Source organism: Prionailurus bengalensis, chromosome D4, assembly GCF_016509475.1.
Source record: "Prionailurus bengalensis isolate Pbe53 chromosome D4, Fcat_Pben_1.1_paternal_pri, whole genome shotgun sequence".
In the NCBI taxonomy this organism is placed as follows: Eukaryota; Metazoa; Chordata; class Mammalia; order Carnivora; family Felidae; genus Prionailurus; species Prionailurus bengalensis.
In genome coordinates, this window is record NC_057359.1 from 55448053 (window position 1) to 55519863 (window position 71811).

Consider the following 71811-nt stretch of genomic DNA (forward strand, 5'->3'; position numbering starts at 1 on the left):
CCGTAGTATTTGTCAGAACTTCCTTTCTTTTTAAGGCTGAATGATATTCCATTTTATGTACACACCACATTTTGTTTATCCATTCATCCCTTGATAGACACTTGGGTCATCTCCACCTTTTGACTATTGTGAATAAGTCTGCTGTGAACATGTGTTTACAAGTATCTATTCAAGTCCTTGCTTTCATTTCTTTTGGGTATATATCCTGAAGTAGCAATTACTGGATCATATGGCAATTCTATGTTTAATTTTTTGAGGAATCACCATGAGATATTCCATAGGTGCTATGCCATATTATATTCCCACCAGCAGTGCACAGGCGTTGGAATTTTTCCACATGCTCAGCAATGCTAATTTTGGTTTTTTGATAACAGCCATCCTAATGGGTATAAAGTGGTATCTCAGTGTGGGTGATTTGCACAGGACAGGCGGGGCCGATCCTGCTATTTTTATAAATGAAGACTCAGAGATAAAGTGACTTCCTTCAAGGTGATAAGAAGGGTTAACCTCAGGGACAAAAGGAAACCCAAATCAAGGCACTTCCTACTGGGAGAAGGGCAGAACTATGGGGAAACCAGAGGTGGAGTCTGAGAGCAAGTCCTAAAACAGAAGAGCAAACCAACGGCTCAGAGACGGAAGTCCACTTGCCCAGAGTTACACAGTGAATGGGAAGGCAGAAAGAGCCAGAAGTAATGATCACTGTTTACATGGCTTTTTCCTGGCCATCTTCCCAAGCCCCCTGCCTGGTGAGGGGGCACACATCTTGCTCAAAGGCAGACGTCCTTGTGGTGCCATGTCCCTGTGGTTTCTGGCCTACTGACCCTGTAACTACCCATAACAACCATGTCCCAAAGGTTTCTCTGCCTCACAGCCCGGGTACAGGTCCCTGAGCCCAGATGAAGGCAATAGCCACATTCCCTGCCCGGGGACTCTGCCAGAGAAGGAAATGAGGCTTGTCTGGCATGACTGGCTCAGCCAGACAAACCTCATTTCCTTTCTGACAGGGTAAATAAGTTCCAGTTCTAAGAAATCTGCCCCTAGGAATGTGCAAACTCTCACCTCCTGGAATAAACAAGAGGAGGGGAGACTGGAAGTGTGGTGAAGACTTGGTAACACTTAGAACTTGGGCATCTTCTCATTTCCTTGACCTCTCCCTACACACAGCTTCCCTCTGGTCACCAGCAGCAAATACTCCTACTTTCGGGAGGTTCCACTTGCATACCTCCACAAGGACCCAGTGACCTGGGCACCATCGCCCTGCCTCCAAAAGTTATTTGTAAGTCAGTGATTTGGCATCCAGGTCACAGTCTCCCATGGAAGAAAGGTACTGTGTAGGGGGGCCTGGTGCCCACCCAGTCCACACTGCATGGCTCCTGAGCTCTGCCTGGCTCAGACTTGGTCTGGGTCCATGTGGAGTGGGAGATGAGACAGAGCACATCTCAAGGAAATGGCCAACCCCCAGGAGCCTGTCTGTGGCCCCCTTCCTCCTGCCATCATCCCTTCCTGGCCCCCTCAGAGCCCACCATGGGGTTCAAGCCCCCTTCCTTCCCAGTGCTGCCATTCCAAACACCTTTACTCAGGTGAGGCAGGGAAGGGGAGGGAAAACACCACCGGTGAGGTCCTGGGTGCCTCCAGATTTGGAGCGGTCACATCACAGCACTAGGAAGAAGCAACAGTAGGATTTGAACCCAGGCACTCTGGTCTCTCATAGGCACATGTCAGGTATGTTATGCATGTTAGTTTGTATGTATTTGTGCGGATATGTGCATCTTTGGGGACAGAAGGTGCTCCACTTCACCCAGACCTTACAGCTTGCAAAGGCAGCACTTTGTTGAAAGGATCAGAGTCTCCTGTTCAAAGGTCAGATCTGAGCCCAAGGCCACCTCTGTTCAGGTCTGAGGCCCCTAGGGGTCCTTTCAGCAGTCACAAGGATGGGTGGGGATAGCCAGATAGCATTGGGGGGCTATACAGTGCTGCCCTTACTGCTCCTGTTTCCCAATTGGTCCCACGTTCACAGCTCCACCAACCTGGACAGCAAGGGTGCCCTCTCCTTCATACCAGTCTCCTCTGACACATTTCTTCCAGATGCCAAGTCAATCCAACCAGCACCTTAATACGTTGCTGGTACCTGATCCTGGGGGTGATGAGAAGGAGAAGGCACACAGGGTACTTACTGTCTCAAGTCCTTGAGTCACAACTAAGACCCTGTAGAACATCTGTTTAAATGTCCTGGGACTGAAAAGAAATCTTACTTCGTATGGTACCATTTAAGTTACTCTGCGAACACCTGTGTAAATGGCTCTGCGAAAGATCTCAGAACTCTCATGGTGACTGCCGAATACAGCAGAATGTGGCCAGAGAACTGCTAGTGGAAATTCTATTTTGAAGTGGTACTAACTACTATGTAGTAAGTACCTGTGAGGTGCCAGTCATTATTTTAGACCCATCATCTCTTTTAAGCCTCAGAAAGTCTAGGTGCTATTATTTCCATTTTCAGGTAAGAAAATGAGGCTCAGACTGGGAAATGGCTGATTCCAGTGAGGTGTGTGGAACATAGTCAGGTGAGGGACCACCGCCACCCCCAGCCATGACCTGCCCCCTTGTGGCAGACCTCTGCTCTCCTCTGATCCTCCCAGCAGGCAGTCCCAATCATTTCCCATCCGGCCGGAGAGCCCAAACCCCTTACTTAAATCAGAAAAGAAACCACCTGAGGTTACAAAGATAAGGTCATTTATTCACGTTATATTACTGGATTTTAAAGACAAAAATACAGTTCTGTTTTGAACACCAAGGTCAGACATTCCCCCCTCCCACTTACAATGGTAAACGCATACATTTGCATACATGGGAGGTCGAAATACACAGCACAACAGGTCTCTGGGACAGGACAGCTGCCGTACTGGCTGAGTGGGGCACCCACGCCCAGCCCTGAGGTCAGCAGAGACCCTGCCCAGACTGAGAGCCAGCACCAGCATTTCTTCTACCCTCTCGTGCCACCTCTGCCTCCTAATCTTTCCCAAAGGCCACTTCACGGGGTCACCAGCATCGGGATGGACAGAAACAGAGAAAGACACAGCACATAACAACTTCATGGTGACACCTTCCAGGTGAAGGAAATGCTCCCTGAACCCTCAGCCCTAACCTCCTCAGGGAGGAAAGAGGACCCACAGCATCTTATAAACCAGGCAAGCATCCGGGCCTAACCTTGGGCCCAAGTGGGTCCCATGAAAGCACCAGAAGGTCAGCAAGTGGGGAACAGGTGAAGCAGAAGCCCCCTTGGTTCTGAGAACGAACCACACACTTGACTATTCCAGTGGAACATGAAGGAAAGTGTAACAGGAAAACAGGAGGAAAAAAAAAAGAATTTTTTTGTAAGAGTAAAGTATATAATAAAGAAGTTACCACTCAGGATATTTGTCTCCCTTCTTTTAAGGCACTTTGGAAAAGCCAGGATCTGGGGACAGAAGGAGAGGAGAGGTCTTCATTCTTTGTATTTCCCAAAACTCCCTCTCAGGGCGGTCATTCCTGGTTCCACTGACACCCCTGTCAAGGAACGGGGGACTGACCGAACGAATACTCTTCGCATAGCCCAGCTGCTTCTGCAGTGGAAAATAATTTTTAACCAATACAAAGGCTTCTGGAAAAGAACCATGGTAGCATCCAAGATGCTCAAAGCGATAAAGGCACAGGTAAGACCAGGGCTGGGCACCAGTTCAGCCTCCACACTGAGGGCTGGCTTCCAGGAGGCCAGTGGTGGGGCTCTGGGCTGCCACCAGCTAAAGGGCCAACCCTGGGATTAGATAGCTGACTCTTTTTGCCTTTAGCTCAAGCTGGACCCGACAAGGGCAGCCAGTGGTAGCAACTGCCTTGTGCATCCCACCCCAGGCAGTCCTCGCTCTCCCCCAGGAGAGGTGGGTCTGGGGAAGACACCCCTGTGGATCAGCCTCCCTGGAGTGCGAGCACCTGCTAAAAACCTGAAGGGGACTGGGAGGCTTTAGGCACCAGACTGGTTGTGAGGGAGTGTGGGAGGGTTCAGCTGAACTTTCTAGATCTCTAATTAAAAGGCACATTCATGCTGGAGAATGAATAGTCTGTTTGACCCTGAGTGCCACAGGCAAGTTTTAGGGAACAGGCAAGAGGCAAAGGAACAAAAACGGAGAGGAAGGAAGGAGAAAGGAGACAGAAAGGAGAAAGGAGAAGGGGGGAGGAAGGAGAATGGGTCCAGCAAGGTAGGCCAGGCAATGTGGCTAGCACAGTGAAGGAGGTGGCCCCTGGACTCCACAGGGGCCAGAGCAGTGATTTCCTCCCCCTCCCCAGACTAAGGGCCAGTAAACAACCTGATTGCTATCATTTAGAACTCCACAGCCTAGGGCCCTAAAGGGAGGTCCCAGGGTCAGTGGGAAGAGGGGTGGAGGAGGTTCCCTCCCACCTGGGGAGGGTAGGGAGGTGGGGAGCTCTACCTGGCAGACCTAGGCTTTTGCCTCCCCCAGAGGTCTAGCAGGATAACTCTGACCAGGTCTTGCCCTCAAAGGGCCCAAAAGTGATTTTGCTCTTTACAAAACCTGACCTGCCAGCCAAATCGGGCCACTACAGCATATGCTATTTTTCCCACTAAAAAATGCTCAATCCCCTCCCTACGTTTAAAACACCACAATAAAAATACATAGGAAATTCAAGTTTATATAGCATGCTCAGAAAAATAAATTGTCATGATTTAACACTAAACAGCTATGCAAATCTGGGTCAACACAAAATCAAGCTAGATCATAATAAAACCCGATTTGTTCTTTCTTTAAAATACTACAAACTGCTTTTTAAAAAAAAAAAGTCTTTACATTCAGAAATCAGACAATCTGGAGAAAGGCCACTGAATTTGAGGACACTCAAGGCTTTTGCTCTGATGGCTAACGTTGCCTTGGAATTCACACGTTAGCAGGGCAAAAGGTCGAAGGCTCAAGTTTTAAAATTCTTTTGCTAAGAAAAGACATACGCACACAAGTGATTGTGGTAGCTGCATACTGCTAAAAGGTGGGGGAGGAGTAAATTGAGAAAGGTCGAGATTGTGTTTTTCTGTTAGAATATGCAAACAAAAAACATCACACCAATCCGATTTCAGCAGCACTCTCCGATTTTTCATGAAGTAATAAGAATACCACAATTTAAAGCGAAATTCTTACCTATTTCACAACAGATTAGGAGTTTATCACTGGAAATGAGTCCCACAGTCACCAAATTTGGGGCTGTGTACTGATTCTTTGGGGTGACACTGTGAACATGCCGAGATTCCCCCAAAGGCTGATAGTTTCTACATTTACAAACACCTCGTAGAGCTAAGAAGTCACATGCCGAGCCAAGTTGGGGGCAAAATATCCCACTCGTCCTGGTCATCTGGAAAGGCATCTGAATGATGACTGGAGGGGGCCTATCACTCTGGTTGTTAAGAATGAAAGGGACCGGCCCAGCAGATTGGCAGAGACACACAGCAGAGGTCCCTGGCCATTTTCAGGTCTCTTATTAGTGTACCAAAATGCTAGCTCGGTGTCCCGATGTCCACTGTGATTTTGGTATACAACGGGTTTCTCTCTATGTCCAACACCTTGTAACTGAGTGTGTTCAAACCGTCAGAGAGCATTGTCTCCTTTGTATGTGCAATTCGGTCAAACCTACAAGAGAAAAACAGGCAAAGGTTGGTGTCAAAACAAAAATCTTAAGAAAAAAAAACATGAAACATTTGTCCTTCATTGCCCCCCCACCGCCACCCCACCACCTAGTCTACTCTACCCAACTCATGGACAGATCCCTCCCTTCCCCTTGAGGCCTGGAGCCCTCACCAGAGCCTCATTCCTATAGCCTACCCCACCTGAAAGGGGAAAGAAAGAATGTAAATGAACATAGAACACACCTCTGAGGATTGGGTTCATTTTTCTTGTCTCTTGAGTGGCGGATCATCCGGCACTTGCCAACCACAGCATTTGGGCGAGAAACAGACATGCCTCTAAAAACTAACCTGCAAGGAGTGAAGGGACAAGTCGTCACTGCAAAGCTGCCATAAGGCTTGGGTCCGACAGCCCCAGGCTGTTGCCCCATCCGCCATCTTGTTCACTGTTCTCACTCAGCCCATACCTCAGCTCACTGTGGCATCAGTTAAAACTCACACTAATTCCCTGTGCCCTTTGACTACTGGTTCTGTAGTTTGTGTTGGTTGGGGAGTGTTCTGTGCCAGGCACTGGGGGTGTCTACCCTCACAGAACTTACAATGTGGACTTAGAACATAGGGCCATCAGTGTCAGGATGGAGGTGAGGAGGGGAGGTGGTGGTGGGGAGCACAGAAGGAGAAGCCACTCACTCTACCTGCGCAAGACTAGGCAGAGCCAGCTATGAAGACGAATGGGTGCCCACAGAGCATTTAGGGCAGTTGGGACAGCACAGGCAAAGGCAGGGAGGCAGAGCAAACACAGGGCCCTCGGGGAACAACAGAAGCTTCTGGGGACTGGTAGAAAGAGTCTGGGGTAGAAAGTGGTCAGAGATGAGGCTGGAAAGAAGGGTGAAGGCTAAATCATGGAGGCCTTCTCAGAGCTTTTCGCATCCCTTTTTTCAGATCAGTGCCAGTGTCTGAAAGGGGTAGAATATATAGTTACCCAAAGTTTTTGGCCAAAGGGAGGACTCTCTGATAAGCACTGTTAAGAATGGAGAGCAGAGAACAAGACTAGAGGCAGCCAGAACAGGGTGGAAGGTTCTGTGTAGATCTGGGGGAAAGGAATGAGGACCACAACCAAAGCCTTGACACAGCAGGAGCACAAGTTGATTAAAAAGCAGGACTGGCTGGTCCTGGATAACTTAAAGGTTTCTGGCCTTGTCTCCCTCAGCGCCTGGCATACGGTGAGTTAGGTCCTTTATCTTTCAAGAAAGCTGCTCCCCCAGCCACCCAACCTTCTAGTCCCTCCACCCTTGGGTGTCCATTCTCAGTGCTCCCTTCCCACTAACCCTCTTAACTGCTTGCATCTGTGGTGTCACATCAGCCCCTAACACCATCCTGTGGGTCTGAGGTTTGCCCAGGTGGTGCTGTGGAAGCAAGTTTGTTTCTGTCTGGACCCCCTGTCTGGGGCTTCAGTGTCCTCCCCATCAGGCCTGTGTCACACAGTGCTCTGTCTGAAGATGCTTGATAATCAATCCGCATCCTCTAAACCTCAGGTTTTCTTCCAGGTTGATAGTAAAGACCTGGGTCTATGACAGGTTCTCACACAAAGCTAAACTTGACTGACTTGGGTGCTGCTCTGACAGACACCTTCTGTTAATTGATCAAATTAAGGTACTCCAATTCGGGAAGGAGCTAGGGTATATTCTGATATCAAGCTCAGTGACAAGCTCAGACTAGCTCCCAGAGGGAGAAGTTACTTCTTATCTGGAGATGGCAGGGTTGAAGTTTCCACTGTCAGGGAGAACTGGGCAGAATGTGGTTTCAAATGCCACTGGTGTTTTGTTTTGTTTTTTCTTTTTACCATCTGCAATGACAATGCACATGATAAAGGAGCCCTGGGGGTGTGGATGGGGCAGACAGGGCTGGTTGAAAGTAGTGGTTGTTGGGGCTGGGTGGGTCCACAGAAGTTCATTATACTACTCAGTCCTCTTTTATGTTTGTTAAAAATATTCCAAAATAAACAAATAGCACAAAGATTTTGTAAAGGAACTTAGGATCCTGCCCAAAGAAACTTGTTTCATAATCAAACGGGACCACAATGAGATGCTGAATTTTTGCAAAGGGCATGTTTACTTCTTTAGGACAAAATGGCATGTGGGATAAATCAAAGTAAACCCAACCCTTTATTTGGTTCTCATTTTGCATGTTCCAAGGCTAATGCAAAAATCACAAAAGCTAAACTTCCTAAAGACATTTTTCAGCACCTGTAGCACCTACAGCAGGGCACATCTAAGAATTTGGGCTGAATGGGGACTACATCCCTCCCAAGGGTCAATCCTTGCAGAATAATCAGGCACTGATTGAAAAACTGGAAGTGAAGGGAGACAGGGGAGAAAGACATCTAAGTTGGGACAATTACCTGTTAAAAATGTCATCATCTTCACCTCCCCAGCCCCAATAATTATTCGGAAATCCATTGATGGTGAGAAATTGCTGTTTACTTAGAGCAGAGACACCTCCAAAATACTGAACATAAGGTAGGCTGGGGGAAAAACACACACGCACACACACACACACAAAGAAAACCAGTGGTTAGTAAGTTTTGACTTTCAAAATAAAGCATGCTCAAAGCACAAATAAATGCTTCTGAAGTTATTTTTATTCTCTGGAACTTATAAATTGGGGATTTATAAGGGTTTTCTTTGTTCTGTTTTTATATATCAGTAGAGAAGACACAGAAGTCAAAAGGTAGAATTTGCTCTAAGAATATTGTGTTGCTTCTATGGTTACCTGGAAAATTAGTCAATGACGAGAGAGCATAAGTGCACTTCCTGTGCCCCATTCAGGAAACTGCTTCCCATGTGGTTTCCAGGAGGTCCTGGAAACCGAGATTGTGGTAAAGCCTCCCTGTGCCCACCCTGTCATGCCCTCCCTTTCCACCCTCAGCCCATCTACCAGTCTAACTTTCATTCTTCCACAGGTATACTGGCTTGAACTCTGACCCCAACAGTCAAAATAGCGTTTCCGAAAATTTGCCAAAATAAAATTTTCTAGGAAATTTCTACCACATCCCGACTTAGCAAAATGTATAATGGTGAATCTATTTTGATACATTTTCAAGAAGTGGGGCATCAGGGCTCTCATCTTTCCACACCTTTTAGTATTTTACTATATTTTTAATGTTTATTTCTTTATTTTGAGAGAGAGTGTGTGTGCATGGGCGCTAGCATGAGCAGGGAAAACACACTGAGAGAGAGGGAGAGTTAGGATCCCAAGCAGGCTCCGGGCTGCCAGCGCTGAGCCCGCAGAGCCCAACACGGGGCTGGATCTCAGGAACTGTGAGATCACAACCTGAGTTGAAACCAAGAGTCAGAAGCTTAACTGACTGAGCCACCCAGGTGCCCCTATATTTTACTATTTCAATGGTTATGAATCATGGGCTTCTGAAGGATGCAGACGGAGCACCAATGAGAAATGTTAACACTCAGATCATACCCGGAAGCCAGGCAAAGGCTTTCCAATGGGTCCTTTAAAGGCTGTGGTTTTGGGATGACCTTGTATGCAGCACCAAACCACACTAGGGCTCTTACTGGAATCCAAAGAGACTAAAATCCATCACACAATTTAAGGAAAACTAACTCAGACTTGAAGGGGGAAGTCAGCCAAACCATACAGAGCATATGAAAAAAAAGCTGCAATGATTATTTTCAAATACATTCAGGACATTGGACTAGAAGTATCCATGAAGATCCAGAAGGGCCTGCTTTAATGAGTCAAAGGTAATCTATCTATAATTAGGTGTCATCAGTTAGGGGCCCAGTTACCCACCTTTGGACACACGTCACACAACCGTCTGCATCTGATTACAAATGAGGGTTTGAACCAGGTGGCCAGGCCACTAAGGTTTGTCACGATCAGCGTTTTTACAAAAAAAGGGACTCTTCGTGACCTCACGGGGAAGCGCATGCCGAGCTGATGAGATTCAGTTTGCTGTGTTTTCTCTGACCAACCACCTCATCCCCCAAGCCTGACTGGTTCTGGGTAAAACAAGCACAGTGCTGTGGCAAAGAATGAGGTCCTTACCACCACGCTTCAAGGGGAGAAATTAAGAGGGGACAGGGTTTGAGCCTGTGTCTCTTAAAAGAGAAGAAGGTACATAAACAGGGAAGAGGGGAGAGGGCACAGGGTGATGTTTAGAGTCAAATTCTCCTCACAGCATCCTTAGTTTCATAGCCCTCACTGCCCCCAGCAAGGGAAGACAGAAAGAAATGGGAATAAAAGGAGTCTGAAAGAAAGCATTCATATCTAAACCAAGGGACTGCTGACTGGCACAGGCCTGCCACACCACGGCGGCGCACCCAGGCCAGGAATGCCTAGCATGGGGTCTGCAGCACAGCTTCCTGGAGCTTCAAGCTAACGTAGAGCAAGGAGGGAAAGGTCAATATAATCAACTAATAGGTGATTTTAAACAATTCTATGTTAATATAAACAGGGATAATTATGGAGCAAAATGCAGATTTATTTTTTTAAGATAAAAAAAAAAGACTACATAAGGCTATTTTCCATCTATGACCTTATGCTTTAGATTATACTATTGCTCTTAGAGAGAGGCACTGGCTGACCTCTCACTAGGGGCATTTTGGTGGGAAAGTTTGGATCCTCATGCTTAAACAGAAGCCTGTGCTTTGCAGGGAACAGTATCATGTTCCTTCTTAAAGTACCAAGGTATATCTGCCAAGGTACCCAAACCCAAGAATCTACTTGGGGAAAATGAGTCCAATTTGCTTCCCAAACTGTGTGGGGAAGAGGACAGAAGAAAGCAAGGAAATACAGCATCTGTTTGGAGCCTAAAGGCAAGAGCCATCCCAAACATAAAAACTCTTCTTGCCTGGATGTGTAGAGGTAGGGGTGTTTCTGAACTTCACTTTTCTTCTCAAGTTTTACGGACTTTGGGCTTAAAAAGCACCCAGTTCTCAGAGGAAAAATTCTCCTCCAAGAACCTAAAGAGACACTCCTGGGCTACAGGAATTGCATTTCCTAGTCATCATGTAAGAGTGAAACGTTTCCTGCAGATTCTGGTGAACATCTCTTACCTAAATCCAAACTTATCCATTGCTACAGAAATGTGCCGTGGCTGTGAAAAACACCTGTAGGCATTATGATCATTCATTGGAATGAGGTCCACGTCGCTAAACACAAAGCAGTTGTAGTCATAATCCTTCAAGGCCTCTTGAAAGCCAATGTTGAGGAGCTTGGCACGATTGAACATGGTTTCTCCAGCCTGGTGCACAAAAAAAAGAAGTGATATCAGATGCCATAAGGCCAATGAGCAGAACACTCCCAGGGACTGGTGACTTTGTCAACTACATGGGATCATTAGTCCACTCATTTTTCTGCTTTCACTTTACAAATCAATACGGAATGGCATGCCCTGAGTCAGCAATCCCACTTCTAGGAATTATCATATGGGACTTGCAAATATGCGAATAAGAACAACTTGCTCACCACGGGATTTTCATCACAGCAAAAGACTGCAAACAATGACATAAGCTTTTGCTAGGGAACCAGTTAAATAAATCATGTAATAACCATATAATGGAATAGAATTGTTCAAAAAAATAAGGAAGCTCTAAAAGGAAATGATCTCCAAGATAGTATTGTTAGGTGAAAAGGTACTTAGACCTATGTGTCATATATTTACATACTATATATAGACTAATTCCCATGAAGACACCCAGGAAACTGGTGCCTATTGGACTTTTTACCCTTCTCCCCTCTTTGTATGGTTGATTATGGTTTGATCACTACATTGTGTGCCCCTTCAAGATGTCTATTATTAAACTAGGTACCAGAGAAAGATGGTGAGCCCAAGTCAATCTCTGCCCTCATGGTGCTCACAACGTAGGGTGGGAAGCAGTGTGATACACACTATGATGGAAACAGGGTGTATGAGAGAGAAGAGGACACATACTTCAGGATGCCAACCACTGGGTCCTGAAGCACCAAGTCTGTTGGTGCAAAGGTACTTCATATTTTATTTACTTGTTTATTTTCAGTCTCTCCCACTAGAATAGAAGCTCAATGAAAACTGGAATTTTTAACTTTTTATTTCCCCAGTTCCCAGAACACTGCCTGGCATACAATAAGAGCTCAATAAATAACTGCTGGATGGATGGATGGATGGATGGATGGATGGATGGACCAAAGGATGGGTTTCAACAAACAATGGCAGATGAAAATTCTTCTAGGAAGCTTCAACCAAAGGGCTCCCTCAGGGTCACCACCATGGGGTTCTGTCCTTACCAACTCGCACAGCCCCAGGGTAGTAAGGACAGTGATAGCATCGACACTACCATTCTTACATTTAGCAGTCCACAAGCCCTTCCATACGTGTATTCTCATCCCGGCCAGAATCCTCCCAAAGATGCCAGGAAGGAACTAAGGCACATAAGCAACACAGCTGGTGCTGGACCCAACACTGTGAAATCCGCATTTAGTGCCCCTTCTCAATATCTCTTGGGATCAACAAGATCAGAGCCCTCTACTTTGGGGGAAAATATACTCACAAGAGCCTACAGTGGCTACACAATCCAAAGGTGGGATACCCAACATCTACTCTCCAGGCCCACAAGAGAAGATTTGGAAACTGGTGCTTTATAAGGCTACCTGTGTGAGTACAGAGCATATGGATGGTGCCACAGCTACCCAACCTTAGGTGGGTGACTCAGAGACGAAACCACTTAAGAAACACGAGTACCAGGAAGTCAGATAGAGTAGCCAAGAGAAGAGTGAATGGATTAAGTAAGTATTTTACACACACAGGAGCTCCTTTGTTCAGCCCATGACAAAGCTTTCTAATCATGCATGGGGAAAGGAGAAGGCCAGGCCCAACAGCACATACTGTGTTCTGTGGTTGTCCCCACCAGTTAAGAGTCATTCAAAATCCTGCCTTCAGCTAATTCTCTGTAAGTCCTGAGGCAAAAAGAAGTTTAAAGTTTAGAAACCAGATTTGAAAACTATAAAACTGTTATAATCACTATTATTACAACACACTGCTAAAATTAATTGGGATATATAACATGAAAGGCATCGGATAAGTGTCTGACATGCATTTAAACATCTCAACAATCTTGTAACAACCTTCATCCCAACCCAGATTTACTTCATTCTTGCCATACCCTTCTGCCTTCTGGCAATGGGGGGAGAGGCCTGCACCTGGTACTTTCCTTCTTGCTCCTCTAGCCCCATCAAGACCCTAAGAATTAGCTTTCTCTAAATATTTTAAAACACAATTCAACCCCATTGAACACTTTTCCAACAACTGAAAGGGTGTCCCAACAAAGCCTTTTCACACCTGTATAGCAGACCCCCAAGGATAGCTGCCCAATGCTCCTTTCTCTTGGTACATTCTCTAATGACAGGGGCAGGGAGCTCGTGCTGGCCATGCCCAAACGACAGGGCCTGGTCTGCTAGCCATGACTATTTGAGTTAAGCAGATGTTTGACCTGGGACTATACTATGCATTTTTCCTCTGCGGGAACTGCACATTTGGAACCATGAATGGACACCTCTGGTACCATGCCCCAAGAACAATGGCAGCCTAGAGGAGAAACCCAAGGGAGCAGATCTATCCTACCCTTTTCTCCATATGTATAACAAGCTCCTTCAACTCAATAAGGCACTTCAGTGTCTGGTCCACCCTTAAAATTAGTCAGGCAGTTTCCTAAAATAGCTTGACCTGTATGTCACTCCTCTCATCCTGGCCTCATCTCTGTGACCCTGGGAGAGGGAGAAGGCAGGGTTCTTTCTTGCAGGTATAATTCCTTACTAGGGCCCTTAGGAACATAAGACCAGCTGAATGGTAGATAAGGAAAGTATGTCTTCCCCTTCCTCCCCTAGGATTATAGAAAACTCAACTCTAGGCTTCCTTGGGTGAAATGTTGTAACACTTTTGGGTAACTTTCCTGATAAGAAAGACAGGTCCTGGCAAGCCTGCCAACCTCTCACCAGTAACAGGAGGTGTTCATTCCTCTCCAGGGGATGGGAAGACACCCAGGCCTCATTCCTGTCCCTTCTCATTGGGCACATGCATCCAGTGTTTTTGCTACTTCATTTGCTCGGGTAAATATTTATCAAGCACCACTACTGTGCAGCCAAGCCAAAAACATAGTTGTGACAGACACGTGCATTTTTATCCCAGGAATGCCATCTTCTTCACTTACTAGCTATGTGACTTTGGGTAAATCATACCTCTCAGGCTCCATTTCCTCATTTGGTTACTTGGATGACAACAGGTGAATTTTCTTAAATTTGACAATGCATGAAAAGGCCTTTGCACATTGCCTGACAACAAATGTTGGCTACTATCATTATTATAGGAGTAGGTCTTCCTTTCCATCTTGAACAGGCAGAGCTTTCAATATGTCTCCCAGAAATCCAACATGGAGACTTCTTCTCTAGTGTTTGTGTGTGTCCTTCGAATCAGCTCCAAGAGCCCTCCTAAATCTTGCTTCTCTGATGGGAGGATTTCTAAAAAGGATTAGGGTTCAAGTGAGTGGCTCACATGATTAGAATCTCTACAGCAGCAGAAGAAAGAGACACCTTTAGAAATGTATCATGTGCTTGGGAAGTCACACACGAAGAATAACTGATGCACTGAGATCAGGGTTCCCTCTGAAAAAGTGAGCTTTTCAGTGTAGGCTTCATCATATGTTGGTCGATAAGAGTTATATGTATCCCAGGGGCGCCTGGGTAACTCAGTCGGTTAAACCTCCAACTCTTGGGTTTCGGCTCACGTTTAGTGAGTTCGAGCCTCACATCAGGCTCTGCACTGACAGTGCAGAGCCTGCTTGGGATTCTCTCTCACTTGCACGCTGTCTTTCCCTCTCTCTCAAAATAAATAAATAAGCTTAAAAAAAAAAAAAGAGTTACACATATCCCTTCCTTCTAGGGCAACTGGCTCCTCTTAACAGGAGACGATAGGAAGAAATAAGACAGGCCAAAAACGATATGACGTTCCCGCAGGTGGACAGGGAAGTTGTCTCACTGACCAAAGCTCACAGAAAAACCTTTTATGATTTCTCTGTAAAACTTTATGGCTGTAAACGTTTTATGACTGGGCATTTACCTAAAAATGGATATATCAGTCAGTCAAGCAAAGCCAACAATGTCAGTCGGGGGAGGACAGGAGCTTGGGTCTGGCCAGGCACGCTGGTCTGGAGTAGTGAGGAGGCTGGCACAAGCCTGAGGCCAAACTCCTCACGGAGAGGAAAAGAGGGAGAGGTTACCCTCAGACAAACCCAGGGCCTTTCTGGCAAATCTGGATGGCAGGGCTCAATGTCATAAGAAGCATCAAATAGCTCTTTAGGGCTGTTAAAACCTTTTTCTAGAGCCCTCATTTATATTAAAGAGAGGGCAAGTGGTACGTTCATTGAAAATGGAACCTCAGGGCTCCTGGGTAGCTCAGTTAGTTAACCATCTGACCCTTGATTTCAGCTCAGGTCATGATTTCACAGTTTGTAATATCAAGCCACACATTGGGCTCTGTGCAGACAGCATGGAGCCTGCTTGGGATTCTCTCTCTCCCTCTCTCTCTGCCCCTCCCCCATAGACACGTGCATTCTTCCTCTCTCAAAATAAATAAATATTTAAAAAGGGCACCTGGGTGGCTCAGTTGGTTAAGTGTCTAACTTCAGCTTAGGTCATGATCTCACAGTTTGTGGGTTCAAGCCCTGTGTCAGGGTCTGTGCTGACAGCTCAGAGCCTGGAGCCTGCTTTGAATTCTGTCTCCCTCTCTCTCTGCCCCTCCCCCAATTCATGCTCTCTCTCAAGAATAAATAAAACACTAAGAAATTATAAAAAGGTAAAAATTTTAAAAAAGAAAAAAGGAAAATGGAACCCCCACATACTGCTGGTGGGAATGTAAAATGGTGCGGCCATCTTGGAAAACAGTCTGGCAGGTCCTCAGGTGGATAAACAAAGAATTACTTTATGATCCAGCAATTCTACTCCTAGGTATATAACCAGTGAAATGAAAACATATGTCTACACAAAAACTTTTATACAACATTCATAGTAGCATTATTCAAAGCAGGTAAAAAGCAGAAACATTAATGTCTGTTAATTAATGAACAAATAAATAAAATGTACTATACTCATACAATGCAATGTTATTCAGTAAAAAAAAAAAAAAGAATGAAGTACTGATAAATGCTCTCATATGGATGAACCCTGAAAACATCATGTTAAATCAAAGAAGACAGTCATAAAGGACCACAGATTGCATAATTTCATTTATATGAAATGTCCAGAATGGGCAAATCTAAAGAGACAGAAAGTATATTAGTCATTGCCTAGGGCTGGGGGGAATGAAGGGATTTAGTAGCTAAGAAAAATGGGGTTTATTTTTGGTATAATGAAAATGTTCTGAAATTCACTGTAGTAACGGATTATGTGCTTTATCTTTTCCTTTTTTTTTTCAAGTAGGCTTCATGCCCAGCATGGAGCCCAACATGGGGCTCATGACCCTGAGATCAAGACCTGAGCTGAAATCAAGAGTAGGACGTTTGACTGACTAAGCCACCCAGGTGCCCCAATTATGTACTTTAAATAGGTGATTGTATGGTATATAATTATATCTCAGTAAAGTGATTGCCAAAAAGAAAGAAAAGCCAGCTCCAGAGACAGGGGAAGGACCAAGGGTTATATTTCCCCTCTTTCTCATATATTCATTCTTGTCATTTATTGGGTATCTATTTCATGCTTAGCTAAAGGGATACAGAAAAGGAAAAGACACAGGCCCTGCTTTTGAGCAGTTCCAAGTTAAAGAGGCAATTGTAGGGACGCCTGGGGGAATTAGTCAGTTAAGCATAGGACTTGGGCTCAGGTCATGATCTCACAGTGTGTGGGTTCGAGCCCCAAGTCAGGCTCTGTGCTGACAGCTCAGAGCCTGGAGCCTACTTCAGATTCTGTGTCTCCCTTTCTCTCCATCCCGCTCGCACTCTGTCTCTCTCTCTCTCTCTCTTAAAAATAAATATAATAAACATTAAACAAAAATGTTTTGTTTTTTTTTAAAAATAGAATAGGTACCAGAGTCTGGTCTAATCCCCAGGCAAATCCTGACGATGGCTAAGGCAACAGAAGCCTTCTCCTGATTGCAGCAAGACACATGACCAGCTGCAGAAGGCCATGGTCGCCCTTACCCAAGTTCTAACAGTCGCTAAATGATTGGTTAAACCACCCCACCTTTCCTGGACGTCAGGCCCATGTGTGTACACCAGTAGACATTTCCCCCAGCCAAGACAGCTTGGGGACTGACCATACCTAGCCCCTCCTCTGCCAAAAGACACGGCAACAGTGAGGTTGGAAAACAGCAAGCTGAAGCCAAGACTCAAAGAATCAAAAATTCCATGTGATGAGACAGTTTTGCTCCCATACACATGCCCCGGCCCATCACAAAGTCATACACACATGGCCCCTGCTCAATACCCACAGTAACCCACAGGCTCTCAAGCCCACAGATTCAGAGGCAGGTCTACAGTCAAGTGGACACATTTGCTGAAACTCCTCCTGTGTGCTTTTCTGTGCCCACTCAGACACCAAGAGAAAAGGCCTAGGCCAAGTGGGTGACAGGAGAGCAGACAAAGCTCTGGCTGGGCTGAGCAATCCTGTGGCAGGACTGCCCACAGGCCTACGTGTGGACCTAGGGGTAGTAGACAGGCTGGCTGGGAGGTGATCCCCAGAGAATTGCTGGATTTATACAAATGCTGAGTTTGTGGAAGGCTAATATCCACTCAGCCATGATTTCACAGCAATTGGGCCTCAGCTCTTAACCATAATAGTATGACAGCCTCAAACTTGGAAAGGGCCCTCAACAAAACCTGAGTCTGAGACTTCATTCAGCTCTTCACCCAGGGAGTAAAGGAAATGGGGCCCTTCAGGGTCAAGGAACTGAGGGGGTGGTGGCTCTCTGCTTGCCAAAGTAATTGACAAGAGTGAGCACATCGTTGGTCCTTGCCGGACACAGGTCAGAAGCCCTAAGTTGCCTTCGGAGAGAACTGAGCAAATCAAACAGCCCAGCAGGGGTTCTGGGTTCTGACTGAGGTGAGCCCAGAAAACAGTTTTTAATCCCCAGCTCCACAGGAGCAACAGCAGGATGCCTGCCTCCTTCCCTGGACCTGAGGCCGAGATCTGACTTTCTGCAGAAAAACACTTTAGAAAATAAAGGCTTCTTTCTCAGAAAGCAATCTGACCATTTATATGAAGAACTGTAAAAATGTTTACACTGCTTCTGAACCCATAATTCCGTATCGGAAAATCTAGCCTGGGGAGAGGATTCTAAATGTGGAAGAAGCGACACCAAATTAGCATCAGATTCAGAGATGTTCATTCCGGTGTTATTTACACTGGTGAGAAAGTGGAGGTTCTTTAAATGCCTTCGACCTAGAGGAAGGGCTAAGTTAATTATGGCACAGCTACATGCTCAACTACTCTGAGAGCATGGAAAGTGGTGATTATGAAGACTGAAATAACATGGCAAGATGCTGATGATACAGAATTTTAAGAAAAAAGCAGGACACAAAAGTATATACACATACGGTATGAGCTCAATTGTGGCTTAATTTTAAGGCAAAGTTATCTTAGACCTCTGCACAACAGGCTGGCTTCCAGCAACCTCAGCATTTGCAAGCAAGACCACAGAGACCATGACCTTGCCTGGGAGACCCCAGAGCTGGAGGATGGCACACTCTTAGGATTACTGACATGGCTTCCCCGTGACCAGCAGAGCCTGGGCTCTGGGTTTGACTTGGGGCACATGGACATTACCAGGGGTGGCAGCAGTGGTGGCAGCAGCAGCAGCAGTCACAGCAGTAGTTAGGTCGGCACTCCTCTCTCTCTCTCTCTCTCTCTCTTTAGGAGGTGGAGGGCACAGAAGAGGAGGTAGGTGGAGAGTAAGAAGCAGATCACAGAGAGGAGCTCCTCCTTCAGCTTGCTTTGCTACAAACAGGATTGACAAGTAAAAGCAAAAAACCCCCACTAGAAAGAAAAAAAAGAAAAAGAAAAAGAAAAAAGAGACAAGGATGGATGCAACGAGAGAGGTAAGGAAGAGAGGCAATGTCAAGGCTGTGAAGAAAAGGGGCCCCATTCTGACCCCTCTTTTTCCAGGGCAAAGGCAAATTCCTAACAAGCTGGCACTCCCTGTCATGAAGTCACAGGTGAGCAGGGAAAAAGACATTTCCTAGTACAATGTCCAGGGAGGCAATCCATGAGCTCTGTGAGTACGTGTACATGTTCTGACACATTCCCCAGGAGAATGGACCAAGCCACAGACAGGGAGAGGAAAGACACAGCAAAGGAAACCATCGATCACTGGGACAGCACACAAGCTATGGTGGACACAGTGGACACAGACACTCCTGGCCTTGTTATGATGCTCCTGGGCCCCAGGATCCAGAAGGTCCCAGTGCTCAAGCAAGGGGGTGCTACAGGATAGGACTGGACCTACCACTCCCGAGCCCCATTTCTGCACACATCAGTCTGGGCACTGACAGCTTTAGGAGAAAATAGAAGGCAGGGATGGGGGTAGGGGGTGGGGGAACGGGGATGGTGAACAGACATGATCAAAACAGAAACCAAACCACTGGGGTCATAGGCCCAGGCAGCTGTCCTCCAAAATGGGATGGGCCAACAAGTCCAATTCACTCTAATTTATCTTGGCCTCATGTAGGAACCAGCTACTCAGCACAGTCACACAGATAAGCTGCTGAGGTGTGGTGACAAATGCTCTCACTCATTGTCTCCAAACCTGGCCACACTTGGTTCCAGACAAGCAGCCTGGAACTACCTTACAGCAGTGCACAGATAAAAAGGAAGAGGGAAAAAATTCCACGTTCAAAGAGTCCTCACGCAGGCCCCCCCTGCTGCACCCACAGGCTTTCAAGCCAGGATTTACCTGTCAGTATGATAACTGGGCAAGCCTCCTGGGTGGTTCTGAGGTGGTTACTCCAAAGCTGCTACCCACCTCTCATGACACACTGGGACTCACGGTGGTGTTGCCAAGTGGATATGGAGCTGTCTCCCAGTGAGGGGAATGAGTGTGTTTGGGAATGAACATGGTAAAGTAAGGCATTCCACAGGCCTTAGGTGATCTCTCTCCAAATCCCAGCTCTGCCACTCAGCCATCATGGGGCCCCGAGCAAGCTGCTTACCTTTGTGAGCTTTCTCTCAGCAGGAACAATGAGAGTACCCATTTGCCTCATTGGGAGGCTGGCAGGGTCAAAATTCAAAGTGAGACTATGAAAGAGGTTCAGTCCAAAGGACCATAAAGTTTTATGACCATCAACAACCATGGGGCTACTGTAGGTTCTCTGCATTTTTCCTGAAAAGCAAGGTCACCCTGATGGCCATGTCCCAGGCAGCCTGATCTGGTCAGCAAGGAGGAGGCAGCTTTGGGGAGATGTCTTGGGGAAGGGCTGTGCAGGTTGGCTCCCAAGAGTCATGACCTGGCCTGACTGGGGAAGAAGGCTTCACTGCCAAGAGGAACAGACCTCACCAGAGAACCAGGATCAAGGAAAGGATGCTGAGGGTGCATGTTAAGTAAGTGGGCAAGAGTCACAGGGAGCAGCTTCTAGCGCCAAACCCCGAATGAACACTGGACCATGCATGGAGATATGTGGTCAGGGAGGCAGAGGGAGGCAGACCTGAGGGGCCTGGGGTCTAGAGGCTGCAGGCCAGGGAGGGCATGCACACGTGGAATCAGCCCTCACTCCTCACTAGAAAGCACTGAGTGGCCCAGGAACAGCAGGGAAGGAGAAGTCAGCTCTATTACAAGGCTTCACAGAGCTAATGGTGGGGGGTGAGAGGCACTCACATGGTGATTAGGAAAGAGCCACTAGGGGAAGGACGGAAGGAAAAGCACACAGGGTGAGAGGGTGGGCAGCCTAAGCAAAGGCACAAGGAGGGGAACACAGAATATGTCTCAGTGAAGATGGAGAGCTCAGTGTGGCTGTGACATCATGTGTAAATAAAGGAGGGCTGAGGAGGAAATGGCTGTAAATAGGTCATGTCTGGACTGCAGAAGGTCTCAGAAGCTAAGTTCAGGGCTTCAGACCCTTTAGACCTTTGGCTGTGGGCAGTGGGGACATACTGAAGGGCTTAGAGAGTGACCTGGTCAGAACTACAAAGATCTTGGGCAGCCAAGCGAGATCAGAAGCCCCAGAGGATACATGAACAGAATTGGAGAGACCAGGCCTGGACACTGACTGACTCAGGGCAAAGGGCTGCCATAGTTATGACATGGTTATTACACCCCTGCCTGACTAACTAGGCCTGCATTCCTCACCTGTTTGGTAAGTTTTATGCTGATTAATCTCACAAACATCCTCTGTTTCTTACGTACAGCTATTACTACCAGGTGGCAACCTGCCTTCCTTTCACCTTGGGTGGTTTTACAGTTTCCTTTTCTGATTAAAGTGTGGGGGAGTGCAGTGCTCCTCCCCCATCTGCTATGACATCTTGCTATCCACCTCTGCACCAAGGTCTCAGTGTTAGACCCTGGGTGGGACATCTGCGCCACAGAGCAGCACCCTGTGCTCCAAGACAGCGGGACGTGCCAGAACCCTAATGGGAGGCTGGAAGGCTGGCGGGCCAGGGTAGGAGGAGAGGTGGAGACCTGCAGATGAACCGCAATCTCAACTGGTAAAGCCTTTGCTGCTCCCTCTCCACCACACTTACTGTGAGATGCGGGTTGTTGTGGTAATTAGAGGGGCCTAAACCAAAAGGGAGTGGTTAATAGCTTAATATAGACAAGGATAGGAGCCACAAAGCCCATGAAAGCTCACCCCTATGTGCAGAGCTTGAGACACAACCCTACTCAGAAGCTGTTAGGCTTGACATGGTCCCTAAGTGCCCTCAGATTGTTTTGTCATTATCCAGTATCCTCTGACCCTATCAAGGACACAAATGGGAGGGTCTTGAGGCTGGTACTGAGTAGAGGTGAAGCAGGAGGCAGGGAGAGCAGTAAAGAGTTCATTGCTCTAATGCTGGGCAAGGAAATAGGCAGGAAGAAAGGAGGGGTGAGTGGCAAGAAGGAACATAAATCATGGCAGTAATAGTTAATGGTTACTGAGGGTTCATCTGTCGGGTGCCTTACAGTCCCCTGTGTAAATACTAAAACCTTCCCCTCCCACCAATAAGGAAATGGAGGTCTGAAGAATTCAAGCCTCCATCACTGAGCTGGGAGGTGGCAGAGCTGGAATTCAGGCAGTCCAAGCCTGAAGCTTGCTCCCAGCCCTTATACCCAGCTTTGAGAAAGGCTTTGAGGAAGGGACCAAATGGTCTAGAGGACAGAGTTCGTGCTGATGCAGTGAGAGGGCACTAAGTGACAGGGACTAAAGTCTGAGCTGCACCCTACTATTACTTCTATGACTTCCTACCAGTCACTTCCCCTCTCTGAGCCTCAGTTTCCTCATGTGTGCAAAAGAATAGACATTTTCATACTACCTGGCCTCAGGGGTCCAGGCAGATCCCAGCAAAGAATGAAGGGAAGTTAAGGGTAGAGATGGGGACATGGTCTGCACTTCAAGTAGAATAGTGCCATAGTGATCTGCTGTTGATGGGGGGATTGCATAGCAATTTAATGGGGCAGTAGGTTCTGTTCTCAAAAACTTGTTTGAGAAGCCTCAGAATAGATGTCTCAGAGGTGCCTCCTACTTTAAGCAGTCTCTCTAATCTTAAATGGGGTGGGCAGTGAATGAAGAGTCAAAATGACAGCAAGGTGTCTGAGGCAGGGAGATGACAGGAGGCTTGAATGCCATCAATTTACACAAAGGTCAAAGCCAGATGCTACCAACTCCCTTTCTTCCTCTTCTCTATGTAACAACAAAACAGAGAAGAGAGGAAGTTCCTAATTTGTAGGTGGGGCATGCTCCAAATGTTTCTTCTTCTGCCTCTTTTCAAGGATTAGGTTTCCTATCACTAGTTTATTGTGTGCTCTTTATTGAGGTCATACAGATGATATTCTTTATGGGAAAAGTAGAGCAAACTTGTTTTCTTCATGATTTGGTTATCTGGAAGTCAGATCATTATTTTCCCAAAGAAACAATCAGGGTAGAGTTGGAGCAGAATAAATAAGATTAGCTGGTAGAGAGGGAGATGGGGGTGGGGGTGGGGGGAGAGGAGATTTTCCTAAGGTGGAAAGTTAATCCTTAGAAAAGGAAAAGATAGAGAAGCAAAAAGACATGGCGGGGGGGGGGGGGGGGTAGGGGGTGGAGGGGGGCAGGGGTGGAGATGATGATACTGACAAGACTAGAGGGGAAAAAAGATGTAAATATGTTTGGAAAGCTAAAAATAAAATGTCCAATGCTAAGTTGCAGGTGGGAAGAGATAGAGGTGGGGGGTGGTTTCCCAGTATCCTAGGGAAGTAAAGAGGTGGAGGGGGGAGGCATCTGTTTAGGCCTGCTTTCCGCAAAGTGTAAGTCATAGAACATTAATTGCTTGAGATGGCTCTTGGAAAAGCGACCTCCAGTCACTCAAGCTCAGGAATCACTGTGTGCTGAGTAGTTCTGGAGGCTGTAACGTATGCTAGTACATTAAAGGCTCTGTAGGAATGAAGCCTGCTTCCCGGTTGTTCAATCCAGCATTTTTCAAATGTGTTTGGCCTCAGAGCTCCATTTCAGAAAGCAACTTGGGAAGAAGCCCTGTCTGATGTGCTGTCCAGTGCTAGCCAGCAAGGCAGTGCCACGCTGTCCAAGCTGGCTTGTGTGCTTGGTCTGCCGGCTTGGACTGGGGCAGGCAGGAGCATGTAACTGGTATAAAACATTCAGAAACTTGCTGTTTGAAACCTGGAAATTATCTGTATAAATTAGTCAGAGGAATTTAAGTTCATGGCTAAATTTCACTGGTCCAATATTTGTTTTGACTTTATAATTGAATGGGGAAGTTTCACATTCACTTAAAATGTGGCACATCTCTACATCAGCATCCTTCTCTCCAGCTTTCCTTGACCTCAGTCACCTAAATTCAAAGACTCAGCATCACCACCAACTCTTTCACCCAAGTATATATTTTAATCTAATTTATATGCTATCTAGACCACAGTTGTCTAGTTCAGGCAGGTTTGTGGGAGGCCATCAGATGTTTTGCATAATAAGATCTGACAACACTGTATCTACAGCATATCACTTGTCTACTGGTATAAATAACTGTCAAAGAGAGGAAGGAGATATAGTGGCGTGGCTTGTTTTTAGTAATTCTTACTGGCTCCTGGTGATGGTGGCTTCCTCTTCTAGGCACTCACTGTCATTGTTTTAATAATGCTCCTGAATCTCACCATGATCAACAAGTGTTTACTGGCATCAGCCAAATAAATGTTCCTTGATGACATGGCTTTTCTTAAACAAATAACTTGTCAGATTGAAGTGGCTTGGATTTTGCAGAGCATATACCTATTTTCTCTTACATTCTCAAATATTCTTCTAAGATGACCCACAACTGTCTGGTGGTCTTGCCTGCAGATTTTCTCAGGGCCCAAGTCTGTGCCTCATTTGGCCAAGGGACTCAAAGTGCCTTGAGGGGTTTGCCTGCTGCCTACTCCCCCACCTTGAGCTTCAGTTCCCTTGTAACAGGGCTGTTCTGCTCTTCCCTGCCTGACAGACTCAGCTTCTGCACCTGGCCCTATCACCTCTGCCGCATTCCTACGGTCAACTTGATCAATATGCAAAGCTCCTTTCTGCATTGAGGTCCCTGGTCACTGGCTCCAGCTGAGATGCCCAGGTGTCCCTCCAGTCTCTAGAACCTAGTTTATATCCTGGTTCTTCCAGGTCACTGCTCTCCCCTTCCTCTGAGCTTCCAAAGCATTTGGCAGCTGCCATCCAATCACATACTATGGGATTGTTAATAAATTGTTCCTGGAAGGGACTCACTTGCCACAGTGGGGATGGAAGCTTCAGGACAGATAGAGCTGGGACCTTCCTTCTTTAATGACTCTCTGCAAACTATGTCATTGTCATGACAGTGCTCAGAAATGATTGATGGACACACTGCTATTTCCAGCTTCCCTCTGGTCCAAGGAAGGCATACACTGTCCCTCTAAGGGAAGCTGTCAACTGCCACCAATTTTACTACCTCAAGCAGATCCACAATTTATCGTGATATGAAATGGAGAACAGGCCTTTCAGAAATGGGTATACTGTGTCTCTTCAGATGAATTTCAATAAACCTTGGTGTGTAGATAGGGTAAATGTGTTATTCCACATAGCAGGTTATAGTCTATAAAGATATGAATTTAGTATTTAAACACACAACACCCAAGTTATACTCGTAGAAAAATAATAATGCTTCTCAGACTGGAAATGAGCAAAGTTATTTTTAAAAAACCAATTTTAGATCAATCTGATTCTCCAGGTCATGGTGATGAAGGCTGACATGTCTTCAGCATTGGTTTCCTAAGCACGGCTAAGCTCAACACACACAAATCAGACATGCAGTGAGAAGCTCTTTTCTCAGACCCAGCCCAGTGCACATGACACTGGGTGGCCTATGAATCGGACTTTCCCAGCCATTTTGCTGGGGGCTGGCTTTCAGGTGATCTAAGGATGCTATCTCCAGCAGGGGTCCCAGAAAATAGTTAGACTTTATAATCTCAAAGTTGCTAAACTTCTGACGTTTAAATGGGTGTTTTGTGTTTTTGTTTGTTTGTTTTTTCCCTAAAGGAAAACACACAGCTACTCAAAGACAGGAAATAATCAGTGCTTTACTTTGGGGGAGTTAGGATTGTCATTTTTCTCTCAATTTTGCTGGAAGGCTACTTCCAGCAAAAAGAAAACAAAATTCCCCAGCAATTACCCTTGCCTAAAGAGCTGACAGCAACAAGCAAGTTGTATGGTATTTAGCTTATCTGCATTAAGGAGGGTGATGGTGGTGAGGTTATAAAATGCCATGTCTAGTATCTTTTCTTTCTCTTAGCCCTTATTACTCACATATTTGCGCACATCTATGTATGTACACACATGCACGTAAACACATACACACACTCCCTCCCTCACCCCGTCTCCCCAAACCTCACCTGGTTGATAACATAGATGCCGTAGTCTAACTGCTGACGCTGTAGGATTGGGTGCAAGTAATACAGCCAGTACTTGAGGTGTTCCTGCCGGTTACGGAATGGAATAATGATGGCCACCTTGTGGGGAGAAATGCAGTTCTTGGGGGTATAGCGGCCGCCCACCTTCACCTCTGGGTTCTGTTTCTCCACAAGCTTCAGGTCCACAGGCATATTAAATTCAATCACCATGGGGCCAACTAGACAGGTGGAAGGAAGGAGAAGTTAGCAAGCTATAGGGTTCCCCCAGGCCACAGCCTCAGAAGACATCTCCTGAGAGGCAGTGTGGCTGTGGAAAAGACACTCCTGTCCAGTGCTAGCATGATCCACCATCCCAAGAAACCCCTTAGTACCAGGAAAAGCCTGACAGCTGGTCAGCCTATGAAGCACTCGTCTGCCCAGGACCCACTCCCCTGAGATTCTATGTTTCTCCACTGTAAATGTTTCGAAATGGAGTGACTGCTGCTTAGACTTCCTGAAACGTTGTAAGGATCAGAGAACATGGATGAGAAAGCACTTTCTCAGAAATCCTGAGGATGAGACCTAACCTTGCCACACCCCAGCTATGTGACCTTGGACAAATGACTTCCATCAACTCTCTGAACCTAGCCCAGTGGGAGAAAGGGGAGTGTGTGTGTGTGTGTGTGTGTGTGTGTGTGTGTGTGTTGGGGAGGGTGGTGTTGTGGAAATCAGCCTCAAATCAGAAGGCAGGAAGGAGGAGCACAAGTAACCCATGTCTCAGGAAGACACCTGATGCACAGATAAAAAACAAAAAAACAAACCTCTGGGGCACCTGGGTGGCTCAGTCAGTTAAGCGTCCAACTCTTGGTTTTGGCTCAGGTCATGATCTCGCGGTTTATGAGTTCAAGCCCCACATTGGGCTCTGTGCTGATGGTGTGGAGCCTGCTTGGGACTCTGTCTCCTTCTCCCTCTGCCCCTCCCCTGCTCTCTCTCTCTCTCTCTCAAAATAAATAAACTTTAAAAACAACAACCACAAAAAAAAACTCCAGAGGTAGGGACTCGAGGAACTGAGACCCCAGAGCAGACTAAGGGAAAGAGAGGAGAAACAGCTGAAAAGCACATCAAAGAAGAATGCTTGGTAAACACAGGAGATGGAGTAACAAAGGGAATAAAGAACAGAGGAAAAGTCCGAGAGGACTCCCAGGTTTCCAACCTGGAAGCACACAGCTCCAGATGAGAAAAATAAGTTCATAAGAGCTTAGAAGAAAAAAAAAAAAATCGATGAGATGTGGATGGTAGACTTTGAAACAGTGGTAGGTGAGTAGAGGGAGAGACAAACAAAGGTCAAGATCCAGACACGGAAGTCCTCGTTTCCTAAGGTGGAGCCAGGAGAGGGCTCCACTCCCCAGCTGGGGACCGTCCTTCATGTGGCCTGGATGGTGAGGGCAGGGAAAAGACGACAGGCCCAGGGGTACAGAGGGAACTGGGGACAGAGTCAGCACTCAAACCTAGGGCCCCAGTATTCCCAGCAGGCCAGATTCTCTCAAAGCAGGTTCCAGGAAATACTAATTCCAGTAAGATGCTCAGTGGAAGAACATGTCCCCTGGTCAAGTGAGTCTGGGAACCTTGCATACCGAAACTTGCTTCTGGAAAGTATGAGGCTCACCAAAGGTTCTGAGAAGTTGTACCATCAAGAATCCCCCTCTACTTTATTTAACCCACCATTTCCCAAACTTATTTGGCCATAGAACCATCCTACCAGAGAACACATTTTGAGAACTGTTACTCTAGTGTAACCAGCTTCACCTGTGAAGCCAACTAGCCACAAGAAAAAAGGAAACTGCGGAACAGCAGTGAGAATGCGGACCACAAACTGGGAGCAAGTTCACCTGAAATATGCTGGTGGGACCCACCCAAGGCCCAGGGCGAGGCCTTGGGTGCCCTATTTGTTTATCAATAATGTGGCACTCCAAGCACCCCTTATCCCCAGAGGTCACTCACCCTGCTGAAATGAGCCCCAGAAAAGATGTGCCTCTTGCTCCTCCTGTTTGTCAGGAGGTGCGAACTCCCCATCTCCTCTTCCCTAGCATCCCCTGGTACTTCTCACCCTTCCCTCCTTCCAGTGCTGACTCAGTTCCATCATCAAGGGACCCATTCCCGTTCACTTATTTTCTTCTTTTCTTAAAAAAGTTTGTTTATTCATTTATTTTGAAAGAGAGAAAGAGAGAGCTCAAGAAGGGGAGGGGCAAGGAGAGAAGGAGGAACAGAGAGAAAGAGGGAGAAAGAGGGAGGAAGGGGGAGGAAGAGTGAGAGAGAGAATCCCAAGCAGGCTCCAGCATGGGGCTCGAACCCACAAACCATGAGATCATGACCTGAGTCGAAGTCAGACACATAACTGACTGAGCCACCCAGGCGGCCCTTGTTTATTTTCTTCTGAGACACAGATCTTATCATATCACTTTGCTGCTACAAAAACCCTGATGGCTCCTGTGTGGTCTTTGATGGAGTAAGGCCAGATTTCTTACCGTGGCACCAAAGCCCTTCAGTCTCAGCTCTGCCTCCCTTCCCATTCCAATAAACCATGCTTATATCCACACTTAATCTGTGCCAGAAATGTCCTTCCTTCTTTCCTCTAACAATAGACTTTTGCATGGAGACAGACCAGAATCTTAAAATTAAAGTCCCAATCTGGCTTCATCCTTTTGCTCTCATTACCAGAGCTCAGACAGCAGAACCCTGGGAGGCCCTGCTGCACAGTGCACATGTGAAAAACATGAAAAGAAGATGCATCATTGGGCTCTTCTCACTTCAGAGGGCCCCACAACATCTGCAATCCTCCAGCTCCACCCTACCTTTGGTTCTGAAGATGCTGCTAAACATAACTCTGTTTTCGGGAACCCAAGAGGCATCTGGACTGTCACCCTACCAACTTGCTCACACCTTCTGAAACCAACCCAGAAGACAGGAATTCACACTTGGTCTGCCCAGCTTCCCTAGAGCAGACACCTGCAGGTCAGAGAACATCTTAGTTTTGCCAATTCGGGGATTGTAAAACAGTGGTCTTGAGGGAGCTTCCCGGACAGGAGAAAAGGCTGCCTGGGCCCCAGCTCAGCTCCCCCAGTGACTTGCTGGATGATCTTCAGGCAAGTACCACCTACTCTCAGGATACCTCTTTCCCATTTGCAGACTGAGGGGCTGGAACACAAGCTGCGCCAAAAGAACTCTTCCCCGACCCCACCACCACCATCACCTATGACAAAATCTGCTTTTGCTCCAGGGTTTCCTCAGCAACTGACACCACTGTCCACCCAATTCTGGGAGCTGATAACCTAGGTGGTCCATCTTCTATTCCCCCCCAGCACACTCACCCACTCACACACAGGAGGTGTCAACAGTGCGTGACAATCCACGGGAGCCAACTCAAGTGCCAGACCAGAGTCTTCTGAGGTGTTTAATGCCAACTTTTCCTATGGTATGTGTCAAAGCCACCTCCAATTTGTTTTAGTCAGTACCTTCTGGGCACCTACTGTGTGCCAGAATGTGTGCCAGGTTGAGGGGCAGGGGGAGGTGACAGCAATAGGCAAGATGGCTCCTGACTTGAAGGGGCTCCCTGCTGAGGGTATGAGAACCTAAGTGAAAACTACCCTGGTTCACAGCTGTCTCAGGGACTTGCTCCTCCAGTGGCTTCACGCAGAGCTTTACTGCTGAACAGCCTCTTCTCACTCTCCTGCTCCTGTCACTGCGGACAACCCGCATCATGTCTGAAGTGCATCCAGAGCACCCTGGTCCCCGATCCTGGGACCTGGGACCCTGGGATATCCTTTCCCCATTTGCTTTCTCTGAAGGCTCTACAGCTCTGAGAGCCCTGTGGCTCATGCCTGAGATTGGTCAGCCCTCAGCCCTCAGCAGCGGCTGCAGACCTGGAGCCAAATGCCTCCTGGGTCCAGTGGCAGTCAGGAGGCCTCCCTGAGTGCCCCGCACACCCCCTTACCATGCTGCAGGGGCGGTCCTCCATGGCACACCGGGCCCTGTCCCAGTGAGAAAATGCAGATAGCTCTGACTCCAGGAAGGCAGTGACTGGCTCTGCCTCCAACTACAATAAACTGCTATCAGACCTCAGAGTCACTGCCGGGGGCCTCAGAGAGGGGTGAGGGAAGGAAGCAGAGGGCTGAGGGCTTCATGACAGTCCGCAGGCTGAGCCAAGGCTCCCTTGCTGTGAGGCGCATGGCGTGTGCTACCACAGGCCCTAGGCCCTGCTGGGCTGGCTTGTGTGTTTTCTTGGCTCTGGGAGCTGGAAGCAGGGTTACGTAAGCAGCTGAGCAGATGTGAGCCTGTCCTTGGCTCCCCCGGCTAAAGCCCCGCCACGTGGGCCTCTCGGCTGGGAGTCCAGGTCACGGCCTTGCGTGTAAGGCGCTCAATAACTTCAATGTGTGAGCTCAACTCAGACAAATTCCACCACTCCCTTGCCCGGCATGGCAAACCCAAACACACACATGCCCCTCCACTGAAGCCCTGCTAATCTCGAGCCAACCCGGCACGGACTCCCTGCCTCACTCTCATGCTGGCTGAGCCACTAGTTCATTCCTCTTGCCTCAGCAAAAACAGGCTGGAACATCTAGTCACCCCTTCCCAACCGGCTGGCCAGTGGCTCAAGATACAATCCTTGGCCCAATGCCGGGTGGTGAGAATGTTTCACTAGCCAGTGACAAAATGGTAAAAGTGAACACAATGTACGTTGTTCTTCATCAAGCTAAATGTAACCAATGTACTGGAAGTGTCCCTTTCTCAATAAGCAAGTGTCTTCCAAAATAAAGATTTCAGGGACTCCTGGGTGGCTCAGTTAAGTGTCTGACTCTTGATTTCAGCTCAGGTCAGTGTCTCACGGTTCATGAGTCCGAGCTCCACGTTGGTCTCCACACTGACAATGCAGAGCCTGCTTGGGATTCTCTCTCACTCTCACTCTCTCTGCCCCTCCCACACGCTCTCAGTCACTCACTCTCTCTCTCAAAATAATAAATTAAAAAGCTTAAAAAAAAATGTATTGGCATCCAAAGTCAAGCACTTCTTACTCTGTAAATGGTGAAACGTCCTTTTATGAGATGATCATGATAGATTTTGAGACTGAATTGGGTTTGTTTTTTTAACGTGATGTTTAAAAAAAAAAAAAATCCATACTTGGCAGCCAAGGGTCAGGCCCCTAAGTTTCTCTTGGAACTTTTCCAGATAATGAAATTCAAACATTTGGGAACTGTGAGACTAGGCAGTGCCCAGAGCTGTAGTTCTCCAGTCGGGATACCGGCAGTCTTCCTTGTCCAGACCTCAGCCCCGACAGTGTGGCATGGTGCCTCTCCAACTCAACTACAGTGCTTTTCACAGGCTCATGTGGGTAGGCCATTTTCCTCTGTCCCAATCTAATCTGAAGGCCAAATATGTGCTGGAAGCCAGGTCTTCACACATTCCCAAGGCCTGGGGTGACAGCTGTCTGCAATGGTCCCACAAACTCACGGTGCTCCTTGTGGCCCCTCGCACTAGACACGAGAAGCACCACCTACTGCACAGGGCTAGGCTGGTGCCAGGCAAGAGTGGCAGGTCCGGGTTAAGAACAGTGCTTTGCCCTTGGAGGGGAGGGAGACCAGCAAACAATGGTGACGTGACAGTGGCAACAACAGCTGAAACGGCACAAACTCTGGTGCTGGGGAAGAAGAGTCAAGGAAAGCCTTGCAGAGAAGCAGCTCCTATCAGGGAGGACGGATCACACAAGAGTTGTGTCCACTTGGCAGCCATGGACACAGAGTAGGCCAGCAAATCTTACCTGAGTGTGCAGCACACAGCTATTCTCCCCACTTCCCTGCTATTGATGCAAGCAACCAAGAGGATTTTGATACACTTCAAGGAAACCTGATGTAAGAGCATGGGACAGACAGCTACCAGAAGGGACACCTCAAGTCTCATGTTAACCATTGCTGGTTAAGTTTTAAAATCGAGCTCACAAAGGCTTCAAAGGTACTGGAAATAGGGGCACCTGGGTGGCTCAGTCGGTTAAGTACCCAACTTGGGCTCAGGTCATGATCATGCAGTTTGTAAGTTCGTGCCCCTCATCGGGCTCTGTACTGACAGCTCAGAGACTGGAACCTGCTTCAGATTCTGTGTTCTCCCTCTCTCTGCCCCTCCCCCGCTCATGCTCTGTGTCTCTTTCTCTCCCCAAAATAAACAAACATTGAAAAAAATTTTTAAAAGTACTGGAAATAATTTATTTCTCAAACTAGATGTTCATGACATTTTTCTCTATACCTTTGGGTATATCTTTAAAATTAAACAATAAAGGGGTACCTGGGTGGCTCAGTTAAGCATTCAACTTTGTCTCAGGTCATGATTTCACGGTTCGTGAGTTCAAGCCCTGTGTTGGGCTTTGTGCGGACTGCTCAGAGCCTGGAACCTGCTTCGGATTCTGTGTCTCCCTCTCTCTCTGCCCCTCCCCTGCTCACACTCTGTCTCTCTCTCTCTCTCTCTCAAAAATAAACATTAAAAATATTTTTTTAATCAAACAATAAATATTTTAAAACATAACCCAAGGACAAGAAGTGTGACCCCTTTTTTCATCCCTTTCCCAATAAGCAAAGGTTTTCCAAAATAAAGATTTTAGGGGCACCTGGGCGGCTCGGTCAGTTGAGCATGTGGCTTTTGATTTCAGCTCAAGTCATGATCCCAGGGTCGCGGGATCAAACCGTGCCAGGCTCCGCATTGAGCGTGGAGCCTGCTTAAGATTCTCTTTTCCTCTGCCTCTCCCCAGCTCGCACTTTCTCTCTCTAAAATAAAAATCAATAAATAACCAAAATGAAGATTTCAAAACATACAACTCAGTGACCAGAAAACAGGAATAATCTAGTCCTAATGCTGACTTGATAGGTCTCCGGCACACCATACACTCAATACAATGTCAACACCCACTGTTCTTTCTGCCAACTCACCATCCAAGCCACTATTAGACTCCAGGGACGGAAATGCTTTTTCAGCAGGAAGCAGAACACATTTGTGGTCTCAGAACCCTGCATTTGGGGGCACAGAGAAAAACAACGCATTTGCTCAAAAAATGAAGAAGCCTACCAGAGGAGGTCTGCAAAGCGGAGCCCAGGTGGCCAAGAGGAGACTGGACTAATTGAGAACAGTGGCATCAGTTGCCCCTCTATCTCTGTAGAAGTGGCCCTGCCACATGGCTGAACAACCACACTTTGTAGATCTTCCAAAAATATGATCTGAAAGTGACCTGGCCATCAACGAACCATCTACGAACCATCCACATTAGTGAAACTGGCCTTTCTTACACCCTGCCCTCTCCCCCATTAAATTCCCACCCAATCTTCAAACAAAGGCCAAGTACTCTCTTTTTGTCAGTTTATTTTGAAAGGTTTGTTGTTGTTGTTGTTTTAGTAATCTCTACATCCAACGTGGGGCTCACAGCCCTGAGATCAAGAATTGCATCCTCTTCTGACTGAGCCAGCCAGGCACCTCAAGGCCAAGTACTCTTATTTGCTACTGCACTGGCTTTCTTTTCTTTTCTTTTCTTTTCTTTTCTTTTCTTTTCTTTTCTTTTCTTTTCTTTTCATGTTATTTATTTTGAGAGAGAGACAGAGAGTATAAGTGGAGAAGGGACAAAGAGGGAGAGACAGAATCCGAAGCAGGCTCCAGGCTCTGAGCTGTTGGCACAGAGCCCAACATGGGGCTTGAACCTATGAACTGGGAGATCATAACCTGAGTTGAAGTCAGACACCTAACCGACTGAGCCATCCAGGCACCCCTGCACCAGCTTTCAAAATGCTGGTGAGATTTCTTTCTATCGAAGAGGTTCAAACTGTGGAGTGCAAGAGGAATCATTTGAAAAGCATATAAAACTACAGATTCTTGTCTCCTACCCCCCAGAGTTCCTGATTTGGTAAGTCTGGGACTGAGGCCCAGGATTCTGCATTTTTTAAATGTTTTTTTATTTATTCTTAAGAGAGAGAGAGAGCATGAGCAAGGGAAGGGCACAGTGAGAGAGGGACACAGAATCTGAAGCAGACTCCAGGCTCTGAACTGTCAGCACAGAGCCCCGACATGGGGCTCAAACTCACGAGCTGTGAGATCATGACCTGAGCCGAAGTCGGACACTCAACTGACTGAGCCACCCAGTCACCCCCTCGGGATTCTGCATTTTAACAAGCACTTTATCTAGATAACTTTAGCACAGGTTCCTGGACTGTATTTTGAGAAATGGTGGTTTACAGGTTCATTCATTGACCAGCACCCTCCTCTCACCCCCATAAAGCTCTTTAAGAGTGAGTACCAAGAAAAACAATCTATACTCAGGAGCTACTGTGTATATCTGCTGTCTGACAATATTTATCATATGACAGAACATGTTTCACTTTTGGTTTTTGCAATGGAACAGATATAATAACTATGTCGAGCCCTAAGGTATGAATATCTACATTTTAACTCTTCTCCAGTCTTTAACTTTCTAAGTCACATTTTCTCTTTCTCTGATTTTAATTTATTTATATCTGTCCTTTTTATGGTATGTGTCCTTATAAGCTACATCAAAAACCTTTGTGGGGGTGCCTGGGTGGCTCAGTTGGTTAAGCATCTGACTTTGGCTCAGGTCATGATCTCATGGTGTAAGTTTGAGCCCAGCATGGGGCTCTGATTTGACGGTGTGGAGACTGCTTTGGATTCTCTCTCTGCCCCTCCCCCTTCGTGCATATGCACACACTCTCTCTCATTCTCAGAATAAACAAACTTAAAAAAAAAAAAAAACCTTTGTGAAAGAAGTAAAGTAACAATCCTTCAAAGTTCAAACCAAATGTCATCTCTTCTTCAAAGCTTTCCCTGAACCCTTGGACCAATCAGTCCCTGCTCTAGATGCCCACAACACCCTTTCCAAATCAACATTACAACCTTTACATGCCCTTTGGCATGAGGGCACCAGTCTGTCTACAGGCTCCTTCCATTAGACCCTCCTTTCCTTGAGGGCAAGGGTTGTGTCCCATTCCTTTCTGTACTTGGGACAGCTTCTGATAGAGTAAAATCACAAATGTCTGCTGACCCACAAAGTACTTGCTCAACTACGAATTTAAGCAGAGAACTAACAGAGCAGGAACCATCTTGCTTTTGGTGTTTGAGAATCTAGATTGTTGTCCTAATAACACATCTATGACCAAGGCACCAAGGCCAAAAACACTCTCCTTCCTAAGCTCTAAATATGCCTTTTGTGTCCAGATATAGCACCTGATTCATGATCTATAGGCAGAGCCCCTACCCTCCCTTTTAAAATGAGTTTCCTCCAGGTTCTTGGCCTGTAATTTGAGATTCTCTGGCAGTGGACAAGCCTAACCTAATGAAAACGTGGCATTTCCTCATCTAAACCTCATACCGCCACATCAAATAGGCTCTTCACCAAATAACATTTGTTCCTTGAGAGAATAACCCCAAAATTCAGTCTGACGTGGGTCTTGAGATCACCAGAAAAGCCTTGAGTAGTCACTCAATCCAGGATTCTATCACCAAGAGTACCAAGGCCTAAACCTACGAAACAAAGCCAAAGTCAGATTCTATCACCTTGAAGCGTCAAGGATCTACCTCAAACCAGAACTCGAAAGAGTCGTGGCAGACCAGGGGTGGAGGAATATTAAGAATTATGTTTCCAGGATTCAACCTGTATTACAAAGCTGTAATCATCAAGACAGTATGGTACTGGCACAAGAACAGACACTCAGGTCAATGGAACACAATAGAGAACCCAGAAATGGACCCACAAACACATGGCCAACTAATCTTTGACAAAGCAGGAAAGAATATCCAATGGAAAAAGAACAGTCTCTTCAAGTGGTGCTGGGAAAACTGGACGGCAACATGCAGAAAAATGAACCTGGACCACTTTCTTACATCACACACAAAAATAAACTCAAAATGGATGAAAGACCTAAATGTAAGACACGAATTCATCAAAATCCTCGAGGAAAATGCAGGCAAAAACCTCTTTGACCCTGGCCGCAGCAACTTCTTACTCAGCACATCTCCAGAGGCAAGGGAAACAAAAGCAAACAAAAATGGACTATTGGGATCTCATCAAAATAAAAAGCTTCTGCACAACGAAGGAAACAATCAGCAAAACTAAAAGGCAACCAACAGAACGGGAGAAGATATTTGCAAATGACATATCAGATAAAGGGTTAGTATCCAAAATCTATCAAGAACTTCTCAAACTCAACACCCAAAAAACAAATACTCCAGTGAAGAAATGGGCAAAAGACATGAATAGACACTTCTCCAAAGAAGACTGGCCAACTGATACATGAAAGTATGCTCCACATCACTCATCATCTGGGAAATACAAATCAAAACCACAATGAGTTACCACCTCACACCTGTCAGAATGGCTAACATTAACAACTCAGGCAACAACAGATGGTGGCGAGGATGCAGAGAAAGAGGATCTCTTTTGCACTGCTGGTGGGAATATAAACTGGTGTAGCCACTCTGGAAAACAGTATGGAGGTTCCTCAAAAAATTAAAAATAGAACTACCCTATGACCCAGCAATTGCACTACTAGGTATTTATCCAAGGGACACAGGTATGCTGTTTCAAATGGGCACATGCACCCTGATGTTTATAGCAACACTATCAACAATAGCCAAAGTACAGAAAAAGAGCCCAAATGTCCATTGATGGATGAATGGATAAAGAAGATGTGGTGTGTGTGTATATATATATATATATATATATATATATATATATATATGTATACACACACACACACACACACACACACACACACACACACAATGGAGTATTACTCGGCAATCAAAAAGAATGAAATCTTGCCATTTGCAACTACGTGGATGGAATTGGAGGGTATTATGCTAAGTGAAATTAGTCAGAGAAAGACAAATATCATATGACTTCACTCATATGAGGACTTTAAGATACAAAACAGATGAACACAAAGGAAGGGAAGCAAAAATAATATAAAAACAGGGAGAGGAACAAAAACATAAGAGGCTCTTAAATATGGAGAATGAACAGAGGGTTACTGAAGGGGCGGGGGGGGGGATGGGCTAAATGGGTAAGAGGCATTAAGGAATCTACTCCTGAAATCACTGTTGCACTATATGCTAACTAACTTATATGTAAATTTTAAAAAATAATAAATTAGGGGCGCCTGGGTGACTCAGTCGGTTAAGCAGCTGACTTCAGCTCAGGTCATGATCTGGTGGTTTGTGGGTGGAGCCCCACGTTGGGCTCCGGGCTGACAGCTTGGAGTCTGGAGCCTGTTTCAGATTCTGTGTCTCCCTCTCTCTGCCCCTCCCCTGCTCATGCTCTATGTCTCTGCATCTCAAAAATAAATAAATGTTAAAAAAGAAGTAAAAAACATTAAAAAATTAAATTAAATAAAAATTTTAAAAAATTAAAAAAAAAAAAAAAGAATTATGTTTCAGGGATGCCTGACTGGCTTAGGTGGTAGAGGATGTGACTCTTGATGTCAGAGTCCTAAGTTCAACCCCTGCATAGAGCTTTAAAAAATTAAATAAAATAAAAAAGAGGGAAAGAAAGGTAGGAAAAAAAAATTTTTTTAAGGAATTATGTTTCTGCTCCAGGGCTGCACATGAAGGAAAATGAAGGGCAGAGGGATTGACATACTTTCTCAAGGACACTCTTTGATTAGCAAAAAATAAAAAATAAAAGGCCATCCTTAAGAGAACGCCAAAAATTCCAAAGACCTGAGTTAAAAAGGTAAATGTTCATAAAAGTCTAATCTAAAAAGACAAAAAGTAGTTGCCTATGGCCAGGGGTGACAAAGGAGATTAAATGTAAATGGGCTGGAGGGGTCTTATTGGGTGATGAAAATTTCTAAAACTAGATTATGATGATGGATGCATAGCACTGTCAAGTTACTAAAATTAACTTAATTACACCCTTAAAACAGGTGGATTTTATGTTTGATATGTAAATGATACCTCAATTAAGTTGTTTAAAAAAAAAAAAGTCACCATCACTTACAGCATCTGTAAAACTTTAAAACCACCTGACAGTGACCAGAAAAGTCAGGGGTCTATCCAGGATTTTATCTAGCATCAAGGCAAGGCTTGTCCTTTACCAAGCAATAATAAAAGTGCTTTTTATCATTAAAAAAAAAAAAAAAGTCATCATTATCTTCCACTCATTAATCCTTTAGGGTTCTGATGTTCATGGATGTGTCTACACAGCGGACAGCATACACGTCACTCTACTCTCTCTACACTGTGCCCATTGAGCTTGTCTCGGAATCCTTCTTAATCTAGGGTTCCAGGGAGCCACTAACTGATCCAAGTGGCCTAAAAGTAAATCTTATTTGACTTGACTGCTCTAAACTCTTCTCAAACACATTTCTCTACCATATGTGGTCATGGCTTTGGAACTGAGGGAGTCAGGAGAAGCAAGTTCAGAGCACTGGGAAACCTCAAGGAGGCCCCCGAAATGGGAGTGATAGCACACTTCTGTCCCGGGATGACCCGAAGAGAAAGTTTCCACCCTTAGTGAAACCACAGAGATGCAAGGTCCTGAGGTCAAGAAACTGTGCTGGGGACCACAGGCTTTTAAAGCCCCATAAACAGGCTTCTCAGTGTTGTCCTCGAGGGAAAACCGTCCCAGAAGGAATTTCTGTTTTGTTTGGTCCTGGCCCAAAGGCGGAGTTCCTCCTCACTCAGCTCTTCTCCCTCTGGCTTCCCTCTCTCCCTCCCTCCCTCCCTCTGGTGGAAATTGTGGAAATTCTGGAAAGTGCTCCTGCCCACAGTTACCACTACCAGGAAAGGCTGGGAAGTCAATTTGCCTGGAAATTCTGTTAGCCCCAGGAAGATCTTGGGGGATCTCTCTCATCTTAGAACTAGAGCACTTCTGCAAGAGAAGATAGGAGCTTCTCAGAAAGGATTCGAATAACTTAAGGCCTGGTGTTTTATTTTAAGACCTTCCCCTCCAGACTGAGGCTGTCTTCCTGGGTCCTCTGGGTACTCTGCTCTGGGTACCCAAGCCACTCACCAGTCACCAGCAGGTAGCCCAGAGCCTGCCACTTGAGGACTCCAGGCCTGGGATGACAGGAGTCACATTTGCCTGCATTCCCTAGGATTACCCTCCTCCTCAGGCTGCTGGGGGAGAACACTTTGCACCTTCCTAGGCGATTTGTTAGAAATGATACAGAAATGTGACACACAGTTAGTTGTACAGGAACCAAACTCAGTTTCCAAGAGAGAAGCAGCATGGTAGGAAGAGGCTCAAATCCCTGCTTTCCCTTCAAAAGGCCACAGACAGGTTTCATAACCTCTGAACGTTGCCGGTGATAGCACAGTGCCTAATACAGAGCAGACCTACAGCATATACATGCTGAATAAATATATGACTAATGCATCCAAGCCTCACACTCTAAGAGGTAAAGTCACTCTTAATACAACTCAGTAAGAGGCTCAGGAGTCATAAAGATAGACTGTTTGCTGAAGTGAATCGGCTGCGTTCAGCTATACTAGCACACTTAAAATGTGGAGGAACAAAGGGTAGTAAAGTGGTTATAGAAAAAAAATTGATGCTGAGAGACCACACAAAAAGGAAACAATCTATATTCAAAAAAAAGATAGCACAGGCAAAGTTAACAGAGGACAGATTCAGATCCAGAATCTGCAATGTCTGGGACCAGCAATGGATTAATATCCAGGATGCATAACGAACTCCTGCATATCAAAATAAAAAAATGTTGGGGCACCTGGGTGGCTCAGTCGGTTAAGCATCCGACTTTGCCTCAGGTCATAATCTCACAGTTTGTGGGTTCGGGCCCCTCATCAGGCTCTGTGCTGACAGCCCAGAGCCTGGAGCCTGCTTCAGATTCTGTGTCTCCCTTTCTCTCTGTCCCTCCCCTGCTCGCGCGCTGTCTCTCTTGCCTTCAAAAATAAACATTTAAAAAAAAAAAAAAAAGGAAAAGAAAGAAAAATGTTCAGAGTCCCACTGGGAGGGGAAAAAAAAGCACAGACAAATGATTATCACGAATAAGCAATTTACCAAAGAAGAAACCTAATGGCCATTAAGCATATGAAGAAATGCCCATACTCATTTGTCATCAGAGAAAAGCAAGTTAAAACAACAACTATCCCAGCATTATCAATTCATTCAGCAAAAATTAGGAAGCTGGTTAGTTAATGCCAAGTATTTGTTGGAAGTACAGAGACATTTAAGTTCCGCAGGTGGAAACATAAATGATGGGTAGCCATTCTGGAGTGGTATCTGGCAGGGCCACATCAATACAAATATACACCGACAGGCCCATCAAGGACACATAGAAGGCTGTTCCTTCCAGATGTATTTGTGAAGACAGTGTTGGAGGCAGTGTGGGAGCCTATCATTAAGGGAGAGAGAAAATTGGGATGAACATCGTGGACACTAGACGTACACGTAGCAACACGGATGGACCTGAAAAACTTATGGCCCAGTTCTTGGTTTCTAAATGCCATTCTCTACTAGGCATTGTTGGAACTAGGGCTTGTTGGAAAAGTAGCTGATTCCACGGCTGAGTCAGGGAATGAACAACAGCACCCTGGATCATCTTGCTGTGCCTAAAAGAAAGTGCTTAAAGAATGATGGGATATGTCAGAAAGACATAGGAACCAGCCTAAAGGGGATCTCACTGACCAAATCTGGGTCAATCTGAGCATCAAAATAAATAATGATAGTAAAGGATCATGAGCTATTGAGTAAAGAATCCATAAGTCTGCACCAACATATGCATTAATAGGGGAGAAGGGAAAGCTCTTCCTTACATGTGGTGTGCAAACTGGCAAACTGGTGCAGCCACTCTGGAAAACAGTATGGAGATTCCTCAGAAAGTTACAAATAGAACTACCTTACGATCCAGCAATGGCACTACTAGGTATTTACCCAAAGGATACAAAAATTTGGGTTGAAGGGCACATGTACCCTGATGTTTATGGCAGCATTATCTATAATAACCAAATTATGGAAATAGCATAAGTGTTCACCGACTGATGAATGGATAAAGATGTGGGGTGTGTGTGTGTGTGTGTGTATAAATATATATATGTACATATATGGAATATTATTCAGCCATAAAAAAGAATGAAATCTTGCCAGTTGCAACAACATGGATGGAGCTAGAGAGTATCATACTAATTGAAATAAATCAGTCATGGAAAGACAAATATCATATGATTTCACTAATGTAGAGTTTAAGAAACAAAACAAACCAGTTAAGGGGGGGAAAAGAGAAAGAGGCAAACCAATAAAGACTTAACTATAGAGAACAAACTGAGGTCACCAGAGGGGAGGTGGGTGGGGGGATGGTGAAATAGGTGATGGCGATTAAGGCGTGCATTCGTTGTGACGAGCACTGGGTGTTGTATGGAAGTGGTGAATCACTATGCTGTACACCTGAAACAAATATTATACTGCATGTTAAATGGAATTTAAATAAACTTAAAGTTTATTTATTTTAACAGAGAGATAGAGTGAGCAGAGGAGGTGTAAAGAGAGAAGAGAGAGAATCCCAAGCAGGCTCTGTACAGTCAGTGCAGAGCCCGATGTGGGGCTGGAACTCACAAACCGCGAGATCACAACCTGAGCCGAAACCAAGATTTGGACGCTTAACCAACTGAGCCACTCAGGTGCCCCTAAATAAAAACTTAAAAAAAAATAAAATAAAAATACAGGTACATATACTGTATGATACATATTTATAACATTCTGATACAACACTAGTAATGGAGAACAGATCAGTGGCTGCCAGGGGTTAAAGGTGGGAGGAGAATGTGATTACAAGGGGAATTTTGGGTGACAAAACTGTTCTGAATCCTTATCATGGTGGTGGCTACACAAATGTGCACTGTGTTACAATTCATAGAACTGTATACCCAAAAAAGGCCAATTTTACTATATGTTAATCTAAAAAATTCAATACATAAATATGTTCATATAAAAAGCAGCAGCTCCAATTTGGCAAGAGAAAAACAGATACACACGAAACACATTAAAGTGTTTGCTCAAGTGGGGAGGGGGGTGGTTGGGAAATGGAAGTGGGAATGAGAATAAAACAGAACAAAGAAAATAAAGCAGTAGAGTCTGTGATGATAATGGGCCATGAAATAAAGTCTGATGGCTGGATGGAAAGAAAGGGAAGAAAGAAGAAAGTACAAAAAGAAACAAATGGGGGAGTGGTGGAGACGGAGCTGGATGTGTCCTTCCAGAACTGTACGGGGAGAAGAAAGGCCTGACCACTAGACAGGACCCCAGTCCCTGAAAAAGGTCTGCAATTCCGTGGGGATGGATTCATGAGCCATGACAGCAGACACCATCCAACATTAGGGTACAACTCACTTCCCTGCTCTGACTTCTGACTTACCAGCTGCCTGATTTGATTACACTATGGATTCCCTTGTAGTATTGCCAGCAGCCAGAGAATTCTAAGCCACCTGACAACAGTTCTAATCTTCCCAATAAAGCAGCAATTTAGTATTCCAGCATGAAAATAAGTCTCCTGGGAGTTTTTATTAGTGAGTCAGCAGCCCCTCTCATCAGTTCTGGAGCCCTAACTCAAATTTCTAGAACATCCCCAATGCTGATTACAAATACATCCTCTCTCCATCTAGAGCCAGACCTTGAACCATGGCGAGCCTGCTGCCCTGTGGGCCATCTGGGCAGTCAGCCAGTCATGCATTCCTGGCAGTACCTTTCTGGTATCAGGATCACTTTAAATGCAGTCAGCTCCAATTTCCTCCTCTGAGGAATGGGGATAATAATGTGCTCTTTTCAGATGGTAAATGAGATAACACATACACAGTTGACTCTTGAACACCAGTTTGAACTGCACAGGTCCACTTATACACAGGTTTTTTTACAGTAACATACTGTAAATGTATTTTCTCTTCCTTATGACCTTCTTAACAATATGATCTTTTTCACTAGCTTACTTTATGGTAAAAAATACACAGTATAATATATAGAACATACAAAACATGTTAATCAATTGTTTACGTTATCACTAAGGCTTAGGGCCAACAGTAGACTATTAAGAGTTAAGTTTTTGAAGAGTGAGAAGTTATATGTGGATTTTCTACAGCACAGGGGGGTAAGGCCCCCTAACCTCCATGTTGTTCAAAGGACACCTATATATATTCATCACAATGTTTAGCACTTAGCTCTTTACAGATATTCAGTAAATATTAACTTTGCTTTCTCCCCTGAATCTCAGCAACTTCAAAGCCTACAGGTTATTACAGCCCTACAATCACAAGTGGCTAAAATTTTGCATTTCTGTTCTGATGTACCAGCATCAGTAATAGATTTGGAAGAAGAGGTTAAGACTTCAAAGGGCCTTCTGGGTATGATATAAGGTTTTGAGGGTTTAACAGTGATTCTGTTCATCTTTTACTGTCAGAGACAAGAACTAAAATACTCAAGAACCAGCTTGGAAGAGAATGCAGAATAAAATTATAATCTTGGGATGAAGACCTTCTTGAGTACAAAAACAACCTGAAGCCATAAAGGAAACAACAGATTTAAATACACAAAAATTTGAAAGACACCAGAGATAAAGTTAAAAGAGAGACCATGTGGCACAAGAACAGACACTCAGATCAATGGAACACAATAGAGAACCCAGAAATGGACCCACAAACATATGGCCAACTAATCTTTGACAAAGCAGGAAAGAATATCCAATGGAAAAAAAAAAAAAAAAACAGTTTCTTCAGCAAGTGGTGCTGGGAAAACTGGACGGCAACATGCAGAAAAATGAACCTGGACCACTTTCTTACATCACACACAAAAATAAACTCAAAATGGATGAAAGACCTAAATGTAAGACACGAATTCATCAAAATCCTCGAGGAAAATGCAGGCAAAAACCTCTTTGACCCTGGCCGCAGCAACTTCTTACTCAGCACATCTCCAGAGGCAAGGGAAACAAAAGCAAACAAAAATGGACTATTGGGATCTCATCAAAATAAAAAGCTTCTGCACAGCGAAGGAAACAATCAGCAAAACTAAAAGGCAACCAACAGAACGGGAGAAGATATTTGCAAATGACATATCAGATAAAGGGTTAGTATCCAAAATCTATCAAGAACTTCTCAAACTCAACACCCAAAAAACAAATACTCCAGTGAAGAAATGGGCAAAAGACATGAATAGACATTTCTCCAAAGAAGACATCCAGATGGCCAACCAACACATGAAAGTATGCTCCACATCACTCATCATCCGGGAAATACAAATCAAAACCACAATAAGTTACCACCTCACACCTGTCAGAATGGCTAACATTAACAACTCAGGCAACAACAGATGGTGGCGAGGATGCAGAGAAAGAGGATCTCTTTTGCACTGCTGGTGGGAATACAAACTGGTGTAGCCACTCTGGAAAACAGTATGGAGGTTCCTCAAAAAATTAAAAATAGAATTACCCTATGACCCAGCAATTGCACTACTAGGTATTTATCCAAGGGACACAGGTATGCTGTTTCAAATGGGCACATGCACCCCGATGTTTATAGCAGCACTATCAACAATAGCCAAGGTACAGAAAAAGAGCCCAAATGTCCATTGATGGATGAATGGATAAAGAAGATGTGGTATATACATACACAATGGAGTATTATTCAGCAATCAAAAAGAATGAATTCTTGCCATTTGCAACTACATGGATGGATCTAGAGGGTATTGTGCTAAGCAAAATTAGAGAAACAAAAATATCATATGACTTCACTCATATGAGGACTTTAAGATACAAAACAGATGAACACAAGGGAAGGGAAGCAAAAATAGTATAAAAATAGGGAGGGAAACAAAACATAAAAGACTCTTAAATATGGAGAACAAACAGAGGGCTACTGGAGGGGCTGTGGGAGGGGGATGGGCTAAATGGGTAAGAGGCATTAAGGAATCTACCCCTGAAATCATTGTTGTACTATATGCTAACTAACTTGGATGTAAATTTTAAAAATTAAATTAAAAAAAAAAAGAAAGAAAAGAAATCTGCCTAACAGGCTGGGGAAAGGAAAGGTGGTGGAAACCAAAAACAACACAAAACAAAACCAAAAAAACAAAACCAAAAAAAAAAAAAAAAAAAAAAAAAGAGAGAGAGAGAGACTGTTTGCAAACAATATAAAGGAGCAATATCCATAATATTAAAAGGTCCTACAAACATATTTTTAAAACTAATAGAAAAATGGGTAAAAATATTAACAAGTAATTTACAGAAGAAATACAAATGGCCAAAGAACACCTAAGAGTTGGTTCAACATCATCAGTAATCAAAGGAACTAATTAAAACAAGGTATCACTTTTGCCCATCATATTGGCAAATGTAAAAAGATTGTTAACTGGCATAGATGTGGGGAACAGGTGCTTCTCAAACACTGTTGATGAGAACCAATTGGAAGGCAATTTGACACCATCTATGAAAATGTTACAAGTACATGGCCTTTAGATCATGTACTTTAAATCAATAAATAACCTAGATTTCCACCTTAAGACACTGGAAAACAGCAAACTAAACCTAAAGCAAGCAGAAGGAACAAAATAATAAAGATGAGAGCAGAAATTAATGAACTAGAGAACAGAAAAACAATAGAGAAAATCAGTGAACCAACAGTTGGTTCCTTGAAAAGATCAACAAAAATGACATCCTTCTGGCTAGAAGAAAGAAAGAAAGAAAGAAAGAAAGAAAGAAAGAAAGAAAGAAAGAAAGAAAGAAAGAAAGAAAAAAAGAAAGAAAGAACGAACTCAAATTACCAAAATCAGCAATAAAAAAGGAAACACCACTACCAACCTTATAGAAACAAAAAGGATTCCAAGGGAGTATTGTGAACAACGGTATGTCAACAAATTAGGTAGCTTAGATGAAGTGAACAAATTCCTGGGAAGGCACAAACTACCAAACCTGACTCAAGAATAAACAGAAAATCTGAATAGACATGTAGCAAGTAATTGAATTAGTAATCAAATAGCATCCCACAAAGAAACACCCAGGCTCAGATGGCCTCACTTGTCAATTCTACCAGATATTTAAAGAAGAATTAATAGAAATCCTTTGCAAATCCTCTACAAATTGGAAGAGGAGGGAACACTTCCCTGCTCATTCTATGAGGCAGTACTTCCTTGACACCAAAATCTGACAAAGGCATCACAATAAAGAAAACTACAAATCATTTATTTGTTAATTATACTTTAATGAAGCTGGAAAAAAAAATCCCAACAGCTACAGATAAGTATTTCTTACTGTCTCTTTTACAAGACAGGCTATCTACAGCCTCTAAGTTTTTCTAATAACACACCAAGCACAGGTCACTGGGCACCCCAGCCTGAGCCCAGCACCCACCTCCCAACCACAACACATGTCTTCTCACCTCCTGAGACTCTACCAAACACCCAATACTCCCTCCAGCTCCTCTTCCTGACCATTCAACTATTTGTACTCCATGAAGTTCTCTCCCCAGGACACTGACTGACAATGTCCACTTGGAGAAGGGAAGGCTATGAATCGCCACAGAATCCTGGCACGCCTGACACATAGCAACCCCCACTGCAAGTTCCGCAGTGTTGTGGATTCAACAAGAGGGAGGCTTCCTTGTGGACTGGGGTAGGTCTCCACTAAACCCTGGTTCCAGGCTAAACCCTGTCCCTAAATTATGGTTACAGCCTCACACCTCTCCCTTATCCTCTTAACTCTGCCCCAGGGTAGATGGACAAAAACAAAGACAAAACTGCATTTGGAGGAAATTTTACTCTGCCTCCTACTAGGCTGAGTGTAAGCCTTCTGCACCCAAGAGAATGGGGTTAGGCATTGAACAAAAGACAAGAGTACTGATATCACCACATACCTCATCTCATTCAATCCTCTCATCCACTCTTGGAGGTAGGAATTATTGCCCCCATTTTACACAGGAGGAAAGTACTGCTCTGGGTCCCCCAGGAACAACATGCTGGACAGCAGCTCTAGCCTGACTATAAACAGCCCCGGGGAGTACCTTGTTAAATCACAGCTGATTACCATGAGATGTAGCACAAGAGGACAAGGGTGGTTACAACATGAGAGGAGGAACAGTCACAAGTTGAATGCACCCCATCTGCTTAATCTATAAACCGCTGATAACTGAAATCGCTGGCTCTAAGGTCATTCTACTACTTCTGGAAGTCAGCAGACTCCTGTTTATCTATAAAAGAGGCATGTGCGTGGAGGGGGAGTGGGGGGGCATAGGAGCAGAACTGGCAATTTATAGTTATTGATCAATTTATTTTTACCCAATATAATTTAAGTCTTTCTTCCTTTGGGCCTCATTCCTAGATCCCATAAACCAAGTCTGTCAGACTGGAGTTGATCCATATGGGTTAAATGGTCAGCTGCCCAGACTAGCCAGTCAGAACCTATCATGGTTTCTGTGGATGGCTGCATGTGGTATTCCCAGACATCAACCCACAAAGTTTTAGGTCAACACCATTTTTAAGCCAGGCTTTTAAAGCCAGAGCCTGTCCCCCATTCTATAGATTTAGCTCCACAGACATAGGAAGAAGGAGTTTCTTACCTTGTGTAAATCAACTCTTTGGCAAAGAAGGTACATGAGGTGCTCAAAGAGCCATCAGTAAGGCCCTTATGGATACACCTCAACAGGAACTGCCCAGACGCAATGGCTTACAGGAAAAGCCTCATGTCCAGGATGGCCACAGTGCCCTACACAGGCCACTTAAGACAGACAGACACACACACACACACACACACACACACACACACACACACACACAAGCTGAGAGTATAGATATAAGACTCCAGATAAATCTGACTCTCTTGGTATCCATATTCTTTAAAAGCCAATATCCCTAGCCCAGGAATTTGCGATTTAGGGCCTGTGGATTATTCCAACCCTTCTGGAAAGCAAGGTGGCAATGTGAACCAATGTCCTAAAAGTGTCTATGTCCTCTGGCCTAAGAATTCCTAAGAATTTATCCCATGGAGTTAATTCAACTGAAGCAAAGAGCTCAACACAAGCGAAAATATTCAGGATTATCTATGATTAAAAAAAAAAAAAAAAAGACTATCTATAATGGAGAAACCTGGAATGTTGAATGCTAAGGGAATATCCATAAGAATTTTAGATAGCAGCTTGAAAAGATAATAAGGATAATTACAAATAACCTAACAGTTTAAGATAGCATTGAATGAAATGAGCAGAACAGTTTTATACTACCATTACAACAGAGTTAAGTATGTATGTATTTCAGTGTCCAACTTCAGCTCAGGTCATGATCTCAGCGTTAGTGAGTATGAGCCCTGCGTTGGGCTCTGTGCTGACAGTGTGGAATATGCTTTGGATTATCTGTCTCCCTTTCTTTCTGCCCCTCTCCTCCTTGTGCACACATGCGCTCTCTCTCAAAACTAAAATAAAAACATAATAAACAAACAAACAAATAAAAAGCAATGGCAGGTTTTGTTACAGTGGTAGACACATGTTTGATTACAATGGTAGGTAGTAGAATTATAGTTTGTTGTTTTTTTTAAGGTTTATTTATTTTGAGAGAGAGTGTGAGCACATGTGAGCAGGGAGGGGACAGAAAGAGAATCCTAAGCAGGCCCTGCACTGTCACCACAGAACCAGATGTGGTGCTCAAACTCACAAAGCATGAGATCATGACCTGAGCTGAAATCAAGAGTTGGACACTTAACTGAGCCACCCAGGCACCCCGAATTATAGTTTTTTAAACATCTGATGTGGTGATATATTTTCAACTAAAAAAAAATTTTTTTTTAAAAGGAAGAAATCCTACAAAGCAAAAACCAAAATCTTCAGAAATAACTGTTAGTGCTACCAATAATAAATAACACACTCAGAGCTTACTCAGTGTTAGGCACTGTTTTAGGTCCTTTCATGCCTCCTACCTGAACTTCCCCAGCATCCATGAGGTAGACACTATTATCACCCCCATTTTATAGGCAAGAACACAGAGGCACCGAAAGGGTAATAACAGCTTTCCCATATCACACAGCTAGCCAGAGTGATGGAAAGAAACATTCTCTATGCCACTTCAAAGGTCATTCATCTGCTAAAATGTTTGTGCCTGCTTCGAGACGACAAAATCCACAGCAGAAGTCTCACCCCAAGAGCCTGAAATGGGCAGTAGGTAGTGAGCTTCACAGGTTATTTCAGAGGCTTTTCATGTTGCAAATATGACCAGGATTTCCCACCATACCAACCTAGACTTCAGAAGGACGAGCACTTGAAGACCACTCAAACTTCAGAAAGGGAAAGAGGGACCGACAGAGTTGGGACTTGCCCAAGATGATGTAATGACTTAGAAGAACCAGAACTCGAAATTCTCACGCCAGTGGTCTTTGAGGCTTTGCCCCTCTCCCCTGCAGACCACGACCTCCTCTTTCTGTATCTCTCTCTCCCTTTACCTTCTTTCCTTTGGTCCCCTCGGTCTAGCTATCCTCAGCTTTCCCTTGTCCAGTAAGGTCCCTACTATACTAGCTTCTCTGTCTTTCATTATCTTCCATTCACTCTGCCTCCACTTCCAGTCCTCTCCCGCCCTGCAGGTGACTGCAGCAGCTGGCATTTCAGCTACGGTGTTCTTCCCATGTGGCCTAACAGCAGCCAGAGGAAATTACAGGCCACATTTAGCAGTAGACCCCTGCCCTTCCCAACCAGGGAGGCTGTTCAAACACATTGGGAGAGACAGAGATGCTAAAAATCAGTGTTGGAAGAGAGGCCCCTCATTTTGACTCTGGACCTAGCCCAGATCATCCATCTGGTTCCCTGCACCTCCTCGGTGCCCTGAGGGCCCTCATGCTTCCTCTGTCTGACTACACAGTTTTTCCCAGGTCTGTCCACCACGGAGTAAGGACCAGCCTTTGTTTATGTCTGTCTCCCATGCCTAACGTAATGTAGTTACCAATAAAGGCTCGCTGCATGAGCAAACCAGTCTTCATTTACTCTCTTTCTTAGGGCCCTTCCTGACTTGGCGTGAATACCCAGGTCTACCCATTCTCAGCCAGGCAGGCTTCCTTTGGTGCTCATCTGAATGCCAGAAGCCACCTAACACCTCAACACCAAGTCGCCAAGCTCCTATAATGCAAATACCAGTTTCCCAGGGTCCACCCTCCACTTGGGGAGGCCTTTCCTGTTTTTTCAAGCGGGCGGTGGTGGTGTCCTGAAACAACCAACACCGATCTGCCGTTTCAGGATGTCAAAGGCAAAAGGATATTATGCAAAACAGAAAGAAATGTTTAAAGAAAATTTTAAAAGCACTTTTAGAATGTACCCTGTCAGGGGGCCAGGCAATTATTGCACCCCCCACCAGGGACCCTCCCCATAACCTCCAGACCCATGTGGTGGGACAGGAAGGAACCTGACCTCATACCATACTGGTCATGCTGGTGGGACATGACCCCGCCTCTTCCCTCAGCACAGCCTCCCCCTGAATCCCCAGGCTCTGTGCCAAATAACCCCTGGCAGATTCCCAAATCCAAAGTGTCCCCTGGAAGAGGAAAATGTAGATGCAGTGAGGGCAATCAAAGTGGAATAACTTCAAAGTGGAATGACACCTTGGGAAGAGACTGGCATACTGGCCTGAGACTGGATTGCTCAAACCACCTGAACAAGTTCCAACTGAGCGCCAGGCTTTACTGGTCTCTGAGGCTTCTCTCAAAAGCAATTCCTGGAAACTTGCAGGTTCTCACTTTGTGGCCCCTCCCCAGATCTCAGAACTGCCTGGAGGTGGGAGAGCTGTGTTGTTTGTTTCAGAGTTCGATTTGCTGACTTGTTCCCACAAGCTCTGTGGAAACAGTCACAAGTCAGTCATGTCAACTGCACTGGGTTAGCTAGCTGGTGTTTCCACGGCCTCAGTGCCACAGTCCACGTAAGCCTAGCCCAGGGACCTGGCTGCTAAGGAGACAAATGGAGAAGTTACTGAGAAAGCAGACTCCTGGGGCATCACCCCCACCGCTTCTGTTGACAACAGATTTCTGCTCAGTCTGATCCCAAGAGTCTGTCCTGCAGCTTGGCCCTTTGCCCCTGCCCCAGGCACTTCCTGCACCTAGTTTCCTTTTTAATCAGAATTCTAGACACATCCCTCATTCAGCAATAAATGATACTCCTCTGCCAGCGCTAAGCAAACCTGTAATTCTCAATGGGTCTATCTTTTTTAGTAAGAATGGTTTTAAAACATAGCCCTTCTCAGAAAGCATTCACCCTTTCCCCCCCCCCCTTTTTGGAAAACCCTACTATTGAAAAAATCCAAAAAGTGTAGTGCTTTATGTCCGAGCCTCAGAGGGCCACCAAGAAAAACAAAAACTACATGTGTGTTCAACAACAACTAAATGATGAAAGAAAGTTATAGCATATTCAGCTGACAGAATGACACAGCTTTTGTGGTTTTTAAAGTTGTAGGACTGAACTCGTAAGAAAGAATCTTAAGTGACAAATGCTGGACACCAGGCTATCTATATCTAAACATACCAATCTATGTGTTCATCTGTAAAGACAGTAACTATATTCTTATCATATGTACAAGAAAAAAGACTAACAGAAGATGTGCTTACATGTCTCCTCTAGGTAATAGGAATACAAGTGTGCTTTTCTACCTCTTTTAACTTTTCAAGTTATTTTCAATAAGCCTGCATTACTTTTTGCAAAGAAGACGAAGAGATCGTGCGCTCCTCAAAAAAATACAGAGAAAAGCAAAGACCCACAGCCCTAGACTGCCGTGTTTCAGGGAGGCGAATCCTTCCCTCTCTCTGGGCTTTGCGAGGGGCTTTAGAAAGTGGCAGGGGGAAAGGGAAGCAGCTACAGAACACACCCAGACCAGACATTAAAATCACTGCCAAAGAATTTAGCAACAGCCAATTATGTATCTCCTGGCCTTCATTTGTGTAGGGAAGGGGCGGGCTGAGGCCAGGCTGGAAAGTGGAACCTGAAACACTGAGCGTGTGACTCAGCCCTTCTGCCTTCTAAGGACGAATCCCTTTAGGCCACGTCCACCCAGAACCAGCTCCCAACCAGACCCTGACCCCTGATCCTAAGCCACCGCAACCTTCGAACCTGGAGGTTCTGACCTTTACAACAGGATCTGCAATCTCTCCCTGAGCTCGTGACCTGTGTAGGCCCAGTTAAACACAGAGACCCCCATAACTGGGGCCTTTACAATCATAGTCACAGTCCAGCTCGCAGGAACTCTCACAATCCCATGCCTTGTCAAATCCCCCAGGAGTCAGGGTCTGGCTGGCTGACCTCACTGGCCAGACCACCCTGGGCAGTGCCAGAGCCAAGTGTAAAATGGCCATAGTGCCAGGCCTCAAGGGATTTAAGCCACAAAGGCGGACCACTTGTCCTCAAACAAACGGATTGCCCTTAACTGGATAAGAATAACTGGAATTTCCAGATAGATATGGATTCAAGTAGAATTCCAGTCTCTGCTTCTTGTCGGGAGCAGGCAGGGAACACTGAATAGTGAAGATGGGACAGGAGGCACTGGGTCTACGAGCAGGGGAGAAATCACCAGGTTTGAGTTGGCCACAGGACAACTGGGCCCCTTTCATACACACCCAGAGCCCAGTTAAGCCCAAAGGGGATGAGCTTCCCAGACCTGCCCCCAAAGCCTGGAAGATCCCCAGGGTGAAGTCTATGGAAAGGTGGGGACTGCCTGAGCATGAACTGTCCCATTGTTCCCAACCCATAAATTAGTCTAGTCTCAGCCTAGAAATCCCTATCCTGCTGCTACCCAAAGACCATATGGTTGCTGTTGTATCATTACAGTCATTATAAAGCAGCAAGGTACAGATTACTCAGCCAAGCTAATTTGAGGCTACAGAAATTAGAGGAACTTTTCAACACAATCAAAACCAGGACTGAAGAACTCTGATATCAACTCTGGGTTTCTGAATAAGAGAAAGAAAGAAGGAAGGAAGGAAGGAAGGAAAGGAGGGATGGATAGGAGAGAGAGAGAGACTATAACACACACACACACACACACACACACACACACACACACAATTTAGTTTCTCTAAATGACATCAGCAAAATTTAATTATGCCTCCTCTGCTTGGACTATGAGTTCCTAAAGAAGAGGCATTTTGTCATATTCCTCTTTGCGGCACTAGTACCCAGCAAAGATCAGGCACATTGTTGCAAGTGAATGAAGTTACCAGATGCTTTAGCCATTGAGGATGTCCATGCAAGCTGCTACATAAGACCTTTCAGGTGGACACAGACACACCTAGAGAGAGAGGGTCCTCCCAAATTCCAGATGTTAGCCTGCTCTGAGCCCCTGCACTAGGTATCTACAGGGCAATAACCTCAAGGAAGAGCACTATGCTGGGAAGCAGAATACCTGAGTTCCAGCCCCAGCTGGCCATTCCTGGCTGTGTGGCCTGAGACGACACCCTTGCCCTCTAGCACAATGAGGGATGGGGCCAGAGAACTAGACAGTCCCATCCTGGGATGCTGTGGGTCCAAGATGCTCCGGATGAAATCCAATCCCACATCTGGCTCTTGCTCCCCATGCCCCAAGGAACATCCATGCTTGCTCAGAGTCTGGGACAGATTGCCACAGTCAGGAATCACTTCACCCACCATCAGGCTGAATGGAAGAAAGTGAGCCAAACAGTCATAGAGGGTGTTTCATAATCTCGGATTGTCAGACAAGAAGGTGTATCTGTCAATTTGTCAGTAAATTATTTTCCCCAGGAAAAACAACAGGAAAAAAACTGTTTTAAAGTACTAGTTACCTAATCTGACAAAGCTTAAAGATCTAGACACAGGAGAGGCTCCCCATGCCTCCCCCAACCCTGAGGATGAGGCTCCAAGACTCATCTCCAAAGGGGAGAGAGAGCCCTTTCCCAAGCCGAGGCCAGAACAGATGTCCTCAAAGTACATTCTGTCCTGGGCAGCCTGCTCGTGTCCACATGTGTGCATATGGGAGGGGGACAGCATGCTGGTGGAAAAACACCTGAGAGCTGAGAGCCCAGCAGAGACTCAGAAAGTGCTTTGTCTTCCCAAGGGTGCAAGCCATGGCAGGGGCTTGGCTGACAGCCCCCACAAAAGCTGGGGAAACTGGCTCATGGATAAGTGTTCTCCCAGGGCCCTGGCTATCTACAGTAGCTGTTTGCTGGCCCAGGGGCCCACAACTCTCTGGTGCCCACCTCTAGATCACAGTCCTCGTCTGAACAAAGAAAGAGAATCTCTTCACAGCACAAAGGGCAGGGGAAGTCTCTGGGTTTAAGCAGTCCTTTACTCACCCCCCACACCCCATACACCCTTGACAAGACTGTACCAGGTGTACCAGGCTCCAACTGAGCCCCCAGGTCAGCCCGGCCTTCTCTAACCAGTCCAACCTAAAGTATTGCCCACTCCCACCCAGCCCCTCTCTGGGCTGACAGTGCCAGTGCCAGTACAAGTCAAGTCACACTGAGCTGCCACCAAATCTGAGCAGAGATGAATATCCCAGGAAAAGGAAAAGGCAAGACCACTCCTCTTCCCAGGTTGACTACATCTCAGGCAAACACCCAGGCAGCCAGGAAAGGGCGCCACATGACCGTGTTCAGTGGATTAGATGCTGCTCAGCCAGAGGGCCAAGAGGACAGTGCCTGGAGTTCTGAACTGTCTGAGAGAACTCCCTGGGGAACTTGTAAGAGTCCCCAGGAAAGGCCTACCTTCCCCCTTCAGTCCCTACTCCTGAAGGCCTCACACTAGCCCATGGGGGACCCTGAAGTAGGGCTTACAATGGCTCTAAACTCTACAATCTGCCTTATGTCACACAGATAGTGTAGACAGGATTCAAACCCAAGTCTCTCTGAAGTCTGTCTCAAGGCTCTGACAACCCACGACAGATCAAACAGTCACTCATCAAGCCCAGTCTGATGCCTGGCTCCTCCGGGAAAGAGCATGCCCATTACCCTCCATGTTCCAGACAGGAGCTTATCATAGCGTATGGCCCAGACCCCTGGACAACAGAAAGTAAAGCCAAGTCATGGAAAGAAACTGCAAGTAGTGAAAAGGCCGCAGTTCTAAACCCCACGGATGCTTTCTCCCATCAACCTCAAAACCGCCCACAAGGGCTTTGGTTGACACCTGCCCAGATGAACAGATGGGCTCAACTCCCCTGACCCACACACTCCGAGAGACCTTCAGCTTCCTCAAGGCCCCCTCCCAGCCAGGAGCCCTCACTCCAAGAGCTGCACCCAACCACTCAAACCTAAGGGCTCAATTAAAATGAAGAAAAACCCTCTGTCTTCACTTTGTGGGACCTCCGTAGCAGCTGCCCAAACATCATGGTCCCATATGTGTCACGCTAAGGCAGCCAAGCTAGAGAAGGCCCAGGGCCTCTCTCCTCACCCTCCAAACGTTATCTCTCAGGAAGTCCCTTCAAACCACCAATTCAAAGTTCAGCTCAGAAATACCAGTAACTGGTCACCAATCACTAGCAACACCATTAGAAAACAAAACAAAGCAGAGATACAGCACCACAGGCTCTCCAGCTTCATGAAGAAGACTTCATACCTCAAACACCAATCTAATGAACATTGGAGTACTTTAATTTGCTAGTTTCTTTTTTTCTGAATAAATGTCTGGGCAACAATTAAAACCAAAAAAGACAAAACCTGGCCTCTCTGGGTTCTGAGGATTTCTTCTCTCTCCTCCCCCTTCTCTCTGCTATTCAGAGCCTTCTATCTCCACGGGAGTCTGAGAAAATGGAACTTCAAGTCCCAAGTCCTATTTGCCGTGTACTTAATGTACGCAATCTCATTTATGTTCTAAAAATAACCCTGTGAGTTAATCACCAACAACCTCATTTTACATATAAGAAAGAGATTCTGAGAAACTCTCTAAGATGCGTGAGGCCAGACACTTAGCAGCGGGGCAAATATTCAACTTTATTTTATAGAACTAGTCTCCTTCCCAGAGGGAAGTCCAATTGAGTCCAAAGGGACTCAATTTTCTGTTTACAAAAAAAAAAAAAAAAAATCCCCTTACTTCCACAATTCATGTCTGACCAATTCCAAGAGCTTCCCCCCAAACTTGATACGAAAATACTGAAGTAATCATTGGAGAAATTGAGCAAGAACATGTAGGAGGCCTTCTCTGCCAGGGCTTTGCGGGAAGGTGACAGAGTTCCTTTTGGCAGGATGCCTGCCCTGCTGCCAGGGCCCCTCACTCAGAGCAACAAATAAACCCTGGCATTAAAAATGAGCAGCCACCTGTATGATAATCTTGGGAACAACCTGTGGCTGCCTTGGGCCTGACTGCCTGTGGATTACAGACCAAGGAAAGGTTCCCCCCCACTGCCTCCAACAGGCACGGGCTCAGACTCCTCCTGATGTGAGTAATGCAAACCCACCCACTCAAACTCCCAGTATATGCTGAAACACAGGCTGGTGGCCACATTTCCAATTATCTGGGCAAGATACCTGAGACTCTGAGCTGCTTCCTGGAAGGGACAATTCGGTGTGAACTAGTTTATAGTTTAGCTCTCCAGCCCCTATGGTACACACACTGTACTCCTACAAACACCCTCAGCCCTTAAGAGTGCTAGTTCACTTAGGTTTTGGGAACCTACAGGGGCAGGAAGCAGGGTAGGAAGGCCCCAGGGCAGGGATCTACATAAAGGAGGAACTTAACATAATAGCAACAATTTACTAAGGGTTTGCCTTCATTAATGTAAACCCTTGTTTATATTGTCTCATCTAGCCTTCCAAAACAAACCTGACTTAGGTACCATTTATCTTCCAGAAACCAGAGGTTAAAGAGCAAGTCACTCGTCCTAATGCTCAGGAAAAGTTAACCCACACTCAGAGGAGAGTATTTCTATGGGAAGACAACGTATGTGAGCTGGATGTGAAATGGGAGGGCAACTTCCTTCCCCACTGGAGGCCTCATCATCAGTTTCCTAAACTGGAGTGGGTTACTCTGAGCTGCCTCTTGGTCCTTACCAGACTTGGCAGGGCGAAGGCTGCTCCATGCCCGAAGCAAACTCAAACTCCAAAACTTCTTGAGGCACGGGCCAGAGCAAGGAAGTCTCCATGGCCTTCTCTGCTTCTGGGAACAGAGGGGCCTGCAGCTTCCTTGTACCACCCCCGCCCCAGCCTTCCACGTAAATCCAAAAAAATCTCGCCTCCCACCCTCTCCCTACATCCAGCCCGGAACCTCTGTTTGGGACTAGGAACTCCGATCCGGAACTGGGGGGCTGAATATCCTGGAAGAGGGCATGGGCGAACGTCCAGGGGACCCTGTCGGGGAAATTCGGGAAAGTCCCCGAGTCCTTACCGAGCAGCGGGGACTCCTCAGGGCATGCGAGCAGCGACAGCACTGTGGTAGAGGGCACTGGGGCCGAAGTCAAGTTGCTTGCGGGGCCGGGGCCGGGGTGAGAGTCCGCGTCTGGGCTGGAGTCGCGACCCGAGCGCAGCTCGGAGGAAGCGTCCAAAAGCGGCAGCGGCGGGGCCCCTCGGGGTCGGAGCTCCGCGGAAGGCTGCTCGATGGCGGCGGCGCCGTTTGAGCCGCCCTGCAGCGGTGTAGGGACTCCCACCAGCTGAGGCAGGCGGTTCAAGTCGCGGCCGGCCAGGTAGTAGACCAGGGTGACGCCAAGATGCAGCGCGCAGACCGCCACGAGCAGGCGGCAGGCCCGCTGCAGGGACGCGCCCGGCATCGCCGCGCTGCCGCCCAGGAGCGGCTCCGGAAACCTCATCTTCCCGCCGCCGCTTTAAGAGGCGGGTGGGCTACCGCGGGGGGGAGGGGGGCGGCCCGCCCGCGGGCCGCCGGCCAGGCGCTGCCCGACCACGGCTCTTGGGGGAGGGGCTGGAGGGGAGGCAGGGGAGCGCGGCGCCGGGTGGCAGGCGGCGGAACGCCGAGACTCCGACCAGCGCGGCCGCCCAGCGACTAGAAGTGCGCCCGAGGCGCGGGCGGGGGCGGGGGCGGGGCGGTCGGTTGGAGCGGGGTTTTCGGGACTGGAGCAGGGGGGCGGGGCCTCTGGGGCGGAGCCGCGGTGCGCGGGCGGGGACTCGGGAGGCGGGGCGCTGCAGGGGGCGGGGCCGTCTCCAAGTGCGGCTGGCTGCCCCGGGGCGCGGCGCTGAGCGGTCGGGTTCCCACACCGCCCTCCTCCGGAGCCCTTGCCCTATGTCTTCGGTTGCTACCCAGCCGCGCCGCCGCCTCCTCCTCCTCTTACTCACCCCTCCTCCTCCTCCTGGCTGCCCTCCAGAGGCGCCACCACTTCCTGCGGTGCTGAAGGGCTGGGGTACGGGCCTGGGCCTACACGCGGTGGCGCAGAGAGACGCTGGTTGCTGATTTGATGGGTGGGGGGACGCGGCGGCGTTCCGGCCCGGGGCTCGGTAGGCCTGGTGGGTCCGGAAGAGGGACGGAAAAGAGTTGTCCAAGAAACGGGCTTCGACGCCGGGCGGGAGGTGGAACAGCTGAGGAGGGATTCTCTGGGACGTTCGGTACCCCTCCCTTGGCGGGGCTAGGCCCCTCTACCAATGTAAGGGCCCAGCAAGAAGGCGCGGCTCACCCTCGCCCCGTGGAGGAGACAGTGCACAAGTCTCCGCTTGTCTGGCTAACTCACCTGCAGCCCAGCCTAGGGCAGAGGCCCACCCAGCTTGGTTTTGGGTGTGTGGAGTGCCTCCTCTACGTGCATCCTGCCCCGAGAGGATGTGTGCTTTGAGCAGGAGAGTGGCAAGAAGCCTCAGTAACTCCCATGCTGGCAAACAGATCAGCCAGCTTTGTTTATATAGTCTGTGTGAACCCAGACACAATCCCATGAAGTAGGAATTGCTCCCATTTTACAGATAAAGAGTTAAAGGCTTGGATGTGAGGGCTATCTGGCTGCGACATCTGTCACCCCATTGATCGCCAGGGTTGATTCGGCTGATCTGGCTGGCTAGGAGGGTGTCCCCTTCCTCCCTCTGCTCCAGGTGCATCCCTCCGGAATCTGTGGTCTTGGTCGAAAAGGACAACCTTCCCACTACCTTCCCGGATAGAGGATCGGCCTTCCATCAAGGGTATAGGAGTAGCTGCCCTCCTCTCCAAACAAGCTCTGGATGTCCATTTATAGGAGAATGTAGGGTGGTCAAGCTTCCAAAACTCCAGATACATTCAAATGAGGCACAGCACGTGGCAGTTTGTATTTATTTAAAAAAAAAAAAAAAAAAAAAAAAGGGGCGCCTGGGTGGCGCAGTCGGTTGGGCGTCCGACTTCGGCCAGGTCACGATCTCGCGGTCCATGAGTTCGAGCCCCACGTCGGGCTCTGGGCTGATGGCTCAGAGCCTGGAGCCTGTTTCCGATTCTGTGTCTCCCTCTCTCTTTGCCCCTCCCCCGTTCATGCTCTGTCTCTCTCTGTCCCAAAAATAAAATAAAACGTTGAAAAAAAAATTTAAAAAAAAATTGCTCAGGATTAGGCCTTGGCTGGGAAAAAAAAAAAGTTAAAGGCTCAAGAAGGCTAAAAACTTGCTTAAGGGGACGTCTGGGTGGGTCAGTCGGTTAAGCATCTGACTTGATTTCAGCTCAGGTCATGATCCCACGGTTTGTGAGATCCAACCCTGCTTCCTGGCTCTGCTGACAGCACAAAGCCTACTTGGGATTCTCTCTCTGGCCCTCCCCTGTGTGCACTCTCTCTCTCAAAATAAATAAACTTAAAAAAAAACTTGCCTAAGATCCCACAGCTGGTGAGGGACAGAGTCAGAATTCTGTTTTCAAAACCTTTATACACCACACATTTAACCCTTGTTGATTTGCAGGTAAGGGCTGGAGGCTATCGGGGTGATAGGCCTAGGCACTGAAGTTGTGTGGCTCAAATTTGACTCAGAGGCCACTCCTCAGGCACACCTGATGCCTGAGTGAGCAGGGGCACCTGACCCCTGAGAAAGACCCATGAGAGTGCTATCATTTATGTGGATGGAGAGGGTGACAGCTCTGGCAACCAACTCTAAAGTGGAGGGAATGATAGCAAGAGCTAGCATAGATTGAGAGTTTACTATATGCCAGTCAAACACAAGCCTAACTGCTTTATATGCATTGTCTCAATCCTAACAACACTTTGAAGTAGGTACTTGTTCCTGTCTCCATTTCACAGCTGAGAAAACTGAGGCTCAGGAGTTCACTCTTGGTTGTGATTATACAGGATACTTTCTTCACTTGCCTTTCTGGACACCAGGCTTTCCTGATCTTCATCACTTCACTGGTCACTCCTCTGTCTCCCTTGTGGGCTTCTCCTCCTCTTCACCCATTGTTGAAGGCCCCAGGCCACTGTCTATGATGCTCTTTTCTGTCAGTACTGAATCCCTAGAAGTGATTTATAACATCTGTATGCTAATAACCACAAAATTTCTGTCTTCCCCAGCTGTTGAAAGCCTCAGAACATGGCACATGATACTCTTTTCTGTCTACACACTCCCTAGGAGTAATTTATAATAATTGTTTGCTGATAACTGCAACATTTCTATCTCCAGCCTAGATCTTCAGACTGATTTTCAAGTGCCTCAAACCAGTATCTCAAACTCAATACATCCTGCCCTCAATAACCTACTCCTTATACTCCACTCTCATTCTTATCTACGTCAGGGAATGGCACCATTGCTCATCCAGTTCCTCAAGCCCAAAACCTAAAAGGTATCCTTGATGTGCCTCTCTTACACTCAAACGCCATTTCCAATCCCTTGGCAAGTTTTGTCAGTGCTACCTTTAAATCATCAGAATTAACCACTTATTAATTCTGTTGCAACTATCTTGGACCAAGCCACCATCATCTTGGCCTGGGTTATATGGTAGCCTCCTAATTGGTCACCCTGCTTTCACCTTCTCCGTGCCCCCCTCCACAGTCTGTTCTCCAAACAGCATTTAGGAAGATCTTTGTAAGCATCAATCAGGTCATGCCATTTTTCAGAATGAAATCCAAATATGTAGGAGCCCTATCTAATTGGTTCCTAGCTCTCCTCCCCACCCACATCTATCACTCCCTACCTGCTCTACCTGCTTTAGCCACACTAACCTAATTGCTGTTCTCTTATTTTCCTTATTTTTTCCTGCCTCAGGGCCTTTATACTTTCTATTCACTTAGTCTTAAATAGTCTTCCCCCATATTTCATTCAGATTTCTCAAATGTCACCTTAAGAAAGAGGTCTTTTTAGGGCGCCTGGGTGGCGCAGTCGGTTAAGCGTCCGACTTCAGCCAGGTCACGATCTCGCGGTCCGTGAGTTTGAGCCCCGCGTCGGGCTCTGGGCTGATGGCTCGGAGCTTGGAGCCTGTTTCCAATTCTGTGTCTCCCTCTCTCTCTGCCCCTCCCCCGTTCATGCTCTGTCTCTCTCTGTCCCAAAAATAAATAAACGTTGAAAAAAAAAATTTAAAAAAAGAAAGAGGTCTTTTTAGACTACCATATGTGGAATAGTTCCAAACATACTTATCCTGCATGATTTTTTTCAGAGCATGTATCACTACCCAGCACTATATATTTATTTATTGTTGTCTGTCTCCCTTATTAGACGATGGGCTCCATGAATGCAGGAACTTTCATTTGCTACTGTATCCTCAGCTCCTGGAACTGAACTGGCACTTAGTTGACACTTAGTAAATATTTGTTAAAATACCTAATAAATGAGGGGCACCTAGGTGGCTCAGTCAGTTAAGCATCCGACTCTTGATTTCAGCTCAGGTCATGATCTCACGGTTCATGAGTTCAAACCCTGTGTCGGGCTCCACGCTGACAGCGCAGAGCCTGCTTGGGATTGTCTGTCTCCCTGTCGCTCTGCCCCTCCCCAGCGTGTGCACGTGTGCTCTCTCTCTCTCTCTCTCTCTCAAAAATAATTAATTTTAAAAAACTGTTAAATGAATGCTTATGATCATCTTGATTATGTGGGAAGGGGATAAGAACTATTGTTGTTATTTTATTTATTTGTTTGTTTGTTTGTTTGTTGCTAAATTATTTGAAACACGTAAGTTAAGAGCTGTTCACCAGGGAGCTGCTGAAGGTGAAGCTGACCCCAACAGCCTATGCCTAGAGGAAAATGCCTGACCAATGAGTGAGGAGGGTTATAACAGACCCCATCTGAAAAATGAGAAGGGAAAATGAAGATATGTCTTCCTTGTGTCCAGATGATGGGCAGGAGACAGGACTGAGGGGAGGTTAGGGGGTCACAGAACTATCCCAGGACCCTCTCTGTGGCCAGGAAGCAAGGAAACTGCTAACTATCTATTCCTTGGGAGCATGCAGAGCCCACAAGGTTCCCACCAGCTTTATCAGCACCCCCACCCCCATCTAGAGGTGCCTAGAATTGGTAAATTTTTTGCTTCAGAAAGGTCCAGAGACCAGAAACCTTCAGAACAATATTGTCCAGCTGTCCAAACATGAACTGGTATTGCAGACAGACCCAAGACAACTTTCTCCAGCCCTTTCCACTTTCACCTTTGTCAGGTTGAAAACTAATCCCATCAGAGGAGATACCGGAAGAGGAAGTTGCAGTGCTGACTGGCCAAAAACTGGAATCTGGGTTTTGTAGTTTGCCTGTTGAGTGTTGATCTGCCCAGAATTACCCACCTCCCCACTTTTCCCCGCAGGCTGCCTTCACCTGGTTAGTGACATTTCCTCTACCCTTTCACAGCACCCTTATCTGCACCTGTCAGTTTACATTTCTCTTTTACCTTAGTAGATCAGAAGGACATAGAATAGTGCCTGGCACACAGTAGACAGTTGTTTCAGTCATCCAGATCTGCATAAGATATTACCCCAAAACTTAGTGTCTTCAAACTAACCATTTCTATCTCACAGTTGTTCTGCTTCACATGGTGTCATCTGGGGCACTGGCAGAGTCAAAAGTCCCCAAATGATTTCACTCACACTGGCAGTTTGTGTAGGCTAGAGGCTGACTGAGAATGATCGTGGGTCAGGGGCCTTGGCTCTTCTCCATTTGGACCTCTCCATAAAGGCCTCTCACATGGCTGCTCGGGTTTCCTCACAAAATGAAAGGTACATTCTAAGAAGGAGCATTTCAAGACAAGGTAAGAAGATGTAGACCCCTTAAGGCCCAGCCTTAAGCATCACTTCTGTGGATATTTTACGTAAAACAACTTACTGAGCAGTCCAGATTGAAGGGGAGTAGATGTCTCCTCTTCTGGGTGGGTGGACAAGTAAAGAATCGGCAGCCATCTTTTTTTTTTTTTAACGTTTTATTTATTTTTGAGAAAGAGAGAGATACAGAGCTCGAGCAGGGGAGGGGCAGAGAGTGGGAGACACAGAATCCGAAGCAGGCTCCAGGCTCTGCACTGTCAACACAGAGCCCAATGTAGGGCTCAAACTCACGGACCACGAGACCATGACCAGAGCCAAAGCCAGACACTTAACCCAATTAGGCACCCCGGCAGCTACCTATTTTTTAATCCACTGTAGTTTTCCCAGTGGCCACAAATTATTTAGGAAAAATTTGAGCATGAAAATAAATATTGATAGAAACAGTTAACAGCCAATTGAACAAAATAAGAAACCATGTGTTCATACTGAATAAAGAAATGAACATTTGATGAGTAACAAGATATTTACATAATTTCAAAGTACCTCCTCCACAATATGCTTACAATTTCAATGGGAAACATTAGAAAAATCCAAATTTTAAAACATTCTTGAAAATAACTATCTTGACCTCTTAAAAAAATGTCAAGTTCATGATAGTAAATGAAAAACTGGGGAACTTTTCCCCCACTGAAGGAGACTAAAGAGACATGATGACCAAATGCAACACTGTGATTCTGAAGTGGATCCTTCTGCTATAAAATATTTTGGGGATGACCAGTGAAACTTGAAAGCAGACTAAGGATAAGGATAGTATTGTATCGATGTTAATTTCCTAATTTTGATGGTTGCATTGTGGTTATGTTCGAAATATGCATATAATATTTATGGGGTGGGGTGCCTGGGTGGCTAAATCCGTTAAGCATCTGACTTTGGCTCAGGTCATGATCATAGTTCATGAGTTTGAGCCATACACTGGGCTCTCTGCTGTCAGCTCAGAGCCCACTTTGGATCCTCTGGCTCCCTCTCTCCCTCCTCTTTCTCTGCCTCTCTCTCTCTCTCTCTCTCTCTCTCTCAAAAATAAATAAACATTTAAAAAATTTTATAAAAATGAAAGAGATAAAGAAGGAAATAGGGGCACCTGGATGGCTCATCGGTTAAATGTCCAACTCTTTTTTTTTTTTTTAATTTTTTTTTTCAACGTTTATTTATTTTTGGGACAGAGAGAGACAGAGCATGAACACGGGAGGGGCAGAGAGACAGGGAGACACAGAGTCGGAAATAGGCTCCAGGCTCTGAGCCATTAGCCCAGAGCCCGACGCCGGGCTCGAACTCACAGACCGCGAGATCGTGACCTGGCTGAAGTCGGACGCCTAACCGACTGCGCCACCCAGGCGCCCCAAATGTCCAACTCTTAATTTTTTTTTTCCAACTCTTAATTTCAGCTCAAGTTATGATCTCACAATTTGTAAGATAGAGCCCTGTGTCAGCCTCTACAGGTTCTGTGGGCTCAGTGTGGAGTCTGCTTGGGATTCTCTCTCTCCCTCTCTCTCTGCTCCTCCCCCACTTGTTCTCTCTCTCTCTCTCTCTCTCTCTCTCTCTCTCTCTCTCTCTCCCCCCCCAAATAAATAAATAAATATAAGAAAGAAAGAAAGAAAGAAAGAAAGAAAGAAAGAAAGAAAGAAAGGAAGGAAGGAAGGAAGGAATAATAGGCATTGGTCCTTAGGAAATCTGAGATCCAATCATGTATGTCACCAATTCCCCCTTCTCCAGAGTCAGGGAATGTGATACCTATCATTTCCACTGTTCTTCATACTTTGTGGTTGATTTCCTTCCCTGTCCTGATCATTTTTTGACCAGGTCCAGTCTGCCTATTTCCTTCATGAAAGACTAGTGCTCAGGACTGGTTGTGGCGTTCTAGCTGGGGTCCAAGTGACAGAACAGAGAAGGATAATCAGTTGCCTTCATAGTTCCAAGTATCAGATTTTCATTGATGCCTTCTAACACAACATTCACTTTTTGATGTCCATGTGAAACTAAGAGACAGGGCTGAAGACAGAATCCTAGAAGACTGGAAACACCCTACAAGTTGACTTGGATCCTTTAAATGCAGTCACTGTGCCAACCAGGGTTTTTGACTGCAAAACAGTAATTACACCACTTCTCTGCCATGGCCACCGCTGCCAGCGAATACTCAGCACCACCACTTCAAGACTGCTCAAGCTGCTGCTGCTGTTGCCATGAACACTTCCCACACTATCCTTGCCTCTTAGCATCATCCCCTAAAAGTCAAAGTCCTTGGTCCAATTCACACACTTGAGTCCTAGCTGCCAGGAAGTGAAAAGGAGAATCTTCTTTCTGCTTCCATGGTGGAAGCCAGGGAACTACAACCCTCCAATATTATATTATTATTAGAAAATTATTCCAGGGCGCCTGGGTGGCTCAGTCAGTTAAGCATCTGGCTTCGGCTCAGGTCATGGTATATGGTATATGAGTTCAAGCCCAGCATCAGGCTCTCTGCTATCAGCCAAGAGCCCACTTGGGATCCTCTGTCTCCCTCTCTCTCTCTGCCCCCTCCCATTCGTGCATGCTCACGCTCTCTCTCCCTCTCTCAGCAATAAGTAAACATTTTTTAAAATATTAAAAAAAGAAAATTATTCCAAAATAAGGGATTGTACGCTGAGTAGACAAATAAAATGACAAAGATTCACTCCAGTCATTCAGCAGGTTACTCTTCCTCTTGATGGTACTATCATTCAACCCATTTTTCTCATTTTACCTACAAGAATATCATGGCAGAGATTGTTAAAGTCCCTGCTGAAGATCCAATTTGCCAACAATCAGTTACAGCTCTGTGATCTATCAGTTCAGGGACCCGTCATAAAAGGAAATTTGATTGCCCTTGCCTTGACTTGTTCTGGGAGATCTCTACTTCCCTTATATCTTTAAAAACCAATTTTGGGGGTGCCTGGGTGGCTCAGTTGGTTAAGCATCCAACTTCAGCTCAGGTCATGATCTCATGGTTTGTGAGTTCCAGCCCCGCGTCAGGCTCTGTGCTGACAGCTCAGAGCCTGTAGCCTGCTTCGGATTCTGTGTCTCCTTCTCTCACTGCCCCTCCCCCACTTGTGCTCTGTTTCTGTCTCTCAAAAATAAATGTAAAAAAAATTTTTTTTAATTAAAAAAATCAATTTTGGGGTAAAAGTATAGTTTGCAGGGTCAACTTGTTCTCTTTGTAATGGACAGGTGTTAATTTTGTTTACTCTTTATTCATTCATCTTTATGGTAAGAGGAGGTCCATTCTTACTGTGTGGTTGGGGTAGCCTAACCTCAAAACTCAGATACCATATAATTAATTGAGATAGGGCTCCTAGGTGGACTCATATTGGCCAATCAGAGCACTGTTTCCCTCTGGCCACAGTAATTGGCTCAACAATTGACACATGATCCAAGGAGGCCAAGAAGCAAAGAACCCATCTTCCCTCAGGACTTCTGATTGAGAAATATGGACAAACACTGAGAAAAAAATCTCTTTCGTTCCTCTCGGGTGACCAGCTTGGAGTTGCCAAGGGTATAATATTAGTTTTCTAAGATTCTGTAACAAATTGCCAAATGTTCAGTGGCTTAAAACCAAAGAGCTTCATTCTCTCACAGCTATGGAAGCTAGAAATCTGAAATTAGGAGGTTAGTAGAGCCATCCTCCTTCTGAAATCTCTAGGAAAGAATCTTTCCTTGACTCTTCTTGCTCCCGGTGGCTCCCAGCAACCACAGTGTTCATTGCCTTTTAGCTGCATCACTCCAATCTGCCTCCATGTTCACATGGCCTTCTCTGTGTGTATGTTTCTCTCCTGTCAGTGTGTCCTCTCCTCTTCTTACTAGGACACCAATCACTGGAAATAGGGCCCACTCTAATCCAGTATGACCTCATCTTGACTTAACTAATTGCATCTGCAAAGACCTATTTCCAAACAAGATTTATTCTGAGGGAAGACATGAATTTCAAGGGTTCCCTATTTAACCCCCTACAGCTATCAAGTGGAAAGAGCCTGCTTGAGAATTAAACCAACATGGAGTCATGGGGTATGTGTCCTAGTATGGCCGTATCTGGCCCTGTACTGATCAATTATGTGAACTGGCGAATCTCCCCCTCTTTGCCTTAAGTCATCTTGAAGTGACAGAAAGAAACTGACTACCACCCCTACTTTTGTAAAATTAGAAAGTCATTTGCACATGACCCATGTTCCAAACTTCTCCCATCCTCCAAAAATCTCTGACAGGGATTGTGCAATCCCACTTGGAGGTGGAATGGATTTACTTCATTTACTTCATTTGGCCAGGAAACAAATTTATGTTGAGCAGCTAGACGATTTCTTATAAAGCATCCCACCATTATTCCTTGCTTTTAATTTTTATTATGGAAAATTTCAAAAATACACAAAAGTGGGGAGAATAGTATAATGAACCTCAATGTTTCTATCACCCCATGTTTGCTTCATCTACACCTCCAACTTCCCTCCACCTCCTGCAGGATTACTTCAAAACTCAGATACTATATAAGTAATTTATCCTCTTCAACCACTATTCTAAGTTTTAAATCCCCTCATTACTGTATTCGAAGACTTTTGTGCCTTGCAAGACTAAACAAGGCACTTTGGACATAGCGTCCACCAGAGTCTGCTGAATGGAGTCCCTACCCTCAGAATTTCCAATCTATTAGGAGAGATAAGACAGGAAGCCCCTCCAGTACTTATCAAACTTTAGTGTACACCATCTGGGGAGATGTTAAAATTCAGAAGCTACTCAAATATTTGTGAGGGGGTGGGAAATATGTGGGAGGGGGTGGGGAATTCTGCAGTTCTAATAAAGACTACAATGCTGCTGGTCTGTCAAAGGAGAAAAGACAGGGTACTGTATAAGGTAGGGGTGACAGGTCACCAGGCTTAAGAACTGTCTTTTGAATACCACAGTTACTCAAACTAATTTTTACAATATTTCAGAGTGAGAAGAACACTGAACCAAGCACTGAGGGATCCAGAGAGGAAATTTTATAAACTCTGGGAAGGGAAGGCACAGTTACCTGTCAGTTTCAGAAATCTATAGGATAGTTAGAGTGTGAAAGTGGCTAGCCAGCTCATGGTGACTCTTTTTTCAAAAAACTTTACCCTCCTGGGACTGGTCCTCCATATCCATTTTTGTACTGCTTGAACCCACCCACCAGCCATAGCTGATTGGACCAAGGGTGAGCATCTGACCCAAGCTGGGTCAATCAGAGGGTCTCTCCTGAGAATTTGGATCTGAGATTCAGGACAGTCAGTCAGACCCTAGATATGGCTGGAATTGAAATTATGTAAATATTCCACCTTCTGCCAATATACAGAGAAGCAAAGAAAACTGAGAGAATGAAACTGACCATAAAGAGGACCTAGAAATGAAGAGAGCACTACCTACATTCCTTAGGCTTCTTGCCCCGTTCTCATCCCTCCTGAGGCCTAATAGCATTTCTGTGCCCCAGAACCCAATCTCCCTATATTGAAATCTTCCAGATATTGCATGAGTGAGTTTTAGATCTCTGCAACCAAAGAGACTGACAAACAGACAATGTCATATAACAAGTGAGGACAAAGCCAGAGAGGGAGAAGGGTTAAGAGCTGCTGGATTTAGGAATGCAGGTCAGTGTGGGTTTACCAGACAGCTGGGCAGATGAGAGGTCATTTCTGGCCAAAACGAAGTCTCAGGAACCAGAAAAGAAACTTCTTCCCTGCAGGCAGTAGGCTGGGCCCTGCCTCTGGCTTCCTTTGAGGCCACCAGGTTCATGTTGTCTGCCTGCCTGTCTGCCACTTCTCACCTGGGAATTTGCCCCAGCCTTCCTGACTGTGTTAGGACGGGCCCTACCAGAAGGCACCTTGTTTCCACTAAGCTCTAAGAGCTGTGGCGTTCCTGCTCTAGAGCCACCTGACAGTATCATCTGCTCCTCCCAGGGATCTGGGGAGAGCTGCTGCCAGTTGGTTGTTATTCTGCCCATCTTCCTCATCAGCAGGCCACTCTGTGAGTCTCCAGCCTATGAGGTATGAGGAGTTTAGTCCACAGGTGGGCCCTGAAGTCTGTGGCAATGATCCAAGCCCAGCCCTTTTGTTACAGTTGGATGGTCAACTTATTCCCGTTGGCTCAGGACTGTCCCATGTCCCAGGACCCCTCTCAGTTCTGGAAAAACTGGGAGAGTCCTCAATGGAAACCTGCCTTAGCATTGTCCTTGGAAGGGCTCATCCCAGGTCTGGTGACTCTAGACCTCCAAACCCAGCCTCCTCAGTATCCCCACACAATTGGAATTTCTAAACTGCTTTCTGAAACCATTGCATCTTACACCTGTTGACCACACAGCAAATTAAACGCACAGATACTCAAGCCTCCCATTCACTAATTGGCTGATCTTGGGTTAGTTATCTAAACTCTCAGTGCCTCACTGAAAAGTGGTACCAATAATACTACACCTGCCTCATTGTGTTGTTGTGAGAAAAGTGAGAATAGTGCCTGACTGTATGAAAGCTGGCAATTACTGTCATGCCCCTACCCTGATCTAGTCATTGCCTCCTCCCACTAAGGAGACCCTCACTCCCGGACACGCTTCACAGTCCCAGTGGCATGGCACAGACCCAGGCCTAATGGGATGACCCAGGCTGCCTTCAGAGGTGTCACCTAGTCCTCCTCTCCCTGGGCTCTGAGATTGAGCCTTGGAGCAGGGCCCGGTTTCTCTCATTTCCAGGCACAGTCCCTAAAGGGGAATGCTCATGGGGCCCATTAGAAGGACCTAACAGAAAGAGATCAGCAAAGGACTTCAATGGCTTGGCCAGCCCTCTTGTGTGGATAGAGGATCCCCCTGTCTCTGGTCCCCTGCTATGGTGGCCAGTCTAGTCCCTCAACCTGCTTTCTCAGCAGCCATGCTCTCACACCTGTCAGAAATGAGAAGTCCAGAAATAAGAGATTCTGGGCCAGGAAGGACACCTCCTAAGAACTCTGCAAACAGCTACAGAATGCCTTGAGGGCATTGTGTGTGTGCACAGTGGGAGAAGTATAGGAAGTCCTTGCAGCCAGCTATTATCACATGACCATTGACTACTGGAGGTGAGGTCTGTCTGCCCACAAAGGTACCTGACCCATGTTGATTTCTTCCCCCTGTTCACCATGGGAAGTGTGTGCACCAACGCAGGCTTTGTATGTCACAATGAAAGCAAATGCCAAAGCCCTGGTGCCGGGTTTCAGCCCCTCTAAGAGAAAACCCCAGGAGTACATGGAGGTCTTACCACCTCCTCTTGGGCCAGCCACACCAGGCCAGCTCTCAAAGGCTTCTTGTGACTGTCCTTTCTCTCATCTTTCCTCACTGTGATAAATGTCCTGGGATTAGCCCTTCTGTGTTTATTGGATGAGCAATTTGTGTCTGTCTGAAAAGCTACATCTGAATAACGTTTGGCACGAGCTGAAGAAATGTGAGCCTCTGTGTTCCCCTCCAGCCAGCTCTCTGGAGCCAGCCCGTCTCCTGCCAACAGGGTTAGACAGCTCTGCTGCTGGGTCAGCAGCCTAAACATGTTTGTAGGTGGGGAGAGGGGGTTGGCAGGAGGGTGAGGAAAGTGCCTGCGGTGAGACCAGAAACCCAGAAGGACAGAGGAGTAGAGCAGCTTTAGAAAATCCACCAAGTGTTCTGGAGGCCCTGTAATAATTTGGAGACATCACAGATGTGATGCCCATGGTGATCACCCAGGTCTGGGGACAGGAAAATAAGGACCCCCATGCAGCTCAGGACAAAGGGTGATTACCTGGGCCCAGAGTCCCAGAGGTGAACTGCAGCAAAGGAGATTCAAAGGAGTCCAGTGGGTAGCACGAGGAGCCCAGATTTAGAAGGTTAATTAGTGTTGGGCTTTTAAGGTTTGTGTGGAGTGGGGCCAGGTGTGGAGTGTTAGGATGTAGTGAGGCTGTTGAAACACTTCCTGACTCAGGGCACCTGGGTGGTCAGTCAGTTGGGTGTCGATTTCCACTCAGGTCATGATCCCAGGGTTGTGGGATCGAGCACACCGTCAGGCTCCATACTGAGAGTGGAGCCTGCTTAGGATTCTCTCTCTCTCTCTCTCTCTCTCTCTCTCTCTCTCTGCCCCCTCCCCCACTTGCACACGCACACTCTCTTTCTCTCTCTTTCTAAAATAAATAAAAACAAAAATAAAAAATATTTCCTGTTCAGGTCCTGGCACTGGGGAGGACAGCTTGCAGCAATGGCCATCAGGCAACATAGTTATGAGGTGCTGAGGAGTATAGACAAAGAAGGAATTGGGTGGGTGTGTTAACAACTTCTGCCACCCCTCCTCCTCCAGCAGCCTCTGCTGTCCTCCCTCCATATTCCTCTGCTCTTCCCTTAGGGTGCACATCACTGGTCCCACATGTCCTGTGACTCAGCTCTCAGTCTTTCCTCCACCAGCACCTCACTCTCCCCAAGTGAGTGATCAGACTGAAGACAGGACACCATGTGTGTGCCCCTAACAGTGAGCATAGAACTGGCCACCAAGGAGGCATCAAAAATGGTTTGAGTAAAGGAATGAAAGTGAGGCTGGGACTTCAGATTTCAGTGGTCACAGACTCACAAGAAGATAGCAAATGACAGGTCAGGCAGAAGTAACAATGCAGGAAATTGGTTCATGAGTGAGAACACGGCCACCATAACACCATCCTTAGAGTCTTCTCTGGGTGGAGACCTGTAGGGTAAGTCAGCTTGATGAGACAGGCCCCTAGAGGCTCTTCTGTAACAATTCACTCGTCCTGGTGTTCACGCGGCTCCATCCATCCAGTTAATGTGTTTTGAATCCCTACCTGTATCATACGCTGTAGGATACTGTCTGTCTCCTCAAATAGAAAACAAACAAAACAGGACAACAAAACAGATGTACCCGTAAAAGGTGGTAGGAACAATCTGTGCTCTCACAGAGTGTAGGGAGAATGTTATAAATATTCAGGGGGGAAAAGCAGGTTAATTTTACTTGGAGGAGCAGGAAAGTCTTCATGGGGATGGAGGGGGACGCATTAGACCTGGACCTGGAATGA

General features: G+C 46.1%; 1 protein-coding gene across 3 annotated transcripts; it reads right to left on the minus strand.

The window, feature by feature from the left end:
• Window positions 1–2713: 2713 nt before the first annotated feature.
• B4GALT1 (beta-1,4-galactosyltransferase 1) lies at window positions 2714–57685 on the minus strand. 3 transcript variants are annotated; one of them, XM_043566732.1, is made up of 6 exons: window positions 57015–57685; window positions 25701–25936; window positions 10732–10919; window positions 8058–8180; window positions 5903–6007; window positions 2714–5663 (listed from the first exon to the last, which is right to left on the minus strand). In XM_043566732.1, exons 1-6 carry the CDS (start codon window positions 57430–57432, stop codon window positions 5531–5533), a joined length of 1203 nt encoding a protein of 400 aa, XP_043422667.1. In that variant the 5' UTR covers window positions 57433–57685; the 3' UTR covers window positions 2714–5530. The 3 variants fall into 3 exon arrangements, with proteins under 3 accessions (XP_043422667.1, XP_043422668.1, XP_043422669.1); XM_043566733.1 differs by lacking the exon at window positions 8058–8180 and having other exon boundaries at window positions 57015–57670; XM_043566734.1 differs by lacking the exons at window positions 2714–5663; window positions 5903–6007; window positions 8058–8180; window positions 10732–10919 and adding an exon at window positions 16712–18634 and having other exon boundaries at window positions 57015–57674.
• Window positions 57686–71811: the final 14126 nt, after the last annotated feature.

Excerpts from the sequence above, each read along its gene's own strand:
- B4GALT1 (XM_043566732.1), bottom strand. The coding sequence starts at position 57,432 with ATGAGGTTTCCGGAGCCGCTCCTGGGCGGCAGCGCGGCGATGCCGGGC. Across the intron at positions 25,937-57,014 it reads TGAGGAGTCCCCGCTGCTCG|TTGGCCCCATGGTGATTGAA; the intron begins GTAAGGACTCGG and ends CCACCTGTCTAG. Across the intron at positions 6,008-8,057 it reads GATGATGACATTTTTAACAG|GTTAGTTTTTAGAGGCATGT; the intron begins GTAATTGTCCCA and ends CACTCCTTGCAG.